The 70,822-nt window shown below is 50.5% G+C and overlaps 1 protein-coding gene across 3 annotated transcripts; it reads left to right on the forward strand.

The window, feature by feature from the left end:
• Positions 1–19,988: 19,988 nt before the first annotated feature.
• LOC111162191 (interleukin 4 receptor) lies at positions 19,989–44,511 on the forward strand. Of its 3 annotated transcripts, none has more exons than XM_022526420.1 (10): positions 19,989–20,593; positions 28,654–28,744; positions 29,352–29,490; positions 30,426–30,577; positions 31,906–32,057; positions 36,664–36,820; positions 38,016–38,112; positions 39,731–39,809; positions 40,849–40,898; positions 41,918–44,511. In XM_022526420.1, the coding sequence occupies exons 2-10, from the start codon at positions 28,675–28,677 to the stop codon at positions 43,440–43,442; spliced, it is 2,421 nt and encodes an 806-aa protein (XP_022382128.1). In that variant the 5' UTR covers positions 19,989–20,593; positions 28,654–28,674; the 3' UTR covers positions 43,443–44,511. The 3 variants fall into 3 exon arrangements, with proteins under 3 accessions (XP_022382128.1, XP_022382129.1, XP_022382130.1); XM_022526421.1 differs by having other exon boundaries at positions 19,990–20,593; positions 29,352–29,484; XM_022526422.1 differs by lacking the exons at positions 19,989–20,593; positions 28,654–28,744; positions 29,352–29,490; positions 31,906–32,057 and having other exon boundaries at positions 30,427–30,577.
• Positions 44,512–70,822: the final 26,311 nt, after the last annotated feature.

Raw genomic sequence — 70,822 nt, forward strand, 5'->3', positions numbered from 1 at the left:
CTCCAAACTTAGTGGCATTTATCTTGTCCAAGAATCTGTAATTTGGCAGGGCTCAGTGGAGACAGCTTGTCTCTGCTTTACTTGGCGACAGGTTAAAACAACAGCAACATTTATTTTCTGCATGATTTTGTAATTTTGTTGGAGTTCAGCGAGCTTAGCTCATCTCTACTCCCCTTGGTGTCAGCTGGGAGGACTCTGGAGTTAACCATCTAATGACTCACTCACTCACATCTGGCCCTGGGCTGGAAAGCTCCAAACAGCTGGGGCTCCTTGGGCTTCTCTTTCTCTCTCTATGTGGACTCTCCATATGCTCTCTCCGGCACACCTGGACTTTCCCACATGTCAGCTCAGGGAACCCAAGGTGTGAGCTGAGAGAAAGGGGTGGGGAGAGAAAAAGGGATGAGGGAGAGAAGAGGGGGTGGAAAGGAAGGAGGAAAGGAGGGAGGGAAGGAGGGAGGGAGAATACCAAGTGACGTTGTTTCTCTGTGTTAAACCTAACTTAGAAGTCACTGCATCATTTCTACCAGATCTTATTCCTTAGAAGAGACCCACTGAGGCCAGGTCATAGTGTAGGAGAAGGGAATTAGACCTTTTCTTCTGGTGGGAGGATAAATAATTGGACATGTTTTAATGCCACATCTACCTACCAGTGACAGAGACCTAAAAATAAAACAGACCATAAAGCATTGTGTTAGAGGGAGAATTATGAGGCAGCTGACAAAAAACACTTTTTTCTCTAAAGATCCTAAAACTTATATCATGCTGCTTTTAGAAGAATCAAAGTGGGTTTTGCTCAGGAAGGGAAGCCATTCCTCAATTTAGAGGCAGGGTACCCCTGTTGTCATAACTTCCAACCCCAGGTTCCCATCAGCTTTGCCATCTCCCGACTCCCAACCTTGAGCCCAAACAGCTCTTTGCCTGAGGGCTTGTATCCTGGTTGTAGAAGCCTGTTCTGCTCCCCTTCCTGGTCCCTATCCCACTTCCACCCCCAGCATCTGTGAGCCCATGGCTGAGAGGAGTATCAATACCCCAGCTCTCTCCCCCTTAGTGAGATGAATTTCCGGTACATGTCCTACACTGTCTCCCTGAGTTCTGCAGCAGACTTGAGCCTTAGCTGACCACAGAGACTGTCTTCTCAGTGATGGGAATCGGTGATTCCCATACCTCCTTGGTTTTCCTGAGACCACTGACCAGGTAAGCGGCTTGCCTTAGAATCCCAATCTCACAGTCTGCTTCTGGGGAAAACAAACTAAGACAATTAGGTTTAAAACTTGAGAGACAGAACTTGGAGTTTCAGCTCTGATGTGGAAAGAACTTGGAAGGCATCACTGCCATCTGCACAAGAGAAAAGCTGAAAAAAGTCAAGACTGAGGACTTCTCCCAGACCCTTCAGGAAATGGAGGTCACAGGGCAGTGGTGCCACCCAGAAGTCTGGGAAGACAAGGTGAACACAGAATTACACAGCTAAGATCAGCTTCCTGGATGCAGAAACCACTACAGCTAATAATTGGTAGGAACACTTAGATGATACTTTTTATAAATTGCAGGAGGTTGAGTGTGAACTAGCTCAGGAGATGAAAACTGGGGGCCCAGGCTTAGGGGGATCCCATACTTTCATAGATTTTACCTCAAGGAGCCTACCACATTCTCCCAGTTAATATCAGAGGGGAAAAAAAAATCCCCTCATATTTGGGAGTAGGGAGCCAGAGGAACATAACCCTTCTGAAATGGGCAGAGACCATTCTCCATAACAAAGGCCTGCCCTCAGAGGGAGGCTACTTTATCTGAGCGAGGAGTGAAGGAAAATTAGGTCGACTCCAACTCCATCTAGCCTTCCTGTCTCTAGCAAGGCAAGAAAAAAAAAAAAAAAAGCCTAAGAAGTGCTTCTGAAGGTCACAGACCAGGAACTCAGGCCCACTAGAAAAATGGGATTTAGTTATATTATTCAAGAAGGTTCTCCTCTCCAAACACCTCCTGCCACATCAACAGGGCTCCCTTCTAATAACAGTTCACCAAAACTGGGAGAACTGAAGGACAAAGAGTATATAAAATGAATAAAAGACAATAAATAAATAAAAGACATTTTATTGAAGAAGGAATTCTTAGGAAAACCCAAAGACCACAGAGGGTTAAAAAAAAAAAAAAAAGAGGAAAGCAGAGAAAACCAGAGCCTCTGGCATCTACAGCTACTGCAATATCGAACACAGCCCAGCTCCCAGAGAGATTAACATAAAGCCTCACACTGGCAGCCCAATTATCTCCGTTCCTATTATGCAACATATCGTGCCTGGCTTTCAGCAAACATTTACAAGATATGCTAGAAGGCAAGAAAAAACATAGTCTGAAAAGATAAAGCAACCCTAGGAACCAGATTCAGAAGTGATGCAGATTTGAGACTTAATCAGACAGGAAAGGAATTAAAAGTAACTACAGATTATTATGTTAAAGGACCTAACAGAAAAAAGTAGATAACATGTAAGAAGAGAAACTGACACTCTAAGAAAGAATCAGAAAGGAATGGTGGGAATAAAACACACTATAACAGATATACTAACACTCTTGGTGGCCCCATCACTTGACTGGGAAATAGCCGGTAAGCTTGAGGGTATGACAGTAGAAATGTCCAGAAAAAAAAGAATGCAGCCAAGCAAGGTAAATATCAAAGCATCTGTATCCAGTTGTATCATATTCAAACTGCAGAAAACCAAAAGCAAAGAAAAAAATCTTCAAAGGAGCAGGTTAGGGGGAAAAATCCTTATCTATGAAGAAACAGACTTCCTGTCAAAACCAGGCAAGCAAGAAGAGAGCAGAGCGAAAAATTTAAGTATATTGGAGAAAAAAACCACCAACCTGGAATTCAGCATCCAGTGAAATTACCCCTCAAAAGTGAAGGAGAAGTAAAGACTTTCTCAAACAAACAAAAAATCAAGGAAATTTGTTGCCAATAGATGTACCTTCCAAAAAATGTTCAAAGAAGTTCTTGGAAGAGAAAGAAAATATTGTCAGGACCTCAGATCTACATAAAGAAGAGTGTCAGAGAAGAAATGAACTAAGAAAAATTAAAAATTAAACTGTAAAAGAATCTTAACTGACCTAATAGATAACTATTCAGAGTAATAATAGTACCGGGTGATGATAGCACGTGGATAAGTGAAATGAATGGCATCAATGTTATAGGGGATGGGAGGAAAGAGTTGAGAAAACTTTGTTATAAGTTACCTGCACTGCTTGTAACACAATATAATATTGTTTGAAAGTGAATTTAGATTAATTTGTAAATATTTACTGCAAATGTTATGACAACTAATAAACTTTTTAAAAAGAAGATATAGGGACGCCTGGGTGGCTCAGTCAGTTAAGCCGATGCCTTCGGCTCAGGTCATGATCCCACGGTCCTGGGATCGAGTCCTGCATCGGGATCCTTGCTCAGCAGGGAGCCTATTTCTCTCTCTGCCTCTGCCTGCCACTCTGCCTGCTTGTGTGCTCTCTCTCTGATAAATAAATACATAAATAAATAAATAAAATCTTTTTAAAAAGCAGGATGTATGACATCCTTGTCTTAAAAGAAATTTAAAAGAAAAAAGGAAGATATAACTGATAGGGTAAGGGAGGAGAGAAAATTTAATCATATAAGATGTTCAGTGAAGACCAGAGAATGCAAAAAAGAGAATGTTTTTTAAGAAAAAAGAAATACGTGCAGTGACTATGAAACAGTTACTAATATGGTCACTAGCAGCCCAATTGACAATCCCTTCAAATGTGAATGGTCTGAATACATCAACTAAAATACAGAGACCGTCAGAGTGGATTAAAAAAGAAGACCCAAATGCATGCTGTCTACAAGAAACCCATTTCAAATGTATACATGCACTTAGATGGAAACCAATAGGATAAAGAAAGATATACCATGCTAACATTCATCAGAAGAAAGCTGTCGCCATATTAACCTCAGACAAAGCAGACTTCAGAACAAGGAATATCAGCAGGGATAAAAGAAGATATTATGAAAAAAGAAAAAGAAAAAAAGAGGATATTATGGGGCACCTGGGTGGCTCAGTGGGTTAAAGCCTCTGCCTTCAGCTCAGGTCATGATCCCGGAGTCCTGGGATCGAGCCCTGCATCAGGCTCTCTGCTCTGAGGGGAGACTGCTTCCTCTTCCCTCTCTCTGCCTGCCTCTCTGCCTACTTGTGATCTCTGTCTGTCAAATAAATAAGTAAAATCTTAAAAAAAAAAAAAAGAGGATATTATATAATGATACAAGAGACTGCTCTCCAAGACACGGAACAATCCTTAATTTTACACTTCTAACAACTGAGTGTCAAAATACATAAGGCAAAAACTGATAAATCTGCAAGGAGGAATGGACAAATTCACTATTGTCTGGGTAATAATATTTTGGGTAATACTGATAATATTGGATGTTGGAGACTTCAATACCTCCTCGGTAGCTGACGGATCCAGGAAGCAAAAATCCACAAGCATACGGCTAAAACAAACAGCAGTATCAATCAACGGGATCTAACTGACATTCACAGAATACTTCATGTGGAACATTCACCAAGACAGACTACATTCTGGACCATAAAACGAACTTCAACAAATTTAAAAAAATTAGAAATCTTATAAAGTATACTCTTAGTCTACAATACAAATAAACTAGAAATCAAAAATAGGAAGAGATCGGGGCACCTGGGTGGTTCAGTTGGTTAAGTGTCTGACTCTGAATCTGGGCTTAGGTCATGATCCCAAAGTTGTGAGATTGAGTACCTTGTTGGGCTCCATGCTGGGCATAGAGCCTGCTTAGGATTCTCTCTCTCTCTCTCTCTCTCTCTCTCTCTCTCTCGCATGCGTGCATACACTCACGCGCTTGCCCTGCCCCTCCCCCTCTTAAGAAAATAGAGAGCTGGAAAATCCCAAAATATCTGGAGAACAAAAAGCACACTTCTAAATAGCACATAGACTAGAGAAGAAATCATAGGGGAAATTTAAAAAGTATTTTTAAACAAACAAAATAAAAACATAACTTACCAAAATTTGTGAGGTGTGGCAAAGGAAGTGCTCAGAGAAAAATCAATAGCATTGAATGCAGATATTAGAAATGAAGAAAACTCTAAAATCAGCAACCTAAGAGGGGCAAAGAAACCTATACAAAGTTGCTCCACATAGTACGTCCTTTGGGGAATTGCAAACTAAAATAACAATGATATGTATCATCACACATCTACCAGGCAGCTAAAAATACCGACAACACCAAGTGCTGGTAAGAACACAAACGAGCAGAACTATCACTGGTTGCTGGTGGGCAAGGGTATAGACTTTGGAAGAGCGTTTTAAAGTTTCTTACAAAAGGAAGCGTTCTCTGACCATACGACCAGGCAACTGCGTTCCTCAGTAGTTACTCAAAGGAGTTGGAAACATCCCCATGCAAAACTTGCACAAAAGTGCTCACAGCAGCTTTATACCTAATTGTCCCAGACTGAAAGCACTCGAGGGGTCCTGTAACAGGTGAACCCATAAACGGCGGTATAGTCAGATGACGGAATTCAGCACTAAAAAAAAAAAAAAAAAAGAGCTCTCAACCACAAAAAGACACGGAGGAATCCTAATGTCACATCGCTAAGTGAAAGAAACCAGCCTTAAGAGACTATACATGGGCTGCGTCCACCTGTATAACATTCTGAAAATGGGAAAACTGTAGGGACAGTAAACAGATCTGCGGCTTCCAGGGTCAACATTGCTCTATTGGTGGATACAAGTCATTTTGCATTTTGTGTGCTCCCTTTCACTCTCATTTATTTTGAGACAGAGAGAATATGTGCAAGTGAGGAGGTCGGGGGAGAGGCGAGAGAGAGAGAATCTCAAGCAGACTCCATGCCCAGTGTGGAGCCCAATGCGGCCTTGATCTCCCGTCCCTGAGATCATGACCTGAGCCGAAATCAAGAGCCAGACTCTTCACTGACTGAGCCACCAAGGCACCTTTGGCTTACTTTATTCTAAAAATACAGTATATAGGGGAGCCTGGGTGGCTCAGTTGGTTAAGTGACTGCCTGTGGCTCAGGTCATGATCCCAGAGTCCTGGGATCGAGCCCCACATTGGGCTCCTTGCTCAGTGGAGAGCCTGCTTCTCCCTTTCCCTCTGCTGCTCTGCCTGCTTGTGCTCTCTTGCTCTCTCTGTCAAATAAATAAAAGTCTTAAAAAAAAAAAAATCAGGGCACCTGGGTGGCTCAGTGGGTTAAGCCTCTGCCTTCAGCTCAGGTCATGATCCCAGGGTCCTGGGATACAGCTCTGCATCGGGCTCTCTGCTCAGCAGGGAGCCTGCTTCCCCCTCTCTCTCTGCCTGCCTCTCTGTCTACTTGTGATCTCTGTCTGTCAAATAAATAAATAAAATCTTTAAAAATAATAATAACAATAATTAAAAATACAGTATATAATACATATAATATGCAAGATATTTAATCAACTGTTTCTGTTGTCAGTAAAGCTTCCTGTCAACAGAAGGCTATTAGTTAGGTATCTGGGGAGTCAAAAGTTACATGTGGATTTTCCACTGCCCAGGGGTCAGCGCCCCTGACCCTCCCCCACCCATGGTGTTCAAGGGTCAGTTGTGTATGAATTTGAGTCCCTGCATGTGGGTGTGAATGCGTGCAGTGGTGTGAGTGTGCCTCAGTGCGAGCACGTGGAGAGTGTGGATGAGTGTAAGTCAACATACGGGTGAGTGAGTGTGCGTGGGTGAGTATGAAGGGCTGCAGGGGTGTGTGTGTGTCTGTGTGTGTGTGTGTGTGTGTGTGTAGGTGTGAGTCTATGACTGTGAATGTGTTTGGGGAATGTGAGTGAGTGGTTGTAAGGATGGGCGTGAAGGTGCGTGCAAGCTTTTCTAGGCAGAATCGAACCTGCGTACATGAAGGCGATGTCTACAGCTGCCCCCGTTGCTCTTTGTGGAATCCATGTGAAATGCGGAATCCCCATCGGACCTGTTGGAATTCGCGGCTTGTCTGGCCAAGCTGCATGTCCTTGCTGAGGGCTCTCCGCTTGTCTGCCTGGACTGCCCCCCTCCAGGGTTCATTATACCCAACTGCTTGCGTTTCTCACTCGTCCGGGCCCTACCCAGACCCCCAGGGCTGGGAAAGCGGGAGATGGGTCTGTATTTCTTACTCTCCCCAGCCACCAGCTCAGGGCCTGGCTCATCAAGACATCAGTATGTAGATGCTGAATAATTGTAGTTTTTCTTGCCTCCAGGCTCACCTCACCCTCTCTGCCTGAATGAATGCCTTTCCCTTTTCTTCCTCTCTCTCCCACACTGACCTATGGAGGGACCATCAGAGGCCACCTCCTCCAGGGAGCCATCCTTGACTCCCGGAGACTGTTGACTGTCTATTGTCACATACTCGAGTTATGAGGTCTCAGAGAGCAAGGATCATGCTTATTTCCTATCTTCATATCTGTGTCTTCAGCACTTGTCACAGGGTTAGGCAGCAGGGCCGAGAAAGAACGAATGCATGAAGAATAATGAAAGAGAATGGAAGTACCGTGTCTCCTCCTCCAGGAAACCAACCCTTACTCCCTGCTTCCCTGGCTCACTGCCCCCCTCCAACCACAGCAACCCCATTGGGTTGTCCATGGCTCTGAGAAGTTTGTTTCTACTCTAAGACCAGGAGATCTCTGAGGCTGAGATGTGGTCAAATTATCCTCCAGGTTCCCAGCAATACACAGCCTGATTCTGCACATCTCTTACCCCACCACCTCCCACTCTCCCCTCCTCAAGGTTCTCCAGCCAAGCTAGCCTCCAGACAATTCCTCTAACATGCCATCCCAGGGCCTTTGCACATTCTGTTTTCGGTCCCTAGTTTCCCCCCATATTCTCTTCAGGTTCAGTTCAAATATCTCATCAGGGACACCTCTCAAACACCAGCTCCACTGGCCTTATACCTCCCTCTCCGTTTAACTTTTCTCTTGGGACCTCTTCATACCTGAAATACTTTATTCCTCAGTGTTCTTTCCCACCGTCTGGTTCCCTATGGGCTCTTTTGGTGTCCAGTGGTTAGTGGTCTGTGGTGCCTAGGCTCAAATCCCACACCTGCTGAGTGATTCTCAGCAAGTTGCCCCTCTGTGCCTCAGTTTCCCCATCTGTAAAATGAGCGGTAGTAATACAGCTCCTTCATAAGGTAGTCGTGAGGATCGAATGAGTTACCACGTGCAGAGCCTCGGAGCAGAATTTACCAGATTGTACGAGCTACTGATAGAAGGCTTGCTTCGCTATCTAAATTCTTGTGGCGCCTGGCATAGGGGAGGCGCTCAGTAAACACTGGAGGGAAAAACACCCACGGGCACTTCGCAGAAGCCAGAAACCGGGCTGTCAGGAAGGGGTAAAGGAAGAGAGCTGGCCAATCCCCACCCCAGCCCTGCCTGCTCCCAGCCCCAGAGGCACCCAGCCCTCCGCAAAGCGCGGCTGGGGGGCCGCCCGCAGGAGCTGGGACTTTGGTCCGCGAGTCAGGGGTAAGCACCGCGGAATTCTCCGCGGGGGCGGCCGTGCGCCCAGTAGGGGCCGTGCGCCCATGGTGGGGCCGGGCCCGGGTGCCGGGGCTGCCCGCTGCGAGGTCCAAGGCCGGTCACAGGGGGCGCGGGGCGCGGGGCGCGGGGCTGGGAGCCGGGAGCAGCAGGGCGCGTGGGCGGGCCATGGGCGGCGCGGGGCGGGGCCTGCGGCGGGGCGGGGTAGTGAGGGGCGGGGCGCAGGAAGGCGGGACGCAGGAAACCGCGGCTGGCGGGCTGGCGAGCTCAGGAAAGCCCCGCGCGGCGCGGGGAGGACGAGTGATCCGGGGGTCCCCCACTTCCAGCTCGGGCGCCCCCCACTTCCAGCTCGGGCGCCGGCGCGGCGAATGGACCCGGGGCGCGCAGGTAGGACGCGGGGCCCGCGCGCTGGGCGGAAGCGGGCGATGGGCCCAGGGAGGGGCGCGACCGCCGGCGCGGCCTGGGGCGGCGGGGACCCCCGGGGCCGCCCCGACCGCATCGGGGGCCTCCCGGAGCCCGCCCCTCCCCGCGTCTCGAGCGGCGCCCGGATCGAGCCGGGTCGCCCGGGGGCAGCGGGCGCGCGGAGCCGAGGACCCCCGGCGCGCCCCCTCAGATTCGTGCTGACCCGGAGACGCCAGCGGAGACGGCCCCTTCGGGGACTTGGGGACGTCGTGAGCGTGGGGTCAGGCGGGACTTGGGCCACGCAGCCCTCTGGTCGCGGAGATCACCCCCTAACCCCGAGCGCAGGAAGTGGGTGAGGATCGGGTGGGGGCGGGGGAGTTCCGAAAACTGAACTTGGTGACCAGGTCGAGGCGTCTGGGTAAATCGCGTCCTGTCGACCCTTTCTCTCCTTATTTGAATATTGGATGGACCCAGTTATAATAGAGATCAAATACTGGACTAATTTTGTACAGGTTCTGTCTGGATCTTTGGAAATATTCTGAGTTAAATCGCAGAACAACCGTTTTAGTTGGTACGGTGTGTGAATCAGTCCGTTTTTCAGATGAGGACACTGAGGCCCCCGGGGCAGTTTAAATCGTTTGCCCGAGGTGACTCCTGACTGCAAAGTGTGCAGCAGGGTTCGGCCCCCGGTGGTCGGGTGCCAGAGCCTGCTGTCTTCCACCTGTCCATGGTGCTTGTCAAACTATCCCATAAACAAATTATCCCCGGGATTTTATTAAAAGGCAGATTCCCAGGCTGCCTTCAGTGAGATTCAGATTCAGTAAACCTGGGAGTCTGGATTTTAAAGCACACACACACACACACACACACACACGCACAATCTAGATTTCTTAGATCAGGCAAGACTGACGACCTGGCAAACTCCACGTCCCTGCTGCTGGGATTTGTCAATGACTCTCGCCAGCACTGATCCTCCTGGAGGCCTAGCGTCTCCTCTGTTCTCCCCCAGCCCTCTGTGAGGTTCCTCCCTAAGAGTGGCCTCTTTTAGAAATGTGGGCATTTGCTGGGACATCAGTGCCTTTACTAAAATCCTAAAGTCCAATGGGGAGACTGAGGGTGTATACCTCTCTCCCCCACAGTCAGGGGACATTCAGGGTCCTGCAGAGTCCCCTTGAGTGCCGTTCATCTGCCCTGTGGCTACAGGTGAGGATGCTGAGGTGTGTGGCATGGGAGGCAACCTGTCCTAGCCATCCGCTCATTTATTAGCACCTACTGGGCTCCTGCTGGGCATGGCTCCACTGGTGCTGGGGAGGGGGGAGAAGCCACACATGGATGGGAAGGTGGGTGTGGCCACATCGTGGAAGGCCTTGAATGCCATGCTGAGAAGCATGGCCCGGTGCACTTCACCTTTGCCTGAGCCCCAGACAACCACAGTGCAGATTTCCAGGCCCCACCCAGGACCTCCAGAGCCAAATCTGGAAGGGAGGCCATGGGAAAGGAGCAAGGAGGGAAGCCGGCTGGTGAGTCAGTCACCCTGGTTACCACGTACCCAGTTACCAGCAGGTCTGGGATGACCTGAGGACTTCTAGATTCTGGGCAGTGACTTACTTAATTGATGTGCCTTCTACAGCACGATTCTTGGGGGTGCAGAAAGGTCAAGCTGGGGTAGGGAGGTGGTCCCCTAAGGCAGTCCGTTTCCTGCTGCTCTGATTTAGAAATGAAGCTGAAATGCACCATCAGAAGAGGAGAGAGCCTGTCCTGGACACCCCCCCCCAAATCCCCATCCCTCTACCCCACAGGATGGAGGAGAGAGCTTGGGTTCAAGTGACCCACTGCCCTCAGCTGTCTTTGATGGTACCTGGGAGCGGGGCAGGGGCAGAACCCCCCCACACTAGGTGCTTCTCATTTTTCAAGTTGGACTTTCGTGAAGGTTGAGGACATGTTTTTTAAGATACTTGACGTGATTTCCCTCGCATAGTACATCACAACAAATGTTCATGACTCTTTTTGCCCATTAGGAAGCACAGTGTGGAGGTTAAGAGCCAGGGCTCTGGAGCCAGATTGCCCAGGTTAAGATGTTGGGTTTACAGTTGACTAATTTCTCAGGACCTCGGTCTTCCCATTTATGAAAGGGTAGTGATGACTTTTTACTACTGTAGTGATGATTAAATGTAAGGATAACGGTCAAGTATCCAGACAGTGCCTGGCACAGAATGAGCACGATGTGTTTGTTAAGTAAATAAATGAACCTCACTGGATGGGATTTAATCTACCCATTTTGCCAGGGATGCGTGCAGTGGCCTTGGCCGAGGCCGTATATTTGGAAGTGATAGGGAGGGATTTGAATCTGCTTTTCTTCCCAGCCTGCGTTCCTTCCCACTGTGCCAGTTTGCTCACTTTAGCCCCGGGGGACAGCTTTCTGAGCATTTCCCGTGGTCATTTCTGACCTGAATTCCCTTGGCTAGGCTAGACGAGAGGCCAGTGGCTTGCCTGCATGTCGTATGAACTTGCCCTTGCAGGAGTGTGGACCAGAAGCCCAGCGGAGACTGAAGGGTCTTGCGGTAGCCAGGGTGTCCTGCACCAAACAGGTTGTGTCCCTGATGTGTGACTTCCAGGAAGTCACTGCTTCTCAGAGCCCAAGGCAGAGAGGAGAGTACAGGCTTGCAGCCTGGGCTGGGGGTGGGGGTGCTGGGTTCAAATTTAGACCTTGCTGTTTCCTATCTATGGGATCTTGAGCAACGTGCTGAACCTCTCTAAGCCTCAGTTTGCCTGTCACTAAAATGGGTATTGGAGGGGTGTTCATGAGATAGTTTCCATAGACACCTTGCCCACAGCTCAGTGATTACTGTTTCTCTTCTTCTTAGGACAGTCACTTCTCCATATCCAGCCCCTAGCTTGCTCATTTATTTCTTTGAATATTTATCAATATTTCTGGGAGCTCCCGATAGAGCAGTGGACAAAGTCTCTGCTGTCTTGGAATTTCAGTTCCAGTTAAGAAGACCGGCAAAACACAAGCAAACTGATAGAGACAGCTCTACCCACCCCACCCCTTATTTCTAATGCTGAAGTCTGCAGGCTCTGGAAACTGAAAGTTCTTCCATGACCCCATGGGAAGCGAGACCTGAGGTGAACTAATCACGAGGCACTTTAATGTGTGTGTTTATGCTTCCCTTATACGAATGCTTGTGTGTCTCACTGCAGAGGAATGAATGTGAGCGATCTGGGGAGTGCTGGAACCCTGGTGGGGAGGCAGGGTGGTTAGATCGGGTGGGATTTTATACCAGGTGACCTTTCTGTAATCTGAGTTACCGTGAATTCTGAGACATGCCTGGTCAGCCTGGACTTCACAGAGGAGAACAGGGAATATCCCGTCAGGACTGGGAGGAAAAGTAAAGCAGGGCAAGTGCGGACTCCAGGGCAGCCTCTGTGAGGAGCGACATTGAGGAAGTTGCCGGGGGCAGAGGCCAGGGGAAGAACGGGCCAGGTGGAGGGAACCCCAGGGAAGGTCTTGTCCAGCCCAGCAACCCCACTTCCCGGCTTGCTGCTTGTCCCTGGCTCTGGGTGCACAGATCTGTCTAAATATGCATGTCTTTCCCTTCCCAACAAGTGACCAGGCCTCTGAGAGTTCAGGTTTGGCTCCGACTGACTCATTCTCACCCTAGGGGCCTCAAATTTGCTTTAGAGATTCCCGGGCTTCGCTCAAACAGGCCTGGGTGCCAACTCACTGGAGAGGATCACCAGCTGGGCTGGCATCTGAGTCCCCCCTCACCGCCACAGGGAGAGAGGGAGGAAGTGAGTCCCCGTGAGGTGAAGAGAGCTTGGCCCCCTGGGTTTGGTGGAACATTTCCTAAAAGGGAAGGACTGTCCTTCTGAGCAGCGGGTTTATAAAGGGACGGACCGCACACCAAAAAGTAACGGGTACACACATGCCTTGAGTGTTAGCACCAGGCTTACACTCCCTCAGCAAACATGTTAGGGACAGGGGACACAACAGTGACCCAGAAGCAAGAGCCCTCGTGGAGCTGACATTCTAGGGAGGGAGGTGACTTTTGAGCTAAGACCTGAGGTTAAAAAAAAAAAAAAAAAGACATGTGGACATCTAGGGAAATAAGAGAGTGATTCCTGCAGAGGGGACAGCAGGTGCAAAGGGCCCGAGATGGGACCAAGCTTGGTATGTCTGACCCCCCAAAAAACTGCTGTGGTTGGAAGTAATTGAGCAAGACTGAGAGGGGAAGGAACACAGGTCGAGGAGGTAAAACAGAAAACCAGACACCTGCAGGTACCTCATTCACCTTGTGAAAGGAGCTGGCAGAGTAGGAGCTGCTCTCAACCAAACTTTACAGGTGAAGCAACCGGCACAGAGTCGTTGAGTGACTTGGCCAGGGCCACACAGGTGGCAGAGCACAGCTGTGAAGCCAGCAGCTCCAGCATCCTCGGTCTTCACCACGGTGTTTCAACACATCATGTGGTCGGATCCAGATCAGGATGGTGTTTCCAATGAACTAATCATTGTACTTATCATTTTACCAACGAGAACCTTCCTGGCCCCAAACAGTGAGGACACACCAAAGCGCGGGGTGGGGGGTGGTGTGTGGAAGGGGATGAGTAGAGGCCCCTCTCCACATCAGGCACTGAGCTAGGTGAAGGTGGGTAGGCGAGCAGGTGCCTCCCCATTTCCCTGAGGAGGAAACTGAGGCTCAGGGTGGGGGCTGATCTGGGTGACGCAACGCCAAAGGGACAGAGTCTGGGTTCAACCCTGAGGCTGCTGACCCGGGAGCCTGTGCATTTAACTGCTCTTCTGAGCCATCCAGCCCAAGGAGTAGTGTCTAAAAGAAACTACCTTTCTTGGTCAGAAGTGAGGAAGCAGAGTCACCAGCAGCCATTTTGGAGAACTGGGGTGGCCCTGAGGTTTTCTTATGCAAGGAGAGTGTTCTGCCTTTTCAAAAGAGGAAACAGAACTTCTGTGGAGAGGAGAGACACCAGATCTGTGGACAGGTAGCCCTCCAAGCCCATGGAGCCGCAGCCTCTTAACAATCTTGCATCTGGAGATGGAGTGTAGGCCTTCCAGAAGCCACATTTTCACAGCTGGACAGCTCTAACTGGGAGAAAAATCTTTCCTGAGATTTAGCCAAATTAACTTTCTAGTAGTGTTTACGTTCTGGCTCTGGTTCTACCCTTTGGAAGTAGTAAACAGCGCCCTCCAATCTGAGCCCAGTTTTTCTCTTACTCGAAATTCAGAGTCCTAGTTCTTTCAGTCATTCTTCCTGACTCAGGGAATTGTAAAGAATTCAGCCTGGCTTCAGACATGATCCAGTTGCTCAAAGTCAAACCCATTGCCTCCCACCAAAGCCTGCCCAGCCACAGGGGGAGGGAGACTATCACCTCTTTGGATTTGGAGCCCATACCTCTGTTGATATAACCTGCAATCATGCTTCTGAGTGGTCACATCCCCCTTGGAGTTCACATTGGGCTTTCCAGCTAAAACCTCCTCTTCTACATTGCTGTCCATCAAAATTTCTTCCATTCTGAAACTCCTTATCTGAGGCTAACACTTGTTTTCAGGCTTTCTTGTTTTCTAGTAAATCTGCTTCAGGCTAAGTGGCTATGTTTTTTCCTCTGAGTACTCCATTGGCTTCATTCCACAGGTCTTTCTTACACAATGTCGTTCATTGCTAAAATAATTTACAATTTCCCTTTTGATTGCAAATGTTACCCACTTCAAACTTTTTTTTTGAAGGCGCATGGCTTTTTTTAAAGTTATCTTTGTATTGTTGGAGTCTAAGTTTATGGCATAGTGGTCAGTATTTATGACTTGTGTGAGATCAGTGTCGGAGAATTTGTTGAGGTCCTTGTAAGATTCCTCTGGTCAGTTTTTCTGTATGTTCTTCATGTATTTGAAAGGATGTATATTTTCTGGTGGGTATAAAGTTTTAGAAATCTATGAGCTCAAGCTTGATCATTACATCATTCATATTTTCTGTTTTTGTGTCTGTTTTTGTTTTTTCTTTACTTTCAAACCCATATTGTTTGGTGCATAGAAATAGAATATATGAGTAGAAGGAGGGTTCATGATTTTTATACCTTCTTGGTGAATTGTTGCTCTTATCATAAAACACCCACCTTTCTCTCTTTTATACTTTGTTGCCTTGAATTCCACTTTATTCGGTATTAATATTCCTACACCTGTTCTCTTTTTATGCATTTTCGTGACTTTTCTTTGACCTTAGTCTTGGAGCCACATAAATTAAAAACAAAAAACAACGTGCATCTCAGTCTCGGCTTGGCAACCCACTTGCTCTGTAATCTGCGGCAAGTCCTTTGGCCTGTTCGGGTCTTACTTTCTTCATCCATAAAATGGGGCTATGACTCACTTTGCCTCTCTCTCCAGTTCCTGTGAAAATAGCGACGGTCTTGGATATGAAAAGTGCTGCCAACATCCCTGTGCGTGGGTTAGTCACTGGGTGTGAACATGGGCTGACGTTCCAGGCAGTGAGGACGGAGGAGGACCTGGAGGGCAGGGACCACTCCCCGAGAGTGAAGATCAGTTTCACGGTGGCTGCCCCTGGCTGGCTCCCTCCTCGGTTCCCACAGACGATGAGTAAGATACTGTCTCTGGCCTGGAGGAGCTTCCAGTCCAGAAAAGGAGAGGAAAGAAGGCACAGCTCAGTACTGCTGAGACTGGCAGGGATGCTGGGACAGAGGGACAGCCAGGGGAAGGGCTGAGGGAAGAGCAGGGTTTGAGCATTCGGGTCCGTGGGGGTGGCACAGGAGGTGGGCATCGAGGGGGGAGTCTGTGGCACATTTGGGGACTGGTGGAGCTGGGCTGGGAGAGCGCAGCATTGGCAGGCGGGCCTCCTCCCCTACGCAGGAGGAAGGCGTGGGGCTTGCAGAATTTTGACTCTCCTCCCTTGCCCCCGTGATGCCGCTGGGCCACAAAGAACAGGCGATTTGGGGAGGGGGGTGTGGTTCTCCAGCTCCACTCCGTTCTCATCACCCTGACAACCACATCCCGTAATGCACGAGAGCTAATAGGGACAGAGGGCAGGGGACCTTTGAAAAGGCAGCTATGGGGTCTCTACCTGTGACTGCTTGTGCGTCTTGGTGGCGGCGTCCTGGGACACCCTCGCCCCCGACCCTGGAGTACGTTAGCTGGTGGTTGGAAGCCAAAGAGGGACGACAGATCTGCGGTGTGGGGTTTTTTTTGTTTTTGTTTTTGTTTTTAGATTTTATTTATTTATTTGACAGAGAGAGATCACAAGTAGACAGAGAGGAAGGCAGAGAGAGAGAGAGAGAGAGGGAAGCAGGCTCCCTGCTGAGCAGAGAGCCTGATGCGGGGCTCGATCCCAAGACCCTGGGATCATGACCTGAGCCGAAAGCAGAGGCTCAACCCACTGAGCCACCCAGGTGCCCCTGCGGTGTGGGTTTTGAAACTGGAACTGCTTTCCAGATTTTAAAAACTTAGGAAAAGGGGCATGGAAATCTGGATTTCAAGCTTCTTTTCGAGATGTCAAGAGACCTAGCAATGCCCAGGCCTTCGCGGAGGTGACAAAAAGCAGCTTTGTTGGAGTGACAGTTGCCCTTCAGGACTGGCCCTGGGCCCACCGCGCTGTCATGTGTCATGTCATCTGGGTCTGTCCGTCATGTGTCTGAGCTCCTTTAGATCCTTGGGTCGACTCTGGGTGGGGGATATGGCTGTGAGCCGTGAGAGCAGAGGCAGGTGAGTGGAGAGTCGGTGGCCCCAGAAAAGACCGAGGGGGGCTGGAATTGCTATCTGGACAGGACTGCTGGGTCTGGGGGGGGTGGGGGGAGGTGCTGGCCGCCCCGAGCCCAGAGGGCATGGCCTCTCTCCTCCTTCTTCCCTTTTCCTCCCTCTGTGCAGACGGTGCACAGCTTCGCGCCTTTTCCCTTGGTGTACAAAAATGTGCAGAAGGCCGCTTAGAAACAGAGCTTGGCCAGCCCCCCAGAAGCTTCCCTCCTGCCCCCCCAAACCAGGGACAGTTCCTGACTTATGACCCCCAGATCAGTTTGTCTCCTTTGGAACTTCTTGTCAATGGAGTCGATCTGCCCTTTGGCACCTAGCTTCCTCTTTCATATGCCCCCGTGAGACCTGATCTGGCCAATGTCGGGGACTCAGGGTCTCGAGCCTTTATGTTATGCTTGGAGATGAGCTTTTGTTCCCTGCTCCATCCCTGCTGTCTCAGGGCCTCTTCCGCCCTGGTCTCCTTGTCTCCTTGCAGCACCGGCAAGGCAAGTGGCTCTGCCTCACTTCATAGATGACGAGACAGAGGCCCTGAGAAGAACCCTGGCTTGCCAAGGCCTGTCAGACAATCAGGGCGAGGCCTGGCCACTCAGGCCCAGAGTTAGGCTTCTGGGTCTCCGAGGCACTGGGGTCCCTGCCTGAGTGGCTCCACACGTCCATGTGTCCCTGACTCTCCCAGGAATAATGGGGGGGGGTGGACAATGGGAAGAGCTCGGGGAGAGACTCCTCCCCTGCAGTGCCCGTCTGCAGACAGAAAGTGAACAGAGGAGCTCTTCTTTGTGTGGACCTGATTGGCCCAGCTCTGGGTTCACCCAGGGGGCAAAGTCCTGGTCGTGGTTGAGACAAGTTCAGGGGTGAGGGCTGGGCAAACAGGACCAGAAGCCACTTCTAGCCCAAATGCTTCCTGCGTCTGCGGTGGGGATAAAACTGCACCTGCCATAGTCTTCGGGTTGATGTCAGGGTTAAGCCCGTCGGTGAAGTTCAAGTGCAGAGCAGAGTCTGGTGTGACCGAGACTAAGGCCGGGCATTCTGGGAGGTGGGGGTGGAAGTCACAGGCGGAAGGGCCCAGGATATGGTCTCTAATGGCTGGAGGAACTGGGGACACGCAGGGGCGTTCATGGTGCCTTCAACAGACCTCAGGAAGCAGGCCCGCTGGGAGCCATGACTGTCACTAAGACAGCCAAAATCGAATCAGTGTCCCGGGGCCAGGGCCATAATCATGGTAATGCCCCAATTACCAGCTCTCCAAGGTCAGTTTCCCCGGTGGCCAAGTTCAGGGCCTGCATAAAGGAATCTAAGGAGATTCTGAGCCAGAATTGGTCAGTGTTTATCCGGCTGTGAGAGGTGGATAATGGATAATTCCTGCTTGGGGGTCTGTGTCCACGTCTTCATCAGGGACGGCTGCATTCAGCAAATACCCTTGGATCCCCCCTTCCCCCTGCTGGGTGTGCTGAGCATGTCCTAGGTTCTAGGGCCCCAGCAATGAACAGGGTGGACACAGCCTCCGGCCTTGTGGGCACTGGCGTCCCGGGGGGGGAGCCTTTGGACATGCACAGGACACGTGTGTATGTGATAGGCCACGAGGGCTGAGTGCTGAGCAGAGAAATGGGCTTGCCAGTGACGGGGGAGGGGGTGGTCAGCTGCTACTCCAGACTGCGTGTCTGGATTCGCAGGTCCCTCGGGCTCCGCCTCCTCCTTGGGGCCTCTGGGGACCTTCTGAGGATGGGCATGGCTTCCAGGCTTCTCCGTGGGGCTCGCCACCTCTGCAGGCTTCCCATTGGCAGCTTGGACTCAATGTAGGTATAGCCAACCTGAGTGTCCCCAAGACAGTATCCCCTCCAGCCACGTCCCATGGTCTCCAGTCCCCTCCTGGCCTTCTCAGACAAGGCTCTGTCTCTCTCTGCACAACCCCCTGGGCTTCAGACACAGCTGATGACTCTCAGGCCTGTCTCCAGCCTGAGCCTTCCTTCTGAGCTCCAGGCCAGTAGAACATACTGCCTCCTGGATGCCCTCCGGTGCCCACCAACTGCTCGGACTTGCCACGTCCACAGTGTGGCTGGGCATGTGATCTTCCAGGCGCCACCCATTGCCACCTACTGCCCAGCCTCAGGCCACTTCCGCCTCCCAGTCCCCTCCCCCGATCACCACCACCCATGAGCAAGTTAACCTCTACTTCCCACGCAGGGCTGAGTCTGCCCCTCTCCTCGAGCAGCCCCTGCCCCATGGGGCTTGAACCCCCAGCCCTTCTCCACACACAAGCTAGAGTGGACTTTCCGGCGGATGCATAGCTCCTCTTCTGCTTAACGGCCTGCCCTGGGGATGGATGGAGTCTGAATCACATGCTATGCCTACTTGACAGTATTGTCCTCTGGCCCTGTGACCTCTCCTTTCTCTTTGTCGATGTAGCCAAGGGCCTGTGCTCCCCCTCCTCCCTGACTATGCCCTCATTCCTCATGCATCCCTTCCCCTGACCTTTCCCTACAAACATTGTAGTCCCCTCCTCACAGGGAGGACTTAAAGCATCTCGAACAGTGCCTGGCACTAAGGGGGCACTATGTAAGTGTAGAAATAAAAATAGAATAGAAGACGCACGGTCGTTTATTGGGGGGGGGTGGGGAGCTCTGGATGAGATGTTGCCTGTCCTCATGAGCCTACAGCAGGCTATTCTGTTCCCTCTCCATGCACCCACCCCTGCCCTCCCTGGGGAGTTCTCAATCATCCCTCTAGGGACACCTGACCCTCGAGGACCCATGTGGATCTTCCCCGAACAGCCCTTACCTTTCCTGATGCTGCTTCCCACACCCCCGGCTCTGCTGCCCCCCGGCAGGCCTCTTTCTCACACGCCCCCCCCACTCCCACTCCATGGCACCCTGATCCAGGGCAGCCCCAGCCTTCTGTTAGCTCAGGAACAAACGACGGTCACACTCAACCCCGATCCTTTCTCTTCCCAAAGTCCATTCTGTTGGCGAATCCTGTTGACTCTGCCTTCAGCTGATCTAGAAGTCAGCCCGTTCCTGCTAATCCTTCCCGGCACCTGCTGCCTGGACCAGTGCAGTAGGCTCCTCACCAGTGCTTGCTTCTGCCCTTGACCCCATAGGTCTTTCAGACACACAACCAGAGGGATGGGTTGAAAAGTCTCATAGGGTCATATCTCTGCTCAGAAACCTCCAGTAACTTCTCTTTCCAAGTATTTGTCAAAGGGAAGGAGGAAGAAACGAATGGGTGAATGAGTGAATGAATGAATGGCTTTCCGCTTCGATGGTTGCTGGCACATAGTAGGCGCTCAGAAAATACAGCAGGAACACCCGTGGGTGCGTGCGAGTGGGCGAGGAGCTGGAGTGAACAGTAGGTCCACAGGGAGCCTGCTGGACCCTGTTGGGTTCTCGCCTGCAGTGGGAGTAGGACCAGCCTACCGCCACCTGTCCTGTCCACCCGCTGGGCTGCGAGCCAAGGAGGCAGAGGCCAGGCCTTTTTGGGACCCTGGCCGGGCCTGCATCACCAGCTGGGTGGGGCCACTGACGCAGCTGCCGGTTCTGGGAACCCCAGCCGGGCAGCAGTTCTGGGAAGGCTGCTGCTCTGGGGAGGAGTGTGTCTCTGGCCCCCTGCCAGGGCAGCCCAGCTGTCCCAGAGGACAGAGGAAGCTCCTGGCCGACTACAGTCTGGAGCTCCGGGGCTCACCATTGAGGCCACCCGGAGCCCCCACTGTCACTGGCTTCCTCTTCATGTTCGCTTGTCATGGGACTGGCTGCATCCTGTCTGCCCATCCAGCCTGCCATCAAGCCGGTTTGCGGTCAAGAGAGGGAAGAGGAGTGGAGAGCAGGAGGCCCTGCACCCCATTGGGCTCAGGAAGAGCTGCCAGGTCACTTCCCGACTGCTGCTGGCCTCTGACATTTCAAGACTTGCCACTTACGTCCTCCCAAATAAAGAGTAAGTTAAGAGTACCTCACTGCCAGCAGGAGGGTTTTCCCATGTGTTGCAGGCTCAGATTCTCACCAAGGGCTGCTTCCTCCCTCCCCGACCTTGGCTTTGTCGCTTGCGTCTCTGACCCTCAATTGAGGCCAACAGCACCACATCCCAGGGTGGCAGAGGCTGCATTTCAAAAGGCAGCAAAATTAGCAGTCAGGCACATGGGTACTGGAGCGAGGCTACCTGGGTTCAGGCAGCTTGTAACTTCTCTGTGCCTCAGTCTCTTCATCTGTAAAAGAGGGGGGAGGTTTAACGCCCCCACCTCATAGAGCTATGTGCATAGCCATTACCATAAGCAAAAGCCTGGTACTCGGTGTTTAAAAATATATTCTAGAATTTGTTACTCTTGACTTTCAAGCAATAACATTTAATAGATGTCTACTGAGCACACACTACATATGTGTCAGGCACTGTTCGGGTCCTGGGGACAAAACAACGGCCATAAAGCTCTGCCCTCTTGGGGCTTGGGGCTTGTATTCTTATGGTGGGGAGACAAACAGTACGTATATAGAGAAATTTAAATGCTACAGGTGATCTTTGACACTCCCAACGTCATGAGCTAATAAGCAGAATGAGAGGGTTTCCTATTTTGCCGAGATGAAATGTGTTTTGGGTGAATCGCTTAGGTCCTTTACCTCTTTTTCTTTTTTAAAAGATTTTATTTATTTATTTGACACAGAGAGAGGGATCACAAGTAGACAGAGAGGCAGGAAGAGAGAGAGGGGGAAGCAAGCTCCCCCCGAGCAGAGAACCTGATGTGGGGCTCCATCCCAGGACCCTGAGATCATGACCTGGGCAGAAGACAGAGGCTTAACCCACTGAGCCACCCAGTCGCCCTCTTTACCTCTTTTTTATAAAGGGGCCTTTGTCTTATTGATTTCTAAACTTCTTTATATATGAAGGCCCTTAACCCTCTGCAGTGTAGATTGCTATCTTTTCCTGGTCTTTGTTTGCTTTTTTTTTTTTTTTTTTTTTTTTAATGGTGTATTTTGACCTGGGGAAGTTGGAAACATTTTTACAGTAGGATCTTTCAATCTTTGCTATCTACATCCTGAAATAAAACAAACATTCACACGTGTAACCTCCGCGATACGATTAGAGATGGTGATAAGTATATGACAGGAATAAACAGGGTGCTGTGATAAGAGGTAACGGGGGACCTCTCATTAGGTGGGGTTTCTGGGTGTAAAGGCTCAAGCATGTCCAGGTGCTCAGAAGCCAGCGGGACGGAAGACTTGTGGGGGACCGGGAGGCGGTACAGGGGAAATGGTGGAACGTGTAGCAGGGGCCAGACGATCATGGGGCTCAGGGGTTTTTGGTGGTTTTGCTTGGTTTGGGTTTTGCATTTTCTTACACTTTTTAAGATATTTGTGACTCACCTGCAGTCGTAAGAAAGCAAAGAGTCAGGCTCCCTCAAGAACACCCACTTAGGAAACAGGTAGTACAGCACCACGACCAGGATATTGACATCCCCTGATCTCGTTCAGGAGGCACCTGTTTACTCGGACGCATCTGCGCATGTGCGCGTTTGTGCGCATGTGCGTAGTTCCGGGCAGTTTTGTCACGTGCTGAGGTCTGTGTCTCCAGCCCAGCCTCAGCGATACCGGGATCCCTTGTGTTTCCTTTTATAGCCACACGGACCTCCCTTCCTACCCGCCAACCGTGAATCTGTTCTCCATTTCTATAATTTTGTCATTTCAAGAATGTTAACATAAATGGAATCACACAGGGTGCGCCCTTTGGATTGGCCGTTTGCACTCTGGGGCTTGGGTTTTATTCCGAGTGGGAGATGCTCCTCTTGGCGGGGCCGTGACCTATAGGCATCTCTCCGGGCCCCTGGGTGAAGACATCCTTCAGGACCCAGAGGTCAGTGAAGGGAACGAGCAGGGAGTTCATGGCCTGATTTTATTTTATTTTAAGATTTTATTTATTTGACAGAGACCACAAGTAGGCAGAGAGGCAGGCAGAGAGAGAGAGAGGAGGAAGCAGGCTCCCCGCTAAGCGAGAGCCCGATGTGGGGCTCGATCCTAGGACCCTGGGATCATGACCCAAGCGGAAGGCAGAGGCCCCAACCCACTGAGCCACCTAGGCGCCCCTCATAGCCTGATTTTAAAATGACTCTGCCCCACCCGATCCTTCTCTCAGCCCCAGACTGGGTTTTTGGAAAATCTTGTCACTGTTCAAACCCTTAAAAACTGCTCATTGCCTAGAAGAGGGGTCTTTGACCTGGAGTCCTTACTTCGGCTGTGGGGAGATCTATGAACTCCTAAAATGAAATGCAAAATTTAATGGGTGAAACTTGGCATGCTGTAAATATCATGTTTGTTCAGTGAATGATGAACATGTAGGATATAGGGGGCAGAGCCTTTAGGCTAAGCCTTTCTAGGCCTTCTGGGATTTTCCGGCCCTGTGTGTCATTTATCATTCTCTAGCCAAGTTTCATTCAGGTCAGCAGTGTTTCTTCCAAAGGGATGCACAGGTGTGATTGGGTAGTCACCTCCCTTGTCCTGGTGCTCCTATCTCTGTTAATATGACTTCCACTAGCTTTTATGTCTGTTTGTTTTTTTAAGCTGCTTGTGGGGAGTTTGTAGACTTAAAAAGCCCTAGGTCTTTCCTGCTGTTCCCGGTCCTGTGCTGGGGCTGCTGATGTTTGAAACTGACAAGCAGGAGGGCAAGCTCTTCCTGGCTTGTTTCATTCATCTAGTTGGGTTCATTCTGTAGTTCTAGAAGAAGGTGAAGACACTAAGGTACTGGAATGCACTTTGGACTCAGAAGCCAACAGACCTGGGTTCTGACACTAGCTCTCCCCTCTTGCCAGCCGTGGGCCCTGATGGGCAAGTTACTTGACCTCTCTGGCCTCAGTTCTCCCAGATGGAAAGTGGGGTTAACAGGCCATCTTGCAGGGTTCTTGGGCAGATTCAATAAGGTAATGCTCCTAACGCGCTTAGCTAAGTGCCAAGCACAATGTAAGTACTTGACAGGTGGGATTTTGTTTACATGAATCTTTGGCTGGACCTAAGGAAATGGTTTCCACTCTTCAGTTCTGCTCAGCCGTGACCTGGAGATGAGCATCTGTGGAGGAGAGGGAACTGCAGCCTGTCAGAGAGAGAATGTGTGCAGGGCATCACTGTTTGGGTTGGCAGTGAAGCCTGGAGTTGCCTGCCAACTCCAGTGGGTCAGGAATCCCATGATTGAGAGTGTAAACTTGAAATTATTTTCTCCTGCTGTATGCTTGACCCACGCACTTGGTAATTACTCTTTACATCTCTTATTTATCGCATCTCTGTCCTCCATCCCTGTGATATTCAGGGAGGCTCTTATGTTACTGCTCGTCGCAGGCTGTGATTTACCCTGAATGCAGCCCCTGCTTGTCCGTAAAGCCAGCTGGCATGTGCGTGTGTGGTGCGTGTGTGCGTGCGCGTGAGCATGTGCGCGCGCACGCGGTTATGGGCATACACGTGCCTGTATTTGGATGTGCCCTCTGGAACAGATCAAAGATAGCCACCCTGACTGCTACAGATGTCATGTTTTAGTCTCCCCTGCCAGGGTGGCTTGACTTTATCATAGTAGCTCTTCTGCTGTGTGACTTTGTCCATGTTTTCTTGTCCTCTCTGTTTCTCTTTATTCAAAATCAGAGCTCAAGTGACACCTTTGCCATTTCTGCCGAAGGATGCTGTGGGCACGTGTGAACTTATCAGAGGAAAAGTTACCTGGACTTTGTATTTCGCCTTTTCTGCCACAGGATGCTGTGGGCATGTGTGAACCTGTCAGAGGAAGAGTTCCTAGAACCTTGTAGAGGACACCAGTGTCATGGGTCCACCGCCACATTCCCACCCCTCCTTCCTTGCTCTTTCCTGTGACTCTTCAAGGGAAGCGAGTTGGGGCTTTGAGCAGATTCCAGGTTCCCCCTGGGGAGAGTTTCCAGTAACATGCTGAGCCCCTTAGAGACCCTACATCGTGTCCAAAATGGCATTATTCCACAAGCGTTTAACTGAGCAAGTGCTATGCGCCAGACACTAGGAACCCAGCAGCAAACCAGACAAAGGCTGGCTCTCGGGATGACAGACAGTTGAAAACGAGCAGCCCTCCCACACTGTCCTTGCCTTTTGCCCCCACGTCCCCCCACCCCAAGGCATGTTTCAAAGAGCATACGCCAATTATTTTCTAGACTCCGTTCTTTTCAGGTCTCGGTTAAGTTTGATGCTTCCTTGCAATTTGTGCACTTGGGGCAGGAACAGCTGAGAAACAAGGCTGTGTTCTTGGGGGCGGAGGGGGGGTTAGTTTCAGAAAGCTCCTGACATTGATTCGTTTCCATTCCTGGCAATTGGTGAAGGTGTTGCCTGCCAGGTTTCTATACCTAAAGTTAGATACAATTGTATCTCTATATGAAGTATTGTGTATAATATATGGAATGTTGGAAAGTTAGTAAGTATTTTGACTCATTAAATTAATAAGCCATAAAGATTTTGTGGGGAGAAACTTAAAGGTTGCCACGGAGACATAGATCTGCCCCCTGGCCACCCACATGTTGGTCTAAAACAGAACAGAACAGACTCTTGTGCTCTATTTGACTCCAAGAGTTAAAATCGATTACTATATGTTTGTTGCAATGCTTCAGTTGTGCCTGTTTGAGCCCCAAATACTGTTAGCTGGGTCCTGTGTCTTTTTTGACGGATCCCCACCATTCTTGGGGTGTGTCCTTACTTTCTGAGGCAAGGATTCCAGGCTTATTGTGCACTTTCCCTGCTCCTGTGGTCAGCCACTTCTTCAAGGAGCCCTTGCTCCATTCGGTGTGGAATGGTCCTCGAAGCCAAGACCTGGGCGCTGGGATGGTGCCATGATCAGGTGTAACACACGATCATAACCTGGGTCCTTGACTTACAAAGAGCATTACGGAGGCAATTAACAAGCTGGAAATAGGTAGGGTCTGGGATCCGATGGCATAATGCCTCAGTGTTAATTGCCTGGTTTTGATGGTTGCCTCGTGGCTATGTAGGAGAATGAACGTCCTTTCTTCTGAAAGATACACCGCAGTATCATGTGGTAATTCATCCATTAAGGACAAACGAATGAATAAAATGAATAAATGCCAGAGAGGTAGAGAGACCAAGAAGGACCGCAAGAGGAAAGGTCTGGAGGTGGGAACGGGTTCGGTGTGTTCCAAGGGCAACCGGAAGTGAAGATGTGCGGGTGGCAGGAGCGCTGTGCACAGGTGTTGGGCCAGGTAGGGAGGGAGGCAGTGCTGGCCGGGGAGGTCCTGCAAATGGAGAGCTTCCAACAGGGGCATGAAGGCCCTATTGTGCTCCAGACACTGGGTGCAGACGCCTTGAAGTACACACCTCACTTCCTTTTTGCTATACGACCTTGAGATTGAGCTTGGTATCGTTTCCACTTTGCAGATAAGGAAGCTGACGCTGTGAAAGATAGGGTAAATGCCTTAACAGCATGCAGCTACCAAGCAGCAGAAGGAACCTGGAAGCCACGATAGAGACCCACGCAGGGGTGGGGAAGGCAGGTGCTCTCAGCATTGTTGGGAACATACCTCAGTACCTTGCTTTTTAGAGGGCCCTTGGCATTATGTGCTTGGAGCGTTGCGGGGCGGGGGGGAAGTACACTCGATCTCACGGGTTTTTCTTAACAAAAGTGACCAGTGACTACTGGGACTCTGACCGTGTCGGCTCATGTAGTGTTCACGAGACCCCAGTCAGATGGGAGCTGTTATTAGCTCCTCTTTACAGGGTAGGAAACTGAGGCACAGGGCCGTTTGCTCAAGGCTCACAAGGAGTGACAGAGCAGCTGTTTAAACTTCAGGAAGCCCACTACACAGCCCTTGCCAGGAGGGGTGTTGAGCAGTATTTCATGGCATAGAAATACACACACTCTGAAACAGGAGATGTTGTACCAGCCCATTCTGTTGAACTAGACACTCACAGAAAAGATGAGAAACAGATGCAAAAAGGTCGCCAGTGGTGTTTTCCCAGGTGATGGAATTACAGGCATTCTTTTTTTGCTTGTTTGCTCTGACCCTCTTCTCTAAATTTTCTACAGTGATCAAATGTGGCTTTTATAATATGAGAAAAAATCAACAACATACTTAAAAAAAAAAAAAAGGGAAAGAAAGAAAGAAAACAAGATAAAGGGGCACCTGGGTGGCTCAGTTGGTTGCGTGTCCAACTCTTGATTTCCGCTCAGGTCACAAGCAGGTCGTGAGATCGAGCCTGGTGTGGGGCTCTCTGCTCAGCGGGGAGCCTGCCTCTGTCCCTCTGCCCCTCCCCCTGCTAAAATACATAAATAAATCTTTTTTTTAAAAAAGGAAATAAATAAGCTTAAGGCAAGGATCAGGGGAACATGGGGTGATGGTTTTCCAAGGATGGGCACAATTACCACACTGTATATAACAACAAAGCAATAACAATAATAAACAAAGGCTAAAAATCCAGTGGCAACCATGGGGATACTACGAATTTGACGCTTTGGATCTACAGTGGTATGGAATGATATTTAATAATATATTAAATACTAGGGGTGCCTGGGAGGCTCAGTGAGTTAAAGCCTCTGCCTTTGGCTCAGGACATGATCCCAGGGTCCTGGGATGGAGCCCCACATCGGGCTCTCTGCTCAGCGGGGAGCCTGCTTCCTCCTCTCTCTGCCTGCCTCTCTGCCTACTTGTGATCTCTGTCTATCAAATAAATAAATAAAAATATTTAAAAATATATATTAAATACTAAAAATGAAGTTTTAGTAGGCAGAGGATGCTATAAGTAAAATTAATAAAGTTCGTATTTATCTCCCTGTTTGTATAGCTACAAATCTGGAAGCACTGATATGAATGTGTACAGGGGTTATTGCTAGGTCTTGTAATTTTGGGGGGGTTTGCATTGTGGGGTTTTTTGGGGGGGTGTCTGTCCTTTCTGATTCTTATTCCCCAGTCATGTATTATAGGATGCCATTAACACAGTAGGGGCAGTGGACGATTCCATTCATGTAAAACACAAACACAAAGGGAATCTACGGGGTTAGAAGTCAGAGGAGTGGGGTGATGACCCGAGGCAGAATGGCAAAACCCCAGGAGCGTTTAACAAGAGATGCTTGTTTAGCTCAGGTCCAAAGGGCCAACTTAACTGGGCTTGGCTGAGCTTACTGGGCTCAGCTGTGCACCTGTGGCCAGACTCAGGTCGGTTACATGGCTCTGGGGAGCTCACTCACATGACTGGCAATGGCTGCCTGTTGACTAATACAGGATGGGACTGCCTGTGACATGGGATTGTCCCATGTCACCATCCTCCCATAGGCTAGCATGGCTGTGTTCTCAAGGAAGTGGTCGTACAAAAGCACACTTCTACAGTGCATCCCCTTGCTAATATTTGGCTGCCCAAAGCTAGTAACATGATTGAGCCCATAATCCAAGGGCAGGGGCGAACGCCCTGCCCTGAGGGGTGGTAGTGGTGGAGGCATTGAGAGGTTACGTGGATCCAGGAGGGGTGTGGAGAATTGGGGCCATTGACATAAGTCTAACACACTCCACACACTCAAGCATCATTTTTATTATGTGGATATACCACCATTTATTTAACCAGCTCTATAAGGCTAAACAGGTGAACATCTCCAAAATGTATTTAAAGGAATTGTAAATCTTTTAGGGGTTTATTTGGGGTTTTAACACACACACACACACACACACACACACACACACACACACACGAAGGTTGAGTAGGGAAATAAATTGCTAAGTGTTGGGTTAGATGAAGAAAAATAAATTTCTTTGCTGCAGGACTTATCAGAGCCTTTACAAGTAAATGTGCATTACGAACTTTCTAAAGTCCCAGGGGTTGCTTAAATTTAGCAGGTCATGGGGTTTTTCTCGAGAAATGTCTCTTGGGACAAGGCATTCTTTGGCTCTCATTCTGGGTTTTGTGCATCTGGGTCGTGTTTCATGATTACAGAGAGAGAGCGTGCACATGCACGCTGAGGTGAACACTGAGGGCTCATTGTTGGCACTAACCTGGCTCACTTTCTCTCAGCAGGTATCTTAGGATCTCCCAATGGGGCGGCTTTGCCCTGGGCTCACATTCCCTGTGAGCTGCCTGATCCTGGTGTGGGTAGCAGGCTCTGGTAAGTCCCCAATTCCCATTCATTCCTTTATTGGGCCACTCATTCAGCAAATGTTTACTGGCCCTTTAGATGCCAGGCTCCTGGGATAATCAGTGAACAAAACAAAGATTCCGGGCTTCAAGGAGCTCACCCTGTAGTGGGAGGGGACAGCTAATGATGAATGGTCCTAATTATAAATCAGTTGTAAAGAGTGATAGAAAAAGACAGCACGGAACAGAGTAGGGAGCACACATTTGGGGGGGGGCGGAACCAGATGCGAGTTTTGGACACAAGGTAAGTTTGAGATACTTATTAGAAATCTAGATTAGAAATTTCCTTGATTTGGCCTCAAAGGGGCAAGTAGTGGAGTTTCCAGAAGGTAAAGGTAGACCCCACCTCCTGGGGTATTCTTCGGCTTCAGGAATCTTCCCCCATGCTGGCTGGGAAGCTCCAGAACCCCACCCTGCCCCCAGCTCCCTGAAGACTGGCACACAGCTGGGACTGTGGTCTCCTTGTTTTGTGCTGGACTCCTCAGTCCTGTCTGGGCTGGTTTCTGACTTGTCCTCCGGTGCATGTATCCCTTGCTTATGTGACTCTGGCTGCTCAGAGCATTCCTGTGTCCCCGCAGGGAGTGTTAAGGTCCTGCAGGAGCCCAGCTGCTTCTCCGACTACGTCAGCATCTCTGTCTGTCAGTGGGAGATGGACGGTCCCACCAACTGCAGTGCCGAGCTCCGCCTGTCCTATCAGCTGGACTTTATAGGGTCTGAGTAAGCCTGGGGTGGAGCTGGGATTTGGGGGAGGCTGGGCCTGGAGGGCTGGGGATAGAGTGTGAGTGGTAGAGTTCACTGTGTTGTGCGGTGGACCATGGAACCTGGGGTACATTGTAACAGGTGGGTCACTGGAACCATCCACAGCACCTGGAGTGCTCTTCCAGGCAGGGCTCGCGTGCCCAGAACGTGATTGTGTGCCCAAGGCACGTAGTTAAAAGGACATCCTGGCATATGCCACACACCAGAATGTAGGGTCCACCAACAGAGACATTCCAAGGTATACCAAGCTGGATGGGCTGTGCTTCAAAGTGTGGTACAATGGCCTAGACCAGGGATCTGCAGACTATGGCCTGAGGCCCACACCCGGCCCACCACCTGCCTTTGTAAATAAAGTTTTATTGGCACGCGGCCATGCCCATTCGTTTCTGCATTGTCTGTGGCTGCTTTTGCACTACAGCAGAGTTGAATAGTTGGGACACACACACTATGGCACTCAAAGTCCCAGGTATTTGCTATCTGGTGCTTTGCCGAAGACATTCACTGACCCCTAGCCTAGCCTGTGAGACATGGGGCACTGTCCACTGGGATAAACCGTGCTACCCAGAGGTACACTCAGACACACACACACACATACTCACATTGTTATGAATTCCTTAGTGCCTTTGTTTCTTCCCTTTCACTGGCTTTCAAGGGGGAGCCAAATTCCAGGACCATGGCCATGGCCAGAGCCATATAAGAGTCTGTAATGGGTGTGGCTTGTGGCTGTGGCCAGCAAGGAGAGCAGCACTTGTCTGTTGTCCTCACCACACCCCTGTCCCCAAATCTGGTCCTGGGGGCAGAGTAGTTGGGAAGCCGGTAGAGCATGTGTCCCATGAGTCATGTTCCAGGAATACCCTGAACACAGTGACCTAAGGCCACCTCTGTGTCTGCAGGAACCGCACGTGTGTCCCCGAGAACCGAGAAGGTGCGGTATGCATGTGCTGCATGTCCATAGATGACGTGGTCCAGGCCGACATCTATCAGCTGGACCTGTGGGCTGGGAAGCAGCAGCTGTGGGGCGGCTCCTTCCAGCCCAGCAAACATGGTGAGTGGGGCATGGTGGGAAGGGCCCAGATTAGGGGGGGTTCCCGATCCCCAGCTGGGCTCTGGGGCAGGGGTGGCCAGGCTCCAGTTGGGGGAGTGAGGTACAAGCAGTCTTCTGCGTATTCGCAGACACAATGAGATGTTTTTTCCTCCTTTCCAGGCCTCAGTCCTCCCATCTCTGAAATGGGACTGGGCTCCCTAGCACATCAGGTCCGCTTTAGCTTTTATATTCCAGCCTCCTGATTTTAAGTGCCCAGATTGGGGTCTTGAGATGAGGCTTCTGCTTAATGGAAGGCACGCTGGCTGCCGAGCTGAGCCGGCCTTCCACCCTCTGTCGCCTGGTCCACTGCTGCTGCTTCAGACAGTCCAGACCACTGAAGGCTGATGTTATCCTGGCAGCCTCAGTCCCCACAGCAATTCACCGTGATTCTGCTGTGGCGTAGTGATGGGAGTTTAAAACACCATTTATTGCTGTGTGACCCTGGGCAAATCACATTACCTCTCTGAGCCTCATTTTCCAGAAGAGAGTTATCCCCATTTTACATCCGAATACAATACAGAGAAGGCAAGTGACCTGCCTAAGGTCACATAGCTACTAAGCCACAGAGGAGAATTTTCACCAGTATCTACAGAGTTCAGGGCTCTGCAGTTCGCCTGTTTGTGCCACCCACAGTCAGTGTTTAAAGAGACCAGTGAGCAAACCCATGAATTAAAATCATTTCTGCACACGTGCATTGATTTTAATACATATTTTATACCTATGATTGCCTGGATAGGATTGCTGAAAAGGAGACTAAGTTTTAAAACACATGAATCCAAATAAAAACAGTACATAGATGGGGCCAAAAGTGTGAAGGACAAAGGTGAAAAAGGCCAATTTAGGGTCGGTTGGGCTCACACGTTTTGCATTTCACTGTAGAAAGCTGGTTAATAACCACGAGTGCCAAGTAGAGTTTTAGCAACATTATAATTGGTATTACAGTTGTCGTTCTCTGCTGAGATGCGATCCATGTAGGAATCCAGAATTGTGCTACAGAGGTGTGGCTGGCTAAAAATCTAAAGATTTATTTATTTATCTGGGAGAGAAAGGAAGAACAGAGGGAGAGGGAGAGAATCACAAGCAGACTCCCTGCTGAGCAAGGACCACCCCCCCTGCCCAACATGGGGCTCGGTCCCTCAACCCTGAGACCATGACCTGAGCCCCAATCAAGGGTCAGATGCTTAATGGACTGTGCCCTCTGGGAGCCCCCACAGTTGACTAACAATCTTGTGGGTCAACCCCCTCCTCACACCCGGACAAGCTCCTCACCAGGCATCTCTTCTCTACAGTGAAGCCCAGGGCCCCCGGGAACCTCACGGTTGACCCCAGCGTCTCCCACATGTGGCTGCTGATGTGGACAAACCCATACCCTACCGACAATCACCTGTACTCCGAGCTCACCTACATGGTCCACATTTCCAATGAAAACGACCCCACGGACGTGAGTGTGTGCGCCAGGGAGCTTCTCCACAGTCCTTGGGACTCGGGCAAGTGGAGACTCAGGCCCTGGGGCCCGACTGCAAAATCGGGGACCTAGAGCTCGACTTCCACCCTGGCCCTGTGCTGGGTTCAGTCCTTTTTCATGGAGAGAGGAGGCCCCAGGCTCAGAGCCTCCCACCCCCACTGGACAAGTTCAGCCAACATTTCATGCTGTCCCTCGGTCCCCACTGCATTGACCTTATAGGATGCTAATGGCATCCAATTCGGGCTTTGCCATCACCGCAGTGATTGTGAGCTTGCTTCTTAAATGAATGTAGTGACAGGTTTTTAAAAGGGAGAGCTGAGGGACAGCAGACTATCCAGGAAATACCAGTAGGAGTTGTATGCAGCGGTGGGGGGCTTGGCTCCCTTCTGTTTCAGTTTCCGGTGGGGACAGAGTTCATTTCCTGCCAGCCTCCTATTCCCCTCACACATTCCCAGGGGAGGGACAGCATCTGAACCCCTCAGAGCTGGGTTCGGATACCTGCTTCCGCTCCCCAGCTGCGTGATCCCGGCCATGCCGCGTAACCTCCTTGTGCCTCAGTTGTCTCATCTGTAATATGGGTCCCACAAGAGTACCTACTCCCCGGGCTACCGAGAGTGCCGAGCGTATGACACGGACAGGATCTCCTGCCTGGCACCCAGTGTGCTGTAAACATTGTTCTCCTTTTCTCCCAAGTGCCATAGGCCTCGGAAAGCCCCATCTGCCTTGCCCTCCCACACCTTGGTCTAGAAGTCATGATGTCAGACTCTCAGAGGGCCCCCTCTGAGGCACGCCCCGTGTCCGGGGACCCTAGGCTGGCTTGGCTTCTGCCAGGGAGCAGGCTCCTCACGTCTTCAACTCCCACATCAGCCTCTGTGGCTGCTTCCTGTCTTTCTGCCTCAGCCAGGGAGGGGGAGGGGTTGTTGATTCACATCTCCCGGGCTCTCAGGTGTGGTTTCTCCCCTGGCATGGGGCCCGGGTGTCGGGTGGGAGCGGTAACAGAGCAGCTGGGTGCTCACAGCAGAGGCCCAGAAAGCGTGGGATGAGGAGCAGGTTCCATTTTGGAGCTAAATCCCCTCCCCGTGTCCTGGGAAGTGTAAGGCTTATTAAGAGGGGAGAGAAGGGTGTGACCTATGGGGTCCAAAGACATGTTCCTTATTTGCTTATGGTGGCCGGCTCCTGGTTCCTGGAATCTGTCCCGCCCTTGGTGCCCCGCTCTTAGTCTGCACTGTCTTCATTTTTAGGCAGGTTCTTGCCTTCTGCAGTGGCCAGTATATCCACCAAGAGCTCCATGCTCCATGCTCGCTACCTGCTAGAGCCACAACGGGAAAAGTTTCTGTTGCCCGAGAGTCCCAGTAGAAGTTCTGGGGCCGGTGCTCGGTTGCCTGGCTTGGCTCACATGCAAATCTCCGAACCCAGCCCAGGCTGTGGGCAGGAATGAGGGTGCGGGTGCTATGCTCTGATTGGCCAGAGGCGAGCCACGTGCCCTCCCCTGGACCTGCAGGTGGGGTCAGCCCCACCTGAGCCAGATGGCTGTTGAATGAGGAAGGGTTGGCTCCTCAGAGGGAACTCCGGGAGGGAGAAACGGGGACAGGAGCCGCTGAGACACACTCAGGTTCAGGACCTGGCCCCGAACTCTGGCCAAGGTGGGAGAATTAACCAGCATACCCAGGCCATGGCTCCGTTGTCACAGACATGCTCCGGGCTGCCCAGGGCCTCAGAATTCTGGGTCCGGCTTCTCTCGTTGTGGGGCAGAGGCCATTGGGACACTCCTCACCCATCCCCCCGAACTCCAGGGACACACCCGACCTGTAGAATTCCTTTCACTGGTCATTGGCCAGCACTGGTCACATGCTCCTCGCTAACCAATCACAGGCTACGGAGTGGGATGGCCGCGATTGGTCTCGACCAATGAGGATTAACTCGGGAGCGGGACCTGGAAGCTTACTTGTCCGGACCCTGTTGGCGTAGACGCTGGGTGCGTGTCCAGCCTTGCTTGCTACCGCATTACAGGCACCAGTTGTGGCTCAGACTCAATGGGACCAATCCTTTTTATTTATTTATTTATTTTTTATTTTTTTTTTTTTGGTGCTTTAATTGACATACAATAGTGTATGCGTTTCAGGGGTACAACAGAGTGATTTGACGTTTGTGCGTATTGCAAAGTGATCCCCACCATGTGTCCAGTTACCTACCACCTGTCCCCCTATGAAGTGAATAGAATATTAGTAGCTGTGGTCCCCACGCTGTATATTCCTTGGATGGGATCAGTTGGAAGGAGACGTCTTAGAAATTGGCTGTGGGATTGGAGGGATAAAGCTACTCAGGGTCCTGGATGATTTCTGAACAAGGTTCTACAAAGGAAGTGGAGTTTTACCCTGGGTGTTGAAGGGTGTCCAAGAGCTTTCTAGATCGGGAAGGGAGGGAAAGGTAGCCTGCATGGAGGGAACCCCACGAGCACAAGCATGGAGGTACAAGGATGCAGTGATATCCCACGAGGAGTGTAGGGGTGGGACATGAATGCTATGTTCATGGTCATAAAGGTTCCCATTTCCTACGTGCCTGAGATGTGCTAGGCTCGACCCAGATCTCTGTCCACTGGAAAGCCTTGCAGGTGGGAGGCTACCGGTCTCTCTACTTTACTGACAAGGAAACCGAGGCATGGAGAGATGGACCGACTCACCCAGTGTTGCTGGAAATGGCAAAGCTGGGGTGGGAAGCCGGGATTTGAACTCCAGAGCCTATGCTGTTTGTCCTACCTTGGATCTTTCTCTTAGGAGTGGCCTCCCAAACACCGGGCCTCTTGGCCAAAACAAAAGCCACAAGGAGTTTCTTGCAAGCTCCGATTTCTCTTCCGTTTCTTAGTAAAATATTTCCCAATCCCCTTCTCTCCAGAGCATACAATTCCTTTGGAGAACTAGGGCCAGCTGGGGCTTCCTGCTTACTCATATTTAGAAAGAGAAGAAGGCTGTGAGTGAGTGTCCTCCTCTTCCTGCCCCCATTTCCTCCTTCAACCCCCTTCCCAACCTCAGCTCCACTGGGAAGCTCTGCGACCTGTTGGGGCTCTGTGCAGTACCTCCCCTCAGCTCACTTTACGCCAGACCATTTCTCCAGGCATGCATCCAACCTGCACGCAGAAGCAGAGCTGCAAAGGGTTGGACCTAGTGGAGAGAGGAGCCCCAGGCAGAGGATTTGAGCTACTCCCATGCCATCAGAATCAATACGGAACTCAGAAGTTTGTTTGTTTGTTTTTTTAAATAAAAGTAATACTTACATGTAGTAAAAAAACTCAAATGGTAGGAAAGGACTTAGAATAGTAATATGTTTCTCTTGTGACCCCACTGCTCCCGTCTCCTACCAGGAGGGGAAGGAAGGCCAGGTTAGAGCCAGCAAGTGGCCTTGGAGGCGTGCATGCCCTTCCAGAGAGTGATGCATGGACAAGCAAACGTGTTTTCATCACGTGTTAGCTTTCTCTTGCTATATAATAATATCACCACAAACGTAGCTGTGTTAATCAGCACATATTCTGTTGACCCACAGTTTCTAGAGGCCAGATGTTTGGGTGCGGCTGAGCTGGGACCTCAGCATGGCCTCTCGCAAGGGTGCGGTCAAGGACTCGGCTATGGCTGTGGTCTCATCTGAGGCTCGACTGGGGAAAGATCTCTCCCGAGTGCCAACTGTGATGTTGGCGGCGTTGTTCCTTCCAGGCTGCTGGACTGGGGGCTGCAGGTTCTCGCTGGTCCTTGGTGGGAGGCTGCCCTCAGTTCTTTCCCTATTGTCTCCTAGCCAGCCAGAATTCTAGCCTTACAGGATATAACCCCATGCATGTGGTCCCTACCTACCCATCATTTTTGCCTCACTCTGTTGAATAGGAGCAGGTCACAAGCTCCACCCACACTGAAGAAGAGGAGAGTACACACGGGTGTGATACAAAGTGGGAATCTGGGGGCCATCCTAGAGTCTGTTTTTTTTTTTCTTTTTTAACTTAAAAGGTGGCCAACAGCACATACTAATTTTCATTACCTTTTTTGTTGACTAACAGGTCTTAGAAGTCCCTTCCCAGAGATTCTAGGCCAAAGTTTGGGCTTGAGTGTGAAGGCTCCAGAGAGCCCACAGAGGAGAGAAAGGCTCAGGCTTTTTCTGTGCTGTAGAAAGGTCTCTGTCATGCTTCCTACATGCCAGGCACTGTCCTCCGTGTTTACCTAATTAACCCTCACAACCACCCTGGGTGGGGGATGGGCTTCTATTACCACTATTTTGCAGAAGGAGGATACCAAGGTCTAGAGAGATTATGTCACTTCCCTAGGGTTCCACAGCTAGAAGGTGGTAGTAGGGACTCTTACCCTCATTTTACAGATGAGAAAACTAAAACTCGGGTTGCCCCCATAATGTCTTATGGCTGATCAGGGAGCCTGGGCGGGGAGGGGGTGTGGCGGGGTGAGGGCCAATTCCCTGACTCCTCCCATTGTAGAGATGTCAAAGAAAGGCCCGAATCAGAGGAATAACAAAATGCCCAGGCTCATGGCTCTTAACCGCTGTGGGTGCAGTTAAGCTGACGCACTAACGTGTCCCTTTCCTCTACCAGTTCAAAGTCTATAATGTGACCTACATGGACCCTACCCTCCGTGTGGCAGCCAGCACCCTGAAGTCTGGCGCTTCCTACAGCGCGCGAGTGAGGGCCTGGGCCCAGAACTACAACAGCACGTGGAGCGAGTGGAGCCCCAGTACCACGTGGGTTAACCGTGAGTATCCACAGGGAGGCGTGGGCAGGCGGACCGTCTGCTCGTCCCTTTCATGCTGTGGCTAGACATCTGCTCCAGCCGAGCATCCGCGTTTCCCTTGCGTCAGGTGCCTTGAACCATGGGTAACGGGATGACTGGCAGACTGGTGTACTGGTCAGGGTGGGCACGCGAGGCTGCGGTAACAAATGAGCCCACGGCTCCGTACAAACACCGTAGAAATGCATCTCTTGCTCACGTAACAGCCAACATGAACCTAGCTGGTTTGGGGGGGGCTGTTTCCTCCCTGTGGCTCCCTCACTCCCTGGGACAAAGATTCCTAACCTTTGTGTGTTGTGGACCCCTTTGGCAGTCTGGGGAAGCCTGCGGACCCTGTCTCAGAATACTGTTTTCAAATGTGAGAAATACAATATGTGGGATCACAAGGGGAAACTAACTTTATTGAAATGAGGTTATAAAAGTATTCTAAAATATATTTGTTGTTGACGAGTATACGCTGCTTTATTAGCACCATAAAAATCAGACCTAGTGGTACTTCTTGTACATGCTGTCATTTCAGAGTAGATGAGTGTCAGTGATATTTTTGTTGATTTCTATTTGTGCTGAGTGGTTGATGATGCTGTTACTACTGTGCTTTCTCTGTCCATCGAGGGCACAGAGGGATGGGAAGGGGCAGCAGGAGAGAGGGCATGAGGGAACTTTTTGGAGCAGGTGACCGTGAAGTGAGCGAGAAGTAGCCATCGGTGTGTGGACACCAGCAAAGGTCTCCAGACGGGCGTGCCGTGTTCCAAGCGCTCATGTATGACGTCCCCACTACAATCCTGTGACATAGCGGTCTGTTAACCCCAGTGTACAGATGAGCCATAGAGAAGCTGTGTCACCAGCAAGGATAGGACAGGGTCAGGCTTTGAACTCTGGTAGTCCAGGTCCAGAGTCACTGCTCCTGACCTCTGGGCTTCAGGGAAAGAGAGAGCAGCAAGTTCAAGATCCTGGGGTGGCACTGGGCTTTGGAGGAGCAGGGGACAGTGAGGCGGCCATGTGACAAGGGCTCGGAAGAAAGGGATGAAGTGGGAGGGCTTGATGGCAGCCAGCTCACGCAGGGTCTCAGGCGACCCTTTCCTGAGGCTTCCGTCTCCTGGAGGCAGAGAGCAGGCAGTACCCCACACAACGCGGGCTTACGGCTTCCCTCCCGTTCCAGGCTATGAGCCCTGGGAGCAGCACCTGCCGCTTGGTGTCAGCATCTCCTGCCTGGTCATCCTGGCCATCTGTCTGTCCTGCTACATCAGCATCATCAAGTGAGTCCTGGGCTTCGGCATGGGATGCCACCAAGCTGGCCGCCCCGGGGTATGCCGTGTAGGTGGGAAGCCGCCACAGGACCTGTCTGCTTCCGGTCCCTTCGTTCAGCTATAAGTGTTTTTTTAAGCAGCTGCTATTCACAGGACACCGAGGCAACAGCCAAGGGCAAGGCTGACGAGGACCCTGTGCTCCTTCTGGGGAGACAGAAGATGCCAAGTCAACCAGGAGCCATAGCTGGTTTTCCAGAGCCATCTGTGGGCTGAAGGGAGTTTACCAGGGCATAGGGGAGAAATGTTTGGGGTGCCGTGTTGGATGGGGAGGCCAGGCAGGCCTGACGGGGTAGAACGAGCTGGGGAAGGACCGTCCTCCGGCAACAGCGAGGTGGGTCACCCTGGGTACCCAAAGTGAGGTCCACACACAAGGGGCACGTGGAAGTAGACAGAGGAATGCTGGACTGTTGCCGCGATGGAGTCTGCAGATCTGGGTTCGGATTCTGGCCTTGGAGTTCGGTAGCTTCGTGGCCAACGAGAGGCTGACCATCTTGGGTCCCTCCTTTGTAGGTTGAAGGAGCGTATTTCGTGAGTCCTAAGAGTCCTGAGAGAGTGCTGGGTCACAGTGGGCAGGGAGGGTAGAGGAGCCTTGTTTCCGGTGAGCTCAGAGGCTTGGAATCCCAATGTCTCACGGCCTCAGCCCTTCCATCTTGGAAATGGGTCTGGTGAGCCCTCACCCCACAAGGCTTAGCGATGGCTGGAGATTGACTGAGGGAGGGGGTTCTTGCGCTTTGGGTCCCACAGCAGGTGCACAGGCAATGCAGGCTCCCCTCTTCTGGTCTTGTCACTGATGGTTCTGCGTGACCCCAGGCAGGTCTTCTCCCCTTCTCTGAGCCTCAGTTTCCCCTCACCTGTCCCCCCTCCCCCCCACCAGGAAGGCTCTTTCCCAGGCGTCACCGTGGCTCCCACTGTATCCTCAGTCGCCTCGCGGAAGTTACCTCCTCGGAGAGGCCTTCTTGGATCACACTCTCCATTCCCTTCTCTTCCCCATCGTCTTTATTTTTATTCATGACCCTTAAGTGGCTATGGCTGATGTCTGTCTCTTCTAGAAGGTCAGTTCTGCAAGGGCAGGGATTTTCTCGTCTTCTTCACTGCTGTGTTGCTGATACAGTGAGTGGCACGTAGTAGGTGCTCTGTAGATGTGGGCTGCCTGACTGAGTGGAATGGGCGAGGGCCAGTCAGAGGTGATCTGAGAACCTCTCCTCCCAGTGCTGACACTCTGTGGCTCCAGCCAGACCCGGATGGAGAGAAGGAATCTGTTTCTCTCTGGGTCTCCTCAGCTTCATCGCTGATGGGGGAACCCAGCACTCTGTCCTGATTCCCTGGGGCTCGTTTCTACCGAAGACAGAGGTGGCCACATCAGGAACTCCCCTCCTTCCGGAGCACAAATCTGAGAGGCATGACCACAGTCCAGCTGCCACTGCCCTTCTGGGATTCGGGTTTCTTCCTCTGTAGAGTGGGATTAGGGCAAGACATCCAGGAACCAGTCAGCATGGTCTCTGAGCCCGTCATGGAAGGAGCATCAGCCCGGCCATGATGTCTGATACCTCTTCCTTTTCTTTTTCAGGATTAAGAAAGGATGGTGGGACCAGATTCCCAACCCAGCCCACAGTCCCCTAGTGGCCATAGTCATCCAGGACTCACAGGTAGGAGTGTGGGCCGGGAACAATGCTTGGGACTGCCTTCGCAGGAGGTAGGATTCAAAGCAGCTGGGATGTTAAGGATCCCAGGTGGCTTTTGGAACTGCCCACGGGAAGTCAGGAAGGTTCCAGGGTTTCAGCAGCTTCGTGTGGTCGGTCACTAGGAGCCCAGAGGCCTTCACTCCCCGCCCCTTGGCTCCCATGGGTACTCTGTTCAATTGGAGTGGGCTCCTCTGGGTTGGTCACTTGGATTCTTACATCCCTTGGGAGGAGGTGACCCGTGAGGTCACCTCCGTGTCATCTCCTGGAGAGGTGCCTATACCAAGACAGGAAGCCACAAGGTGAGGGCGATGGGGACAGGCTTCCTGTGTCTTCCCCTTATGAGCAGAAAACTGCCCCCAGGACACTGGCAAATCTCTCCTCAATTCTCATTGGTCTAAATGGTGCCACATGCCTGTCCCTAGAGCATTCCCGGGTAGGAGACAGAGAAAGCGCTGTTGGTGTATCAGTTAGCTTTGCTGTGTAACAAATCAGCCCACAGTTTAGAGAGTCAGAAGGACAACCACTGACTTAGGCCTTGCTTGTATAGGTAAGCGGTCTGGGCTCCATGTGGTGGTGTGGGTAGAGGGATCTGGGCTGGGCCCCTTCCCAGAGGCCTCCCTCAGAGATCTGGAAGTTGTCTGCCTCTCACCCGGAGCATGGGGGTGACTAAGCCGTGTCGGTCATCGCACTGGCTGGCCCAGTGTCGCTTCCAAGGCATTCTCTTGGCCAAAGCAAGTCACCCGGCGAGGACAGATTCATGCAGTAGGAGGAGCTTCAGAAGACTGTGGCCGTTTTTACCATCAGTGCTAGCAACTTAGTACCAGGCAGTCTCACTGATTCCCAGGATGCTGAAGCGTGGAGAGCTGCAGTGACCGGACTGGGCCTCCGGCCGGTGTGATGGCAAACCTTACTGCCCTTTTGCAGCAAACGCTCACCGAGCTGTGTGCCATGCTCAGCTGTAAGGCCTCTCCACCCCATTTCACTGGCTGTCTCTCTATTTTAGGTGTCACTGTGGGGGAAGCGGTCCCGAGGCCAGGAACCAGCTAAGTGCCCGTATGTATACAAACTTGGGTCATAGCCTGTGTGGATGCAGAAGGGGTTGGAATTAGGGTAGTGGGCCCACCTTAAGAGTGGGGTCACCCCCCCCACCCAACTCTAGGTCTGCCTTTTGCTCCTCAGCCTTCAGCACTTGTCTTGTGATACTGGGCAGGAAGAGGGATGGTCTGGGGAGGTGGGCATGGTGACTGAGCCCCCTGAGTTTCACTGGGGGGTCAGGCCCAGGCGAACACCCTTGGAAATGCAGTTTGGCCTGAGCAAGGTTGATAGAGGTTACAAGCCAGACAGTAGTTACAATGTTGGTGTAATTACATACTGGTTGGCATAGAGCCGCCATCTTCAATCCTTGAGTATCTGATCATCACCCTGGCCTCCCATTGTCTCTGCCACCTCTAGCTCCTCCCCCAGGGCCTCCCGGACTGTGGGACTATCACAGTCCAGTCACTAAAGGGTTGATTGCTGGCCCAGCAGGGGGCTCCAGACCATGGTCATTACTTATGCTTTGGTATTGACAGATATTTTAAATTGCTAAGTATTTTAAATATCATCGTCCCTGTCAGAGACTTTTCCTTGTTTGGTTATGTGTGGCCTCCAGAAATCCCAAAATAAAACACAGGCCCTGGGCACCTGGGTGGCTCAGTTGGTTAAGCAACTGCCTTCGGCTCAGGTCATGATCCCAGAGCCCTGGGATCGAGTCCCACATCGGGCTCCCAGCTCCATGGGGAGTCTGCTTCTCCCTCTGACCTCCCCTCTCATGCTCTCTCTCACTCTGTCTCTCTGTCTCTCAAAATAAACAAATAAAAAATATTTTAAAACACAGGCCCTGCCTGCAGGGAGCTGCAGTGTAGTAGTGGAGAGAGACTGATAGATTACTGATTATGAAGCCAGGAGGTCTGTGTGCAGTAGATAGACATCAATCCGGAACAATTTCATAGCTGGGCTTTGACGGGTGAGTAGGAGTTTTTCCTGCAGAGAAACTGAATCCTGACCAAACATCTCTCTGCTCTCGCACGCAGACACTGGAAGTCCTGTCTTACCAAGCTCCTTCCCTGTTTGCTGGAGCACGGCATGGACAGGGATGAGGAGTGCTCCAAGACTGCCAGAAATGCACCTTTCCAGGCTCCTGGAAAATCAGCATGGTGCCCCGTGGAGGTCAGCAAGACGATCCACTGGCCAGAGAGCATCAGCGTGGTGCAGTGTGTGGAGCTCTTTGAGGCCCCAGTGGAGAATGAGGACGATGAGGAGGTGGAGGAAGATAAAAGAAGCTTCTGCCCATCGCTCCAGGACAGCGGGGGCGGATTCCAGGAGGGCAGGGAGGACATCGCGGCCCGGCTGACAGAAAGCCTCTTTCTGGACCTTCTTGGGGGGGAGACTGGGGGCTTTTGCCCGCAGGGTTTGGAGGAGTCCTGCTTTCCTCCTCCTTCAGGAACTGAGTGCGTTCAGAGGCCCTGGGCTGAGTTCCCGGGGACAGGGCCCCAGGAGGCATCACTCCGGGGCCGGGAGCAGCCTCTGCACCCCGAGTCCGCTCCTTGGGCCCCTCTGACCCAGAGGCCAGCCAGCCCGGCTTTCCCAGAGATGCCCCCCATCGTCACAGACAACCCCGCGTACCGCAGCTTCGGCAGCCTCCTGAGCCAGTCCGCAGCTCCCGGGGAGGGGGACTCTGACCCAGAGCAGACTGAACGCCCCGGGGAGGTGGACCCCAGCATCCCCTCCACCCACCAGCCCGAGCCAGAGAGCTGGGAGCAGATTCTGCGCCAGAGTGTCCTCCAGCACCGGGCGGCCCCGGCCCCCGGCCCTGGCAGTGGCTACCAGGACTTCGCATGCGCTGTGAGGCAGGCCGGTGTCCCCGATGCTGACGGGGTGGCGGGCTTCGGCCCTTCTGGGGACGTGGGCTACAAGGCCTTCTCCAGCCTGCTCCCGGGGACATCTGGGGGCGAGGCCAGCCCTGGAGACGGGAGCTACAAACCTTTTCAGAGCCTCCCTCCGGGCGGCTCGGGGACCCCCTTCCCCATCCCCCTGTTCACCTTTGGACTGGATGTGGAGCCACCACGCGGTCCTGGGGACCCGCCTCTCACAGACAGTGCCCCGGAGCATCCGCGTGCAGAGCCAGCAGGGAAGGCAGGGGACAGGTGCAAGACCCTGCTGGCCCCGGAGCCAGCCACAGACGCCCTCAGGGACGACCTGGCCGGCAGCATCGTCTACTCGGCCCTTACCTGCCACCTGTGTGGCCACCTGAAACAGTGGCATGGCCAGGAGGAGCGTGGCAAGGCCCACGTGGTGCCCAGCCCCTGCTGTGGCTGCTGCTGTGGTGACAGGTCCTCGCCGCTGGGGACCCCCCTGAGGGCCCCAGACACCTTGCCAGCGGGAGCTTCCCCAGAGGCCAGCCTCTCTCCAGCCCCCCGGGCACCCCTGGGCGTCTCAGGGGAGGACAAGTCCTCCCCGTCCTTCCAGCTGGCCCCTGGCAATGCGCAGAGCTCAGGCCAGGCCCCCGGAAAGGTGACCGTGCTGTCCACAGAGCCCACGTGCACGAGCGCTTCTTAGGGGTATCTTCTCATCGCTGCCGTCTACAGGGGAGGACCGTGCCTGCCACAGGTGGAAGCCAGCCCTGGAAGGTGGCTGGGCTGGCAGATTGATGAGAGACTTGGAAGAACCCGGTATGAGGTGGTGAGGTGGTCTGATGCAGGGAAACAAAGACCAGACTGCGCCCCCCAAATCTCCCAGCCTTGGCCTGGGCTCAGCACATCCCATGGGAGTGGATGGCATGCGGGGGGCAGAGGCAACTTCAGAGATCGGGAATTCCTTGGGAACCTCGGCTTGTGCACCAGCCGTTGGCCTCCTCGTGGGTCCCCAGCTTGTCCAGGATGCTGTCCCTGCCATGTCCCCCGCTCACTGCGAGGTCTGCTTTGTGCACCTCCTCACCCGGGAACTCCTGTCTCGTCCAGTTCTGGGATTAGCTGCTGCTGTCCCGTGCGTTGGACGCCGAGCCCAGAAACCAATCAAGCCAGCCGGTGCGGGGAAGGACTTGGAGGCCTTGGGAAATGGATGGGTGTTGAAGTCCGGGAAGGGTCCTCATTTGCCCAGAGGTGCCCATTCACCGAACAGACCTCCTTTGGGTTGACACTGGAGGCGGGATCTGGGTTTGGGGGGAGGGGATGGGGCCCTTCATTAGGAGTGGGCGACAGACACAAAAGGACACAGAAGATTGTGGTCACCAAGCCACCAAGTTGCCATCAGGTTCCCACATGACCGTTAAGACTGGGGGGTGCTCCGGTGAAGCATGGGATCCCCAGAATAAACACAGCCAGCCACCTTGGGGCCGCTCTGTGCCCGCAGCCGCGGGAGGCCAAACGGAGGGAGTGGCCCCCCTCCAGTGACCCAGCCACACTGGGTGTTCCAGACATTCCACACCAGGCACACTTAGCCTGCACATTGACCTGCCCCCTGGGTTGAGTAATGCTTGTTTGCATCTCAAAGATTATTTTATCACCTGGTATGTCTCAGCGGGGGAGGGTGGAACAGGAGGACGTGGGGTTTCGTATAAATAAAGGCTCTTTATCTCCTTCCCCGCCCTCCTCCCCCATTTATTAAACAAACATACTGCTAGACCTGGTCCAGAGCACTTCATCTCTTTTATTTAACTCATTCGCTCTTCCCGTCCACAGGAATCGAGGTCCAAGAGGTTAAGTAACTTTCTATCTCAACTGGGGTTCCTCAGAGACAAGGATTCAAGAGCAGGTCATTGCTTTAGGAGGCAATTCTAGGACACTTTGCTGGCGGGTGCGGAGGGGAGTCGGGAAGGTCAGGAGGCAGGAGAGGGTGTGTTATCCAACAGAGCTAGCCTGGGCAACTGCCCCTCACCCCTTCGGGAGCCCTGGTTGGCCATGCATGGTGCATGCCCAAGGGCATCCCTGCAAAGGTGGGGCAGCTGGGGTCCGGTCAAGGGCTGTTTCCAGGGACTCATTCTCCAGCACTCCGGCTGCTCCAGAAAACAAGTCCCCAGGCTGAGAGTAAAGAATATTGGAGCTGCCTTTGGCACATCAAAAGAGATGCAGACTGAGTATTGCCAGCAGCTGCTACACTTTGCCAAGGTCACACAACTAGTCAGTGGCAGGCCCGTCCGTAGCTGAACCCAGGCAGTGTCTCCATTAGCCAGGCTGTCTGGAAACGATCCCAGCCCGACAGCTAGGCAGATGGAATGAGGACGAATACACAGGATTTAAGCTCTATGTTGGTGATCACTCTGGTCTCTGAGTAGCTACCCTGATGGCCACACTTGCAAAAGAGGGGGCTTGGTTGTTTGAGGTTCCTTTCTGTTCCGGCATTCTACACAATGCATTGTTCTCCGAATTAGGCAAGGAACCCCAAGGCATTTGGGGTATAAATCCCCAGACCCCTTCTTTGCTACATGCCCTTTATCCTGCCCAGGCCTTGGCTTTCCCATTCGTAAAACAGGAAGGATAATAAAGCCTGCATCCTAGGGATATCCTGGAGATAGTCTCCCTCCTCCTCCTCACCTTCATCATCTCTCGGGCTTCCTCCAAACTTCCCTGGTGGGTCTCTGACGGCTCCCATCACCCTTGGTTAATCCTGATGTGGGAGCTCTGCAGCCTTTGTCCTCCCTCTGTCCCCAGACTCTCCCGCTTAGGCCCCCTCCTTCATTGGTCAGGAGTTCGCAGCCTGAAAATTCACTCCTTCACCCGAATGTGTATTAACTACTCCCAGAAGGTCAGTTAGTTATCAAAGGAAACACAAAAATTCAAAATTACAAGCATGGATCAAAGTTTGAGTTTAGATTTGCAGGAAGGGAATCAGAAGGAAAGAGAAAAAGGAAATGTTGGCTCAAAGAACAGTTTTTGAAAGGGATTTTTGTAGCAAGACAAACAAATGTCCAGAATAGCACTGTCCGGCAGAACTATCTGCTACAAGGAGAGGGTTTCATGCTGTCCACTGCAGTCCACGTGTGGCTAGTAAGCACCTGAAATGTGGCCAGTGTGGCTGAGGAACTGCTTCTTACATTTTATGGATTTAATTGACATTTAAATGTAAACAGCCACCTGTGACTGGTAATTATAGTATTGGACAGAACAGGGCTTCTAGATCATTTTCTTCGGACTTATCTTTGTCCATTGTCTCAGTGTGGATCCGGAAAGATGGAAGGAAGAATGAGAACTGGCTGCCCCAAACGTTTGCCCCAAGAGCGGCAGAGGAGGGGGATCTGGCGGATCAGGCGAGTCCAGCCCAGGATTGCCTCCCCCTACCCAGAGCTGGAAGTAGGCTCCGGGTGTGGGCGGAGCGAGATGCTGGCAGTGGGAGTTTCCCAGCACCCCGCCCCTTCCCCCCCACCCCGCGGGGCTGGACCAGAGGTGCAAGGAGCGGGAGGGGGCTAGGGAGGGGACTAGGGAGGGGCTAGGCCTCCCAGACCCCGGGCAGCCTGAGATGCGTTGATTTCGGGGGATCTCCCCCGCCCCGAGCCCCACACATCTCCAGCCTTGATTTTACGAAGATTCCCCGTCCCCCTAGAGGAGGTGTGTCTCTGTTTTGTTTTATTTTATTTTATACTTTATCTTTTTAAATTTTTGTACACAAAATCCCTGCTTCCTGTTTGTTTGTGTTTGATTACTAAATTGGCACGTGCCAGTCTTCTCCAATTCAGAGAAAACATAAAGGTATAAAAGAGGAAAGTGAAAACCACCGGAAATCCCATCCCCCGCCAGATCCCGGCACCCCGTGGGCGGTCACCGAATGAATGTTTGTTTTTTGAAGGTGTAGCTCCGTGAACATCCTGTTGAACAACCTTTCTGACATTATTTTCCCACGAAAGTTATTAATAAAAAAAAAAAAAGAAAGAAAGAGAGAAAGAAGAGCCCAGCAAAAAGTTTTTGAGCCACTGCAAGGGAGGCATGAGCTCATCGGACCCCCACAGCAGGGTTATGACGTGGGCGGGACTTGCCCATGACCAGAGCCCTGATTCCTGACCCCTCTTGGCCACCATTTGCTCATATTTGCAGACCCCTCTTGCGGGTATCAGAACACTGAGACTCCGAGAAGCAAGGGCTTTGCCCTCATCCTGCCTCGTTTAAACCCGCCTTTGCCAATCCAGGGATGTGTGACTGTGGGCAAAGTGCTTGACCCCTCTGGGCCTCAGTTTCCACCCCATCAAAGACGTTTAAGAGAGGTAGCATGCAGCCCGCAGGGGCGGGGTGGGGAGCAGATGTCGTGATGGGTGCCCAGCTGATCTTGGGATGCCTGATACCTGATGGTAGCTGGTCAATGTCAGTTTTTCCTCAAAATCCCACCCTTTCCACGTGTTCATTGACAAGCCAGAGGCACCTGTCCAGTGCCGGGGACTGGCTGCGCCAGATTGGCTGCCGGCTGGCTTCTTAGTCCCTGCTGCCCCCTAGTGGCCGCTCTGGCCCTAGCGTCTGCCTCTGTCCCCGTGGTTCCAAGTCTAGGGCATTGCCACGCCCAGAAAAGTTGGCCTGGGACATCCTGGTGCCCGGTCCCCACCTCTCTTTCTTTGCCTTTCTCTCCCAGCCCCATCAGCACCTCACAAAAGGGTCTGACATACATTAGGAATTCAGAGTGCTCCAAGGATCTGGTGTGTGGCCGGAGGCCAGTCCCATAGCCTCTCTGTGCTAAACTGGGAATGAGGGGTACCTGGGTGGCTCAGTGGGTTAAAGCCTCTGCCTTCAGCTCAGGTCATGATCCCAGGGTCCTGGGATCAAGCCCCACATCAGGCTCTCTGCTCAGCAGGGAGCCTGCTTCCCTCTCTCTCTCTCTCTCTGCCTGCCTCTCTGCCTATTTGTGATCTCTGTCTGTCAAATAAATAAATAAAATCTTAAAAAAAAAAAAACTGGGAATGATACTAGTACCACGCTCAAGGACCAGTAGTTAAAATTAAATATGTTAATTCATGCAAGCCTTAGAATGGTGCCTACACATGGTTAGTGCTGTCCAAGCTCGCATTCTTATTATACCGAATGGGTCTGTGGCTGTTGAGGGAATGAGGGCATAAGACATAATTAAAGAGGGGGTGCCTGGGTGGCTCAGTCAGTTGAGTGTCTGCCTTTGGCTGGGGTCATGACCTCAGGATCTGCTTCTCCCTCTGCCCCTCCTCCCTCTGCTCATGCTCTCTCTCTCTCAGATAAATGAATAAAATCTTACAAAAAACCATAGTTAAAGGAGATAATGACATTCTCAATTTAATGCTACTTTATTGCAAAAAAGGTCAGACTGGCACAATAGAAATCCAAGACAGAAATGGTCCCAATAGCATCATCCCACCAATTCGTCCAACAACTTCTAGATGTTCAGATTCAGAGTCCGTGCTTGTGTATGTGCAGAGGTGTTGACCATGTGTGTCTCCCCATCTATCCATACACATTAGATCTTCTCCCTCGCACCCCTGTTGCAGGCTGGCCCTCCTTTCTGTTCGCATTCTTCCATACCTCCCCCATCTCACAGGGTCTTGCCCAGACTCTGCTTCTCTCCTCCCCCCAGACCTGAGGCACCAAGCTTTCAACAGATCTTTCCAGAGAAAGAGAATGAGACAAGAGAGGCTGGGAACGGGCTGGAGTAGGAGGACGCTAAGCTCACCTCGTCCCATGGGTACAACTAGGCAACGCTCACATCGGTGTAGATAACGCAGGGCAGGAGACAAGAGATGCAGGGCAGGAGACAAGAGATGCAGGGAGAGAGAGAGAGAGAAACACTGAACCAAACTTGGAATCCGAGCTCCAGTCTGAAATCTGACTCCAGCCACAGAATCACTTCTGATTCAAGCCATAAGTGGATTCATGACCCATGCTATGGACCTAGTCATGATCCTGGGGGCTGCACACTGACCCCAGCCACATGCTGACCCCTAGCCCTGGTCACAGACTAATCTTTTACCCCAGCTGTAGACTGATCTGCGGTTCTGGCCATCTGGACCCCTCGCTCCTATACACTGACACCTCACCCCATCCAGGAACTGGCATTTCCTGATTTGGGGCTGGTAAATTCAGCTCGAGTTGGTCAACAAATCGGGTCCTTCCTCTTTGTCACAGACAAGCAGTGCAAACTGGCAGTTCTCTTTTCTAACCGAAGGGAGCAGCAGTAGGAGAGGGTCCCTCCGCCATCACCTGTGCTGCTTTGGATGTGATGTCTGGTGGTTTAGCAGCCGTCTTGTGATCATGAGGGGACAAGACTGGAGATGAAAGATAGTGTCTGAATATGGCAGAATGGGAGAAGAAAAGAACGTGGGTCTTTGATTACATTATCAAGTGATCAAATCAACCTCTGGATTCTTAAATAAACCATAAACCTGTTTTCATGTAAGCCACTACAGTTTCCTTTGCAACCATAAAACAGCCTTAAAGATTGTGGTACATAGAATAATGAACCTCCAAAGATACTCACATCCTAATCCTGGAAAACTGCGAACATGTTATGTTACATTGCATAACATAACAAGGGAAACTGCGAACATGTTATGTTACATTGCATAACATAACGAGGGAAAGTCAAGATTGAAAGTGGAATCAAGACTGCCGATGGGGGGTAAAAAAAGACTGCTGATGGATTGATTTTGCAATGGAAAGAATATCCTGGATTGTTCAGATGGGCCCGAGGCTCATATAATCCCAAAGGCCCTTCTAAGTGAAAAGGGGATGTAGGAGAATTAGTGTCAGAGAGAAATTTGAAGATACGGTTGCTGGCTTTGTAGATGGAAGAAGGGGGCCATGAGCCATGAATGTAGGTGACCTCTAAAAGCTGGAAAAGTCAAGGAACAGATTCTCCCCTAAAGTCTCCGGAAAGAATGCAGTCCTGCCGAGACCTTGATTTTTAGCTCGGTGACACCAGTTTCGGTCTTCTGACCTCCAGGACTATAAGATAATACATTTTAGGGGCATCTGGGTGGCTCAGTGTGTTAAGCTTCTGCCTTTGGCTCAGGTCCTGGTCTCAGGGTCCTGGGATCGAGCCCGTATCAGGCTCTCTGCTCAGCAGGGAGCCTGCTTCCGCCCCACCCCTCTGCCTGCCTCTCTGCCTATTTGTGATCTCTCTGTCAAATAAACAAATAAGTAAAATCTTTAAAAAAAAGATAATACATTTTATTTTCAAACCACTGGAGTTGTAGTGACCTGTTATGGCAGGAACTAGGGAACTATGACATGGATATTTCCACGTGTCTGATTTGGGGTTCTGGACACATCCCAGCCTTTTCTTCAAGCCCCAGGTGTATGTGCTGTGTGGTCAGAGGCCACAACTCAGCCAAGTCAGCAGGTCAAGCCTCTTGCCCACTCCCTATATGAATACCAAGAGTCACCATTTTGAATTCTTTTTTTTTTTTAAGATTTTATTTATTTATTTGACAGACAGAGATCACAAGCAGGCAGAGAGGCAGGCAGAGAGAGAGGAAAGGAAGCAGGCTCCCCACTGAGCAGAGAGCCTGATGCCGGGTTTGATCCCAGGACCCTGAGACCATGATCTGAGCCAAAGGCAGAGGCTTAACCCACTAAGCCACCCAGGCACCCCACCATTTTGAATTCTTAATACTGTTTCAACTAGAAGACCTGTGCTTTCATTTTGCTTTGAGCCCCTCAAATTACGTAGCCAATCCTGAAATAGGGCCATTCCTTGTTTCCAAGGCTGAGCCCACCACTCTCTCTGGATCCCAAAATGCCATCATCCCCCTGTGTTCTAAGCTTCTTCCCTCTGAGGGCTTCTTTCCACCAACGCATGGCTCTGTTCAAGTCCCCTCCATCTGCAAACAATCAGAGGTTCCCTCCACCCCTCCTACTTCTCCCTCCTTATCTCTCTCTCCTTCCCTCCCCAGCCACATTCTTGAAAGCTGTCTGCTCTCTGTCTCCACTTCCTCCCTGCACACCCACTCCTCAACCCTCTCCGTGCAGAAGCTGCCTCACTTCTGCCATGAATCTGCTTTCACCGAGACCGGGCACCATGTTCTGGTCTGTTTCAATCCATACCTTTCTGCCCTTCGTGGTTCTCCTGCTACTGGCTCCTTGTTCCTGTTCAGGCTACTTTCCTAGGGTCTTCTCCTCTGCCCGACCTTTTTTTTTTTTTTTTTTCAAGCATGGGATGGAGAGGGGCAGAGGGACTTCCTGCCAGCATTGAGCCCGACACAGAGCTTGATCTCACAACCCTGAGATATGATCTGAGCCGAAATCAAGAGTTGGATGCTTAACCCACTGAGCCACCCAGACGCCCCTCCTTTGCCCTACCTTAAACATCTGGAGTCCTCAAGCCCTCCCCCCACACCCACACACACACTCCATCGGCAATCTCCTGTTTCCGTTGTGGGGGACGAAAACTTTTCTTATACTCTTCAAAAGTTCTTCTGGCTGGTCTAAGAATTAAATTGATATGAGAAAGATTAATGGGAGGAAAAAAACCCCAAGTTTAATTAGGTACACGTGGAGATCCAATAATAAAATTCAGACCTGAGTAATGACCAAAAGCATGCAATTTTTATATGTTTTAGACAAAGAAACACAAGTCTCTGAGGAATTGACAGGACCAAGAAAACGTGCCTGGGAGCTTCAACTAGTAAAGAGTTCTAAACAAAATTTGGGTTGGGCAATAAAGGAGTAAAAGTGACAAGGTTTGTTTATGCCTCCTTCTTGGCCCTGAATTTCCCACCTCTGGTGTTAGCACAGGGAGGGAACCTTTCAGATGGAAGATTGAGTTCCAGCTTTCAGAGGGACAGAGGAAGGGTCCCAGTGCCCTTCTGGCCTGGGCTGTCTTGAGTAACTTTAATTCAAAATAATCAATATAACAAAATGCCACATTTTGGGTTGCTTCCCCTGAACCCCATCACCGTAGAGTTAACTACCACCTTTAGTAAATCTGGACTGGAGTTTCATAAGGCAGGGACTGTGTGGCCCAAGGTAACACAGTGACTGGCTCATAGAATGTGCTCAATAACATTTGATGAATGAATGAATGAATGAATGGTGTCTTTTAAATATATCTCCCCAGCCCCAGTCTCTTGCCTGAACTCCAGACCCATATATCCATCTCACTTCTCCAGACACTTCCCACATCCTACCTAGCACACATCACTATCTAATGTGATATTTTTAGGACATATTCACCCTTCTATTTCTTACCAGGTCTCCCACATCTTCCCCACTAGAAGGTAGACTCCATGAGGACAGATTTTTTGTTTGGTTGGTTTACTGCTGTATCCCCAGGGACTTAGAGCCCTGTGTGTGGTACACAGTAGGTGCTCAATAAGTACTTTCTGAACACATGGATGGGTCTCCACGTGGATGTCCCCACATCTTAAAATCCGTATATCCCAAACTGAGCCCTTCATCACTCCCCCCAAACCTCCTCCTTCTGGGTCTCAGTTGCTAAAGCTAGAGAGCAGACATCACCCCCCCCACCCCCTGCCCCAGACTGCCCACTTCCTCCCTCCCTACTGAGATGCAGGCACGGGTCTCTCTTTCTTGCTCACAGTGCCTCCTAGCTCCCATTAGGCAAAAGTGTGGGTCACATAGGCTCAGAATAACCCAAGTATAGGACATTTACCCCAGGGCAACCCAGGTGGGGGACACCAACTCCCAGGTCAGGGGGGCCGGGGGGGTGGCGCTAAAACGATTTTAGGTGTTATATGGGTGTGGTGCAAAAGGGCACCAAACCGAGAAGCAATTCCCTTTTCAATTTTCTTTCTCTTCTTCTGACTAGTCTTCCACAGGTTACAGCTTCTCGCTAAGATTGAATAACTCAGTTTTGGTTTCATTTTTTTGTTTTTACAGTTCCCTTCTGTTGATGCTAAAGGATTCTGGTTATCCATTCGTGATGGTGATGATGCTTCCTTTTTTTTTTTTTTAATGCTTCTTTTTTAAAAATAAAATGATTTAAATAAAATGAGTACATCAATACGAAAACAAGTTTAAGTACATAGTGGGGGAGGAAAAGAGGAAAGCATGGAAGGTATAAATCTGTGGCAGTGTGGGTGAGGGACAGAAGTCTGGAAGACACTGGTCTACAGGCCAGAGTCCAAACCCCATAGCAACCTGGCTCCTGGCTCCTCTCAGTCTTTTCAGCCCATCCTATACCCTAGACACCATGACCTGTCACCCCTGGATACCATGACCTGTTGCCCCTGGACACTGTGACCTGTCACCCTGGACAAGGGGACCTGGTCATTCCTAGACACCTTGACCTGGGGCCCTAGAATCTATGAGCTGATATGATGTTCTGATTAATGATAAGAAATATATCTTTGGCCTTTATTCTGGCACAGAGGTTCTAAAACCCTTGGAATTTCCTAAGTGATTAGAACAATGCGTGTCTTTTGTTATGTTAATGAGGTGACCTTTGGGAAGTCCCTAGGTCACCTAAGGATGGGGGCTGGTTGCCTGGGGAACCAACCTTTTGATGGATTGAAAGTGTCAGTCCTGGGGCACCTGGGTGGCTCAGTGGGTTAAAGCCTCTGCCTTTGGTTCAGGACAAGATCCCGGGGTCCTGGGATCGAGCCCTGCATCCGGCTCTCTGCTCAGCAGGGAGCCTGCTTCCTCCTCTCTCTCTGCCTGCCTCTCTGACTACTTGGGATCTCCTCTCTGTCTCTGTCAAATAAATAAATAAATAAATAAATAAATAAATAAATAAATAAAAGTGTCCGTCCTGCGTCCTTGACCTCTGGGGAAGGGAGAGGGGCTGGAGATTGAGTTCAGTCACCAAAGGCCTGGGAGTTAATCAATCACAACTATTTAACAATGTCACCATAAAAACCAAAAAGGATGAAGTTCAGGGGCTTCTGGGCTGGTGAACATGGAGGGGCTGCAAGGATGGCGAGCTCTGGGGAAGCCTGGAAGCTCTGAGCTCTTTCTCTGTATCTTGTTCTAGAGCCCCTTCATGCGTTATATCCCTTCATACAAAACCAGCAATCTAGGAAGTAACATGTTTCACTGAGTTCTGTGAGCCGCTCTAGCAAATTAATCAAACCCAAGGAGGGGATACTGGGACCTCTGATCTCTTGCTGTTCGACCAGAAACACAGGCGACCAACCCAGACTGGAGACTGGCATCTGAAGTGGGGTGAGGCAATCTGGTGGGACCGAGACCTCAGCCTGTGGGATCTGATGTGTCTCCGGGGCGAGGAAGTGCTAGATTTGGGTTAACTGCTTGGTGGTGCGGAGATAAGTACACACATTGAAATTGGTGTCAGAATTGTAACTGGACCCCTCCCAGAAGACCTGGGACCACCGGCCAACATGACCTACCCACCCCTAGATGCCACGATCCAGCCACCCGCAGGCACCATGACCTGGCCATTCTCCAATTACAATGACCTGCCTATCACCCCTTTAACCCCAAGACCCGGCCATTGTACTCAGACCACAATGCACATTTGCAGACCCCCAGATCTATACCCATGGCCTTCCCTCTACCAAGTGTGCTCCCCACTTCTCCGTTTTCATGCCAAAAGACTCTGAGTCTGATAGGGGAAAACTGTACTCTAACATGGCCGACCAAACCAGCAAGGGAATTCCAGTCCCTGTCTCAAAGCCCTTCCGGGTTCTTCTTTCCTACCCCGTTTCCCGCATGCGCCAAATGTACCAAGTATGCGGAAGTAGAAGGGTATAAATCCCCCCTCCTGCTTGTGCTCCGGGCTCAGACCTTTGGAGAATAACCTCCTCTGAGCTCACGGGTGTTCAATAAACCTCCGATCTCCAAAGTCTCCGAGTGCCTCTTGGTTCTTCCACCAGGATCCAGTCCAGGCTCCGCAACGATTCTGCCTGTCCAGCATCTGCTCCTTCCTCTTCTGAGAATGGCACCTGGTCTTCCTTGGAAACCATCTCTCCCTACCCTTAGTTCATGTTGTTTCCATTGGAACTGATCTCGCTCCCAGCTTTCCAATAGGACACAAGACTCAGGCCCGGCCAACCAGAGCATTCCTTCCCCAATTTATAGAGGGTTGGTTCAGGGACAGGCATGTGATTCAGTCTGACCAACGGGGGCCTTTCTTGGCATGATCTTTGGACTATTCGAACAAAGATCTGTTCTTTCCTTAGAGCTTCCTAAGCTGGTAGGTGATAAGCCTGGATTTCTGAAGAGATTTTCTTTTTCCCCCACCACTGAGTCTCACTGAGACCATCTGAGAAGGAAGCCAACCCAGGAGAAAGCAGATCCCAGAGGTTGGGCCTTCCAGTCTGAAGGAATCATTTGGGTGCCTTGATTGATCTGTGCCTGAAATCATATACTTGAACTGAAAAAAAATTTTTTTATGAGCCAGTAAGCCCATTTAGAAAAGCAATTTTCTGTTATTTATAACCACAAGCCTCGGTTGAAAAAGTTTATTTTTTTATTGAGATTGAATTTACATCACCTAAAATTCCCCATTTTAATCATTTAAAAATAAACAACTTAGTGGGTTTTAGTATATTCACAATGTTGTGCGCTCATCACCACTCTCTAATTCCATCACCATCCGCTAGCCCCACCACAAAAACAAAAAAACAAAAACAAAAATAACCCCTAACCCATCAGCAGACACTCTCAATTTTCCCTCTCCCAGCCTTCCAGCAATTAATTAAGTATCATCTTTTAACGCCCACTTTCAGTGGACATTTCCTTGTGAGCCTGTCCCTGACCACAAGGGCAGAATTGTTCTTTCTTTAGCACACATCCCTTTATCATCACCTGTCCTAATTGCCAATTTTATTTTTTGTGTTTGATAATGGACTACTGCAAGCATACAGGAAGTCACTATTGGTGTGTCTCTCCTACCAGACACAGACGACAGGGACTAGAGTCTATTTCCTCTTGTGTCTCCCAGCCCCCCAGCCCAGGGCCTGGCCCAGACAAATGGTTCAGTGGAGACACAAAACACTATAGTGAACAAGGGCTCACTCTCAACTTCCCAGACCCCTTCCAGTCCAAGACATCAGCATCATAGGCTGACTGGCCATGGAAGTGACTTGTTTGCGTATGACGGTGGCGGGGGGGATCAGAAGGAAGGGGGGAGACTACACTTTAGCTAAACAGATCACCTCCCACACAATGACATTTGATTAACCCAAAACTAAACTTACAGATGGTTGCTGAGTCTGGGTACCCCCCTAAAATTTCCCCTTCTGCACCCACTTCAGATACATAGATTTGGTGAATGGGGAGGCAGAGTAAACCAGTGACCGTCTGCACGTCGGCTTACCTTCTCTGGGTCTCGGTTGTCCCTATGCTCAAGGAAGTTAAAAATAGCCCGTACCGCCTAGGGTCACCTGAGGACTCAGGGAGGGAAGACCTGTGCCGCACTTAGTGCTGGCTTGTTGAAGAAGTCTGTTAAACAGGATGCTTTCGCTGGGCTCACCAAGATGTGTGTGAGATCGCTAAAGCCACCACACATGCTGTTTCCTTTGCTTGGAAAGAGCTCCTTTGTACCCCTTAAATACTCCATTACGTTTCAGCTTAAACGCCACCTCCTCCAGGAAGTCCACCGGCTCCCCAGACCCCAGTAAGGTGCCCTCTCCTCTGGGCTCCTTGGCACCTGTCCTTCCCCATCAGCCCAGGAAGGGATGGCCTGAGACACCCAGAATGCCCAGGGTCCAGCACAGGGCAGGTGCTGAGTTAATGAAAGGACAAAGCAGAACACCCATTGAAGAATGAGCAAGTGGTTTTGTTCTTGCCCTTGGCCCTTCTAACTGGGACTGCTGGCCTGCCCTGGGCGCCAGGGCTCTTGCTCTGTCCTCCATGTGTCTATCTCGAGAGAGAAGGTTGTGGATCACCGGTGCTGAAGCTGTGGCTCGCACCAGCTCCTGAGGGTAGACGCCCGCCCTAGAGAGCAGCAAATGCCATATACCAGGCTTTTAGTTTTGTTTCTGGATGGTTCGCTTAGTAGCCCACTGCCAGCTAGGATTTGGCAGGCCAAGATCGTGCTTGTTTTGATCTGTCCAGGACATGCTTCTCTTCCCTTCCCCCCACCCCTCCCCCACCACCACCCAGTTTTGTGCATGGAGCACCCCCTGCCTGGGCCAATCTTCTCCCCTTCCCCCACGGCAAAGTGCAGTTGCCGCAGGGCCCTTGACCTTTCTGTAGGACAAACCCTGTGGTTACTCCTCTCCCTCCTTCCCTGCCTCACGGCACCCAGCCCAGGGTGCGAGCAGCAGCTGTCAGTAAGTGCTTGTTGATTGACTGATGGATGGTTTGGGGTAAACATTTTTGTGAGTTTGACCTTTCCTCTGTGTCAATGCGGGGAAACCACAGCAGCCTGAACTTTCAGTAAAGAGAAGCCTCTTTGAGGAAGGGAGTCTTTGCAGAAACTCACCACAGCTGCCTGGAAACCGAGTCATTGCTGTCCTTCCTCCTGGGTGTGCAGCTCTCTTGGAAGACCTAGGTGGCTCTGGGGCACGGCTCCCTCGGGCCTAAGATGGGACAAGAGGAGGAGGTTCGGGACTTTGGGGCGGAGGCTCTTGCTGGGGCAGGACGCCCTGAGAGGGCTGGGGGATGGGGGGCTTGCACACATGTGTGCACACACACCAGCATATGTGGGGGTGTGCACAGGTCTGCAAATGTACGTCGCATCTGTCATTTGGGTCACTGTCTGCTTTCAGATGGAGGCTCGGGGACCCTCAGAATACAGAGGGTGCTGAAAACTGTCCCCTGCCCTCCAGTCACCTCTTGCCAAGATGCAGGCTGTGCCCTGTGGCCCCTGCTGGAAAGGACACACATGCTCACATGTGTTCAAGTGCGCATCGCGGGGACGGGGCCCCCTCATGCACGGGGCTCAGCTCTGCACCTGACCTCTAGTGAGCACCTACTGCCAGGACCTATAGGATGGGACCATTGTACGTGCATATCTATGCACGCATGTGCCCCCTACTAGAGTACACGCACCGCAGGGACAGCAGCTCTGTTTTCTTCCCAGCGACCTCCCCAGCACATAGTAGGTGCTCAATAAGCATTTGCTCAGATGCAAGTGTGCACGGTTACCCATACATACGCTTTTGCTTGCACGACAGTGTGCGTGCACTTACACTCACGTGAACTTGGACGAACGGCGGTGTTGCCTGCTCTCCGTGAGGGCGCACAAACGGGGCCGTGCACGTTTGTGTGTGTGAACGTGTCTGAAGAGCGTGCGCGAGCCGGCGGGGGAGGCCCTTGCTGGCCCACGTGAGCACACGTGAAGAACCTCACACTGGCGGGATCCCATGCTTCCGAGCATGCGTCGTGTGTGCACGCCAGTGCGTGAGCCACGGCGATTTCAGCCGCGCATGCGCGGTTGCGGGATACACTCGTTCGGAGGCCCACACCGACATTGGTAAGAAAGATCACCACGTGGTGGGTAACAGCTGGCTCTGGAGCCCAACTCTCCAGATAGGAATTCCGGTTTCGTGTCCTCCTACCCGCACGACAGACACGTGAGTTTAAAGTCTTTGTGCCTCTGTTTCTTTATCTGTAGACGGGCCTGCCTTCTAGAGCTGGTCTGGGGACTCAGTAAGGAACCAACCCCCGGCACACAGCACTGCCCAATCATGACACCTGTTGCCGTTTTTATCTGTGTGTTGCGCACACCTGTATGTGCACATCCGTGTCCCCAACATGCCCCCCCCCCCGGCCCTAGAGAAATAAGGACCATCTCTGCTGGGCGCAGAGATTCCCATGTGAGTTCCTGGGAAATAAGCAGGCTCCCAGGCTAAGAGGACCAGAGGAGGGATGGGTGGGGCTTTGCAGCCCCTTCCCCCCAGCCATCCATCCTCCCCACTCACCATGGAGGACCTGCGCTCTCTCCTTGGTCACCTGACTCCAGCCTCCCAGCCTGGCCAGGCCAGGCTTTGCCAGGGGTCTGGAGAGGCAGAAATGAGATGACGGGTGAAGAACTCCCTTCAAAGAATAGGCAGTCCCGGGATGTGTCCACTGTCAGTCCATTTGGCGGTCAAATTCCCATAAATGCCTATAAAATGGAAAGAGCCTTTGAGCATCTGAAATGAGCTGTAATGTGCATGAAGGAAATGTGCCTCCTAGGAAGGCGGGTTGATTCAAGAAGATGGGACTCTGGGAGGGGCTGGAGGACAGGAAGGACCCCGAGCTAATTCTCTCACATCAAGTTTCTTGAGTGTCAGCACTCTTCGAGGCGCTGGGGGATATGAGGCAGGTCCCTGCCCCTGTGGAGCATGAGGTCAAGTATACAAACACTGATAACACATGACGAAGGAAGCAGGGGCACAGAGGAGGAAAAAGTCACACGGATTGGGGGTATCACGGAAATCTTCCTGTAGGAGGTAGCCATCTCCATGGACATCTGAAGGACCGCGCTAGTTTTCCAGGAAACAGCCCAACCTGACTGGAGCAGGTAACGTGAGGTGGGTGAGGTGCCAAAGCCTACAAACTGCCTACAAACATGGCAGTTGACATTGAAAGACTCTTGTCATTCAGAGGCCAGCCCGACTCTGCTTCCTGGGGTGAGTCCAAAGTAGGGGTGGAGGGGGACTGCCTATGAAGAAATAGCCGTTCAATCACTCAAACGATGTTTAGTGAGCACCTACTGTGTGCTGGGCCCTGCTCTAGGGATTGGGGTTTTTGCAGTGAAGGAACCGGCAAATTCCTGCTCTCGGGAATCTGATGTGTGGGGGACAGAGAGCCAAGAGGCGCAAGTGGTGTGACGTGGGGTAGCACTGGGTGGGGTGGGGAATGGAGGGGGAGGAGCTATAGGGGGAGCTCTGGGAGGGCCTGGCCTAGGAGGGGACATTTTGAACACAGGCTTGAGTGAAGAAAGGGAAAGAGCCATGCAGGTACCTGGAGGGGTGAGGGGAAAGGGGAGTGTTCTAGGTGGAGGGAACCGGGAGACAGAGACTAGGTTGGTGAGCTGCAGGGGAGGGCATGAGCGTGAGTTCTGAGCAGCTGCAGGGCCGGGAGGGACTCACTGGCCACAGTGAGGGGTCCAGGTTTATTCTAGAATGGCAGGGAGGTTTTGGAAGTTTCGTTTTAAAATGATCGCTGCCCAAGGAGAACAGAATGCTTTCAGAGGCCTAGAGATGGAAGTGGGGAATTAGCAGCCTGCCTAATCGCCCAGATGAGGGACGCTGGAAGCCACATCACCATGGATTCTGAGCATGCTTTGGAGGTAGAATGGGCAGGCTTCCAGAAGGTGGCAAGGGGGAGCCAGCGCTATATGCCATGCTGGGGCCCCAACCTCTCTGGCCTGACCCTAAAGGCAGGTGGAATGATAACCATCTCGCCCAGGGTCATGCGGCTCTAAGTTTGGGGTCATGTACCCCTCCAGCATGATATCAAACCAGGGGTTCCCTCCAGGGACCATCGGCCGTCACAACTGGGAAAAGGTGCTGTTGGCATCTAATGGGTAGAGCCCCGGTTCTTATTCAGCATCCTCCCATGAACGCAAGACAGTCCCTGCAGCAAAGAATTACCTAGTCCTGATGACGGCCGGTGCTGAGATAGGGAAGCCCAGCTCCCCCTGCCTCTCCAGGGCCTTCCAGAGACCACTTCCACAGCTTGGCAGCCCCTCCGTGAAAGTGAAGTGACCTGTTCCATGGTGGCAGTGGGAGCAGGCAGTGGTGGTGACCATCTTCCCCTTGACAGAGGCTGGTTCCTGGAAGACTTAACATGACACCCTTGAGGCTTTTCTTCTCCTTTTCAGTCAGCCCAAGCATCTGAGCCAAGATACCTCCTCTGTAGAGGGTCTCCAAGGGCCAGACATGCCTCTAGCCCATTAACCTGCCAAGAACCTTCCGCAGCTTCCACTGCCCATGGGGTGGGGTCTTGGTCCCACTCCTTGCAGGGGAGCTCCTTGAGCTCTGGGCACCACTGACCCCTCCAGGCTATAGCCTTACCACTTCCCTCTTGCTGTGACCTCCTCTGCCCTGTCCATCCACACCATGGGGTCACTCTTTCCCTGAACAGGCTGTGTGATCACACCCCCAAGTCTCTGGCTCACCAGTAGCGGACTTGGGGCTTTGTTGGTTCTCTCCAGGCTATGCTTCCTTCCTCTTTTGGTCTGTTTTTATCACAATGATTTCCTTTCTTGTACTTTCTTCTATGTATATCTTGCAGCTCTTTTTCTGCCTTCTTGAGAGTGGTGTTCAGAACATTCATTTTTGTTTTTCTTCTTTCCTGATTTACAGGCTACAAATTTTCCTCTAAGTATTATTTTGGCTGCACCCATAAGTTTTGATATACACTTTTTATGTCGTTCAGTTCAAAATTTTTTCTGACCTTTCCACTCTGGTTTCTCTCATTGTCCCTTAGGTTATTTGAAAGTGTATTTCCTGGTCTTTTAAGATTTTGTTTATTTGAGAGAGAGAGAGAGAGAGGGAAAGCACAGAGGGAGAAGCTGAGGGGAGAGCCTGAAGTGGGGCTTGATCCCAGGACCCTGAGATTATGAGCTGAGCTGAAGGAAGATGCTTAACCATCTGAGCCACCCAAGTGCCCCAACTCCAGTCTGTTTTTGAAAAATTCTGGAGTGGCCACTCCTGCCTTTCCAACATGAAGAACTGCTCTTCATCCTTCCAAGTCCAGTTTGAGTGATCCCTCCCCTGTGAAGCCTTCCCTGGACACTCCCTCCCCACCACTCCAAGCATATAATTAGCAGTTGCCTCCTGTCTGCTCCCATGGCCCTTTGTACCCACCATCGTTGTAACACCAGTAGGCACACAGTGATGCATCTGTCAAGACCTTTTCAGTTTCAAGTGGAAAAAAAAAAAAAAAAACTAATCCAAACTGGCTGAAACCAAAAGGGAACTTATTGCCTGATTTCACTAAAAAGTCTGGCTTTCAGGCACAGCTGGATCAAGGAGTCCTAATGCCTGATGATTCAATTCATGTCATGAGTCACTTCCTATAGGTTGATTCTATTCCATTCTGAGGCAAGTTCCTCCACTGTGACATGAGATATATAAAGTAGCTTCAGATAGCATATCCTCTCTGCTGTGAGTCCAGTCTTTGCCCCAATCATTCCATCAAAAGTTTCATGGGGTCTCATGTGTTCTGAATGAGTCGTGCACTCTGACTACATCAATTAATGTGATCTGCAGAATATAGTGGATTGGCTTCAGGCAGGGTCATGTGCTTCCCTGGGAAAGAAATTGAGCATGGAGGAGGGGTGACATCCCCCCCCCAAAATCAGGAAACAATTACCAGGATACAATTCTAGCATTTCCGATGCTGGAAAGCCCCAAATAAGGCCATGCTCCCATTCCTCACAACAAAAACTAAAAGTCACTCTTACCTTGCTGTATGCTATTGTCCCAGTTGCTTTATTTTTAGTCCTGTGTGTCCCTTCCCCACCGAGCTTGAGACCTTCAACAGTAAAGAGAATTTCTGTTCTATTTACTGAGAAAGATCGGAGGCCTCAGGGGATGGGGGGTGGCGGGGAGGGGCCGGGGGAGATGGGCAACTCCTCCTCGACTCTCATGAGCCCACCCTCTGGACCTCAGAGGCTGGTACCCCGAGGCTGGGGTTTTGGCCCCAGGATCCCCCCCCCCCCCCCCCCCCCCCCCGGCGGGAGCTCAGTAGAGGCCCCTGATGTGTGCAGAGCTGCAGTCACTCTCTGTCTTAGTCAGGTCGGGCTGCTGTAACAGAACACCGCAGACAGGGCAGCTTCCACAGCAGACATTTCTTTCTCACAGTGCTGCAGGCTGGAAAGTCCAAGGCAAGATGCTGGCTGATTCAGTTCCTGGTGCGAACCCGCTCCCTCATGTCTAGACGGTCACTCTCTTGCTGTGTTTTTACCCGGTTATTTCCTCCGTGCATGTGGAGGGAGGGTACAAGCTCCCCAGCATCTCTTCTAATAAGGACTTGAATCCACTTCTTGATGACGTCCTTCATGGCCCCATCTCCAAATACAGTTCCGCCAGGGTGAGGGCTTCAATGTAGAAATTTTCGGGGGACACAAACGTTCAGTCCATAGTGCTCGCCTTCCAGGGTAAACCCTCCCATATCTTTCCAGAAATCAGAGTCACACAGACACTCGGCGTGAAAGGAGGCTTCATGGCCCTGTGGTCCAACCACACACTCAATCAATCCAACCATACACCCACATCAACAGGTGGCCAAGCCTTGGTTTGCATATCACCAGAGACAGGAAGCTCACTATCCCTCAATGAGACAGCTCTGACTGCGCTGGTCTGAACCTAAAGGTCAGCTCTCATGTTTCCCATCCTGGATCTTCTCTTCTTCATGCTAAATACTTCGGCTCCCTCATGGTTTGCAAACGCTCTCCACACTCCCTCCCCCTGCCTTCTTGGTTCCCTCTTCTGAATATACCCCAGCTTGCCAGTGTCCTTAAAATGAAGGCCCAGGGGCACCAGGGTGGCTCTGCTGGTTAAGTGCTCAGCTCTTGGTTTTAGCTCAGGTCGTGATCTCAAGGTCATGGGATCCAGCCCCATGTTGGGCACTGCACTCACCAGGGAATCTTCTTGGGACTTTTTCCCTCTCTCTCTCCTTCTGCCACTCCTCCCACTTGAGCACGCTCTCTCTCTTCCTAAAATAAATAAAACAAATATATATTTTTTTAAATGAAAGCCCAGAACTGGACATAGGCTGCTGGTGCGGCCACTGCAGTAAGGATAACCTCCTTTGTTCTGGGCATTACACCTCTATGAATGCATCCCTAGGGAGCTTCAAGGTGCTTTGGGCCGTGACACACTCTTGAGTCTGATAAAAACCTACAAGCCCATGTTGCTTCAGTGATTCTAATCCTCATATCTGTGAAATTGACCGTTTGACCTAAAGTAAATCCATGACCCTCATCCTAGGTCAGTGTGTTTGGAAGGACCCCTACTCACATCTCCATAATTTGTAACGCCTTCCCTCCTTGCTGTGCCCTTTTCCCTAGCACACAGGTGCACGGTGACCTTCCCTTTGTTCATTTCCCAAAATTGAATAGCTTTACTATTGTTCTCAGATTCTAGAAGCCATATATCACTTTTTAAAAATCAGTACAAAAAAGTATAAAACAATTACAAATAAAAACTCCCATGACCTAGAAGTAGCCCCATTAATACTTGGAGCCAGACCATCTGCATTCCAATCCTGCCCCTTATGACTATGATCTATGCTTGTGGACAAGTTGCTTCATCTCTTGTACCTCCGTTTCCTCCGATCTAAAATGTGGATATTGAAACGTGGCCAAGATAGCTTTATACAGTGCCTGAAAGATGCTACACTCCTTAAAAATGTGAACAATTCTGTTACCTTTATTCAGAATAATTGCGTTTGCCAGGGCTCTGTTTCTCCGGAAGGTCCTGACTAATACAGATAAACCTGTCTTAGTCTGCTCAGGCTGCCACATCAAATACCATAGAACAGGGCTTACAGGGTAGAAATGTATGTCCTCGGAGTTCTGGAGGCTGAGAGTCTCAGATCACAGACTCCCGCGGTCGCTCTCCGGTGAGGACCCTCTTCCTTTCTGGTGAGTCTGCACGTGGTGGAGAGAGCACACCCTGGTGTCTCTTCTGGTTCTTAGAAGACCATGGTCTTCTACCTTGGCTCAGGCCTCTACCTTGATGATCTGATTTGACCTCCAGAAGGCCCTGTCTCCAGAGAGTATCACACTGGGACTTAGGGCTTCAACATATGAATTCTGGGGGGATGACGGTGGGGGGACGCAGTTCTGTCCATAGCGGTAATATTAGTATATGTGGTAGCTTCGCGTGGAATGACCCCGCACAGTACTGCCTTCTTTTTGTGACAGCCACCGAGATGAGTTGGCACTTACCCGAAGGTTCCCTCCCTCTGGCAATAGGGACCGGTCCAAGGATTGCCAGGCTACTCATGCTGAGCCGCTGTTGACCCCAGACCCCTGTGCAGATGAGCTCGCAAGGCAATCCAAGGCAACCCAATAATCCCCTGGGATTTTTTTGGCCCGAATCCGTGGGAACCACTGTTTTCCGCTCCCACTGCCGAGCCGGGGAGCTGGGAGTTCTGTCAAGCCCCCCGCGGCATCCCGGAGCAGCTCCACCTTCTTCTCTGCAGTGAACTCCCTGCTTTTGCCAAGCTGGCTTGGTTTGGTTTTCTGAGACCGCAGCTGAAATAATCGTGTTAGTCACGGGCGCTGAGTAATAAAATGTGTTTTGCTTCATTTTCTGGGATATGACAGCGATTTTGAGTTGCCCGCCCAAGATCCGGTTTATCCTTCTTCCTTGGTAACAGACCCTGATGTCCATCTAGCCATCGGTCAGGACTGTCTCTACATCGCCGGCCCTGTCTGTGTCTACACCCGCATGCATATCGGAGTCTGCATCTGCCAGTATGAGTTCAGATGTGAGTTCAGTGTCACGTACAGAGCCCCAAGTTGGCAGGGACATAAATAAGAGAGGCTCCTCTCCCATGTCTTGGTGCAGAGGGAGTTGTCCAGTCCTCCTGGGGACCCACGCTCTCTCGCTGCTCTGCCCTCCCCTGGAGCTGTCTCGGTCTGCACTGCCAGGGTACCCAACACCAAGCCCGTGTTCCAGGCAGCAGCGAGATGGGCTTTACCTTTTTGATTCATTTTATCTCATTAGTTTATTATATTATTATTTAGTGGCTTTAAACAACTGTTTTTCCACAGTTGTGGGTCCAGCATTTGGATGGGACGCAGCAGGGATCGCGTATCCCTTCTCTGTGATGTCTGGGACCTCAGCTGGGGAGATCTGAAGGCTGGGGGGTGGCGGGTAGTTAACAGCTGGAGGCTGGAGTCACCTCATAGTTCATTCATCCGCTTATGGGACACTTGCGTGGGGGCGACTCCAAGACCAGGACAGCTGACCAGCGAGCCTGCCATGACTTCTCTGAGATGCGTGGCTTCCTCACAGCATGGCTGCCCCAGGGCACGGATGTCTTCCATGGTGGCTGGGAACACCCAACGGGTGTTCCAGAGTCTTTATTTGTTTATTGTTTGTTGTTTGTTGAGAGAGGGGGAGAGGGTCAGAGAGAGCAGAGAGAGAGAGAATCTTAAGCAGGCCCCACACCCAGCACGGGGCCAATGTGGGCCTCGATCTCCACCCTGAGATCACGACCTGAGCCACAATCAGATGTTTAACCTTCTGAGCACTTTTTTTAAAGCATAAAGTGCCTCCCTGTAAAGGTATGACTCTGAGAATGAACATGGCACTTTTACTCACATGACCTGATATTCTCACTTAATATATCATGCCTTTTGATTTTATTTATTTTTTAAAGGTATTTAATTTATTTATTTATTTGACAGAGATCACAAGCAGGCAGAGAGGCAGGCAGAGAAAAAGGAGGAAGCAGGCTCCCTGCTGAGCAGAGAGCCCAATGTGGGGCTTGATCCCAGGACCCTGGGATCATGACCTGAGCCAAAGGCAGAGGCTTAACCCACTGAGCCACCCAGGAGTCCCTGATTTTAAATAATATGGGCTATTTCTATTGTCACCAATGTTTATGGACAGATTATCCATTTTTAATATCTGCAGAGTATTCCATTTTATGGAGGCTTTATATATTATTAATTCAGTCCTCTTCTCCTGGTTCGTTTTGACTTTTGTTGGTTTCTGGGGAATCTGACTGAGACACCCCTCATCCTCAAACAGCAATCAGTGTAATCAATGGCTGGGGTGGTGGGGTCTGATCAGCCCACCAGGGAGCTTAATTTGGGGCATAGATTTACAAAATCCTAAGACATTCTTACCTTCTTTTTGAATAGCATAGCTACTGCTCCAGAGCCTGATACAAACCAGAGTCTTCCAGGTAGGATGATCATATCCCTTCTGTGTCATTTGTAACCAAGGGTATGATTTATTCATTTTTCCTTTATATCCAGCCATCACTCTTGAAATGAACCCAATGGATCAAGTTAACTGAGTGGAAAGAGAGTTCCCAATCTCAGCCACATGTGTGTACAAGCCAGCCCTCCTGTCATGACCCTCTAGATGTTGCTTTCCTTTCTGGTGACTTCCTAGGGAACCACTTCCTGCCCTGCTTTGGCTGTGACCTCTAACAGACCATCAGATCCATCTGAGGAGCCCCACAATGCTGGACCTCAAAAGGGAAGGGATGAGAAAGGAGGGGTCTGAAATAAATTTTAAAAGACCTAAATAAGTGGAGGGCAAGTCCACGTGCGTGAATCAAAAGACATATTTTTGAGGTAAGAAATCTCCCCAAATTGTGCTGCATAGATTCAACACAATCCTTGCAAAATTCATAGCAGGAATTTTCGCAGGAATTAATAAGCTAATCCTAAATTTTTTATGGAAATGCAAAAGACCCAGAATAGCCAAAACAATTGTAGAAAAGCAGAACAAAGTTGGATGACTTTCATTTCCCAGTTTCAAAATTTACTTTGAGGCTACAATTAAGATATTGTGGCACTGGCATATGGATAGACATAAAGCGATGAAACAGAACAGAGGGTCCAGAAATAAACCTACATATTTAGAGTCAATTAATTTTCAAAGTAAGTGCCAATATAATTCAGTGGCGGGGGTGGGGGGGAGAGGATAATCTTTTCAACATATCATGCTGGAACAATTAGATAGCCACAAGCAAAAAGATAAATTTAGGTCATTATCTCACACTGTACACAAAAAATTAGCTCAAAATAAATCATATTCTGAACAGAAGAACTAAAACAATATAACTGATAGGAGAAAACATAAAAGCAAACTTTGGTATCTTGAGCTAGGCACAGTGTTCTTAAATATGGCATCAGAAGTGCAATTCACACACACACACACACACACACACAGGTAAATTGGACTTCAATAAAACTTAAAATGTAAGGAACTCCAACAATTAGTCTTTCCATTAAAGCAACCATTAGGCTGGCAGAAATAACAGAGTCAACTTTTTTGGCATTCTGGAATCTGATCAAAGCCATACAGCAGCTAGGGTAGTTTTTGAGGAAGAAAGAGATTGCTAAACTTTGGTTTAAAAAAAAAAAATGTTGTGGCATTTTTGTTCATCTTTCTACCATCTCTCATTCCCCAGATCAGTGGTGGCTGTGGGAACAGTAGCTACATTCTTGGTGTCCCTTGCTAGTATCAGAAAGGGCAATGCTGACCTTGTTTTCAAAGAATTATAGTTGTGCATTTTTGATCTGGCTGGTAGTTTCCTGAGGCATTTGTTCAGGCATCCGTTTTGTCCCCATTAAAATTCTTCCAGGACTGGAGCTGCTTCCTAGTATCTGTAGAAATAATTTAAAGACATATACTATGCAACTGGGGCATGGGATGATGGACAGAGCCAACAGCGGGTTGACCAGAAAACCTGGAAAGGAGGAGACTGAGGAGGAAGACACAAAATCTTTGCACGGCTTCCACCTGCACCAGAGAATCTGGAGTGCAATGCATATGCCCAGGGCTGAATTTATGCACAAGAAAAAAAAAAAAATCTAAGAGGGCCCTAGGTTTATACCCCCAACTGATCTTTGAGCTCTTCACAAATAGGTGAAAAGCTAAGCACAAAGCTAAGACAGAGTTGTAGACAGTTTGGCTAAATATTGAAGAAATGTCCCAGCTCAGAGCCAATCTATAAAGATTGAGAAAATACATTTTTGTTTTGTTTTCATTATGGCTCCAGGTGTCCATGGACATCTCTATCAGATCACTAGCTGACTGGGGAGTAACGGAACAGAGACTTCAGTGAACATACATGACAAGGAATACAGTTTTGCAAAAAATAGTTTGGAAAAGTCACTAAAGGAATGGGTGTCTATGTCTCAGAGCAAACAACAAATCAACCCCTGTTGGGGCAGAAGGGCAGGAGAGAATATGATTTCCAGAGTTATCACATTATAATATTCAAAATATCCAGTTTTCAACAAAAACATATAAGGCATACAAAGAAACAGGAAAGCATGGTGCATTCACAAAAAGAAAAAAAAAAGGAAAGAAATGGACAGAACTGTCCATAAGGAAGTCCAGACATTGGACTTATTAGACAAAGACTTTAAGTCAGTTGTCTTAAATATACTCCGAGAGCTAAAGAAAACCATGGATGAAGAACTAAGGAGAACCAGAATGATGTGTGATCAAAAAAAGAATATCAATAAAGAGATAGAAATTATGTAAGGGAATCAAAGAGAAATTCTGCAGCTGAAATGTAAATAATGAAATAAAAATTTTACCATGGGAGTTCAACATCAGATTTAATGCAGCCAGATGAAAGAATCGATGACTGGAAGATAATAAACTGTTATTACCCAGTTGGAAGTACGTAAGGCAAAAAGAATGGAGAAAAGTTAACAGAACCTAAGAGGCTTGTGGGCTACGATTACACGTACATCAACATTATGAGAGTCTCAGAAGCAAAGAAGGGGCCAGAAAAAAATATTTGAAGAAATAATGGCCAAAAATTACCCAAATGTGAGGAAAAACATGAATCTACACAGCTGTGCAAACACAAAAGAAAACAGAAATAGAAGAATTGAGAATTTAAAAAAGGTATGCCTTGTAAAACAATAACAAAATGGCAGTAAAGGGGGCTTCACTGCTAAGTTCTACCCGACATTTAAAGAATTAACTCCAATCCTTCTCAAACTCTTCCCCAAAATAGAAGAGGAAGGAACATTTCCTAAATCATTCTGTGATAAAGACACCAGAAGAAAAGAAAACTATGGATCATATCAAAAAATGAAACAAAATTAATTTAGGGAAGAAAGAAAGAAAGAAAAGGAAAAAAAAAAAGGAAGGAAGGGAGAAAGAGTGGCACCTGGGTGGCTCAGTGGGTTGAGCCTCTGCCTTCAGCTTGGGTCGTGATCTCAGGGTCCTTGGATCGAGCCCCATGTCCCCATGTCGGGCTTTCTGCTCAGCGGGGAGTCTGCTTCCCCCTCCCCCCACCCCACTTTCTCTGCCTGCCTCTCTGCCTGCTGGTGGTCTCTGTCTGTCAAATAAATAAATAAAATCTTTTTAAAAGAAGGAAGGAAGGGAAAGAGAGAGGAAGGAAGGAGGGAAGGATGGACAGGAGGGAGAGAGGGAAGGTGGGAGGAAGGAAAGAATAAAGAAAAAAGAAAGAAAAAAGGGAGTAAGGGAGAAAGAAGGGAGTGAGGGAGGAAGAAAGGAAGGAGGAAGGAAGGAAAAAAGGAAGGATGTAGGGAGGAAAGAAGAAAGGGAGGGAGGGAGGGGGAAAGAACAAATAGACAAATATCCTTCATGAACATAAATGCAAAATTCTCAACCAAATATTAGCAAACTGAATCCTATTGCATGTTAAAAGGATTATATTCCATGACCAAACAGGATTTATCCCAGGTAGGCAAGGGAAGTTCAACATAAGAAAGAGAATCAATGTAGCATACCACACTAAAAAATTAAGGGGAAAAAACCACATGATCCTCTCAATTGATGCAGAAAAAGCACTTTTGTGAAAAACACCCTTTTGCAATAAAAACGCTCCACAAACTAGGAATAGAAGAGACATCCCTCTACATGATTGTTGTTATACATGAAAAAACCACAGCTACCATCACACTCAATAGAGGAAAGACTGGGGATTTTCCTCCTGAGATCAGGAGCAAGGATGCCCACTTGTACCACTGCTAGTCAACATTATACTGAAAGTTTTAGTCCGAGCAATTCAGCAAGAAGAAGAAATTGGCAAGGAGGAAGTAAAGCTACCTCTATTTATGGATAACATAATACTATATCTAGAAAACACTTAAGGATCCACAAAGAAATTATTAGGGCTAGCAGATTCATTAAGCAAAAGGCCAGGGTGCCAGATCAACATAAAAACAGCTGTGTTTCTCTACCCTAGAACAATATGAAAAGGAAATTAAGAAAACAATTCCATATGCAATACCATTGAAAAGAATAAGATAGTTGGGAATAGATTTAACCAAGGAGGTGAAAGACGTACACACTGGAAACTAAGAAACATTGCTGAAAGAAATGTAGGATATAAATAAATGAAAGAACATCCCATGTTCATGGAAGAATTAACACTGTTAAGGTGGGAATATTTTCAAAGTGACTTATGGAGTGAATTGCATCCCTATCAAAACCCCAAAAGGCTTTGGTT

The sequence above is a fragment of the Enhydra lutris genome, unplaced genomic scaffold, assembly GCF_002288905.1.
Source record: "Enhydra lutris kenyoni isolate GAN:26980312 unplaced genomic scaffold, ASM228890v2 scaffoldscaffold90, whole genome shotgun sequence".
In the NCBI taxonomy this organism is placed as follows: Eukaryota; Metazoa; Chordata; class Mammalia; order Carnivora; family Mustelidae; genus Enhydra; species Enhydra lutris.

Bases quoted from the DNA above. Each gene is read 5' to 3' on its own strand.
- LOC111162191 (XM_022526420.1), top strand. From the start codon at position 28,675: ATGGGGCGGCTTTGCCCTGGGCTCACATTCCCTGTGAGCTGCCTGATC. The intron at 30,578-31,905 runs GTGAGTGGGGCA...TCTTCTCTACAG, and splicing joins CTTCCAGCCCAGCAAACATG to TGAAGCCCAGGGCCCCCGGG. The intron at 38,113-39,730 runs GTGAGTCCTGGG...TTTCTTTTTCAG, and splicing joins TGCTACATCAGCATCATCAA to GATTAAGAAAGGATGGTGGG.